The 72089-nt window shown below is 36.6% G+C and overlaps 6 protein-coding genes and 1 long non-coding RNA gene across 9 annotated transcripts; 4 read left to right on the forward strand and 3 right to left on the reverse strand.

Moving 5' to 3' along the window:
* Nucleotides 1-430: 430 nt before the first annotated feature.
* LOC103406441 (E3 ubiquitin-protein ligase PUB23-like) lies at nucleotides 431-1351 on the forward strand. Its single transcript, XM_029105477.2, has one exon. It carries the CDS (start codon nucleotides 431-433, stop codon nucleotides 1349-1351), a length of 921 nt encoding a protein of 306 aa, XP_028961310.2.
* A 10724-nt stretch (nucleotides 1352-12075) lies between these two features.
* Nucleotides 12076-24773, reverse strand: LOC103412694 (3-hydroxyisobutyryl-CoA hydrolase 1). 2 transcript variants are annotated; one of them, XM_029098206.2, is made up of 14 exons: nucleotides 24558-24773; nucleotides 24195-24275; nucleotides 23492-23560; nucleotides 22212-22275; nucleotides 21903-21982; nucleotides 21681-21764; nucleotides 20648-20732; nucleotides 20387-20472; nucleotides 20088-20209; nucleotides 19536-19596; nucleotides 19260-19361; nucleotides 18635-18736; nucleotides 18519-18560; nucleotides 12076-12470 (listed from the first exon to the last, which is right to left on the reverse strand). In XM_029098206.2, exons 1-14 carry the CDS (start codon nucleotides 24597-24599, stop codon nucleotides 12333-12335), a joined length of 1158 nt encoding a protein of 385 aa, XP_028954039.2. In that variant the 5' UTR covers nucleotides 24600-24773; the 3' UTR covers nucleotides 12076-12332. The 2 variants fall into 2 exon arrangements, with proteins under 2 accessions (XP_028954039.2, XP_070680682.1); XM_070824581.1 differs by lacking the exon at nucleotides 12076-12470 and adding an exon at nucleotides 17898-18289 and having other exon boundaries at nucleotides 24558-24752.
* A 1189-nt stretch (nucleotides 24774-25962) lies between these two features.
* Nucleotides 25963-29573, forward strand: LOC103412679 (uric acid degradation bifunctional protein TTL). 2 transcript variants are annotated; one of them, XM_008351223.4, is made up of 5 exons: nucleotides 25963-26316; nucleotides 27023-27080; nucleotides 27302-27403; nucleotides 28450-28606; nucleotides 28804-29573. In XM_008351223.4, exons 1-5 carry the CDS (start codon nucleotides 26090-26092, stop codon nucleotides 29262-29264), a joined length of 1005 nt encoding a protein of 334 aa, XP_008349445.3. In that variant the 5' UTR covers nucleotides 25963-26089; the 3' UTR covers nucleotides 29265-29573. The 2 variants fall into 2 exon arrangements, with proteins under 2 accessions (XP_008349445.3, XP_008349449.3); XM_008351227.4 differs by having other exon boundaries at nucleotides 28807-29573.
* A 24623-nt stretch (nucleotides 29574-54196) lies between these two features.
* LOC108172937 (uncharacterized) lies at nucleotides 54197-55756 on the reverse strand. The gene is made up of 2 exons (XR_001789516.3): nucleotides 55308-55756; nucleotides 54197-54629 (listed from the first exon to the last, which is right to left on the reverse strand). It is a non-coding gene; the product is annotated as an uncharacterized lncRNA (long non-coding RNA).
* An 834-nt stretch (nucleotides 55757-56590) lies between these two features.
* LOC103431204 (late embryogenesis abundant protein 6-like) lies at nucleotides 56591-57623 on the forward strand. Its single transcript, XM_008369340.3, has 2 exons — nucleotides 56591-56729; nucleotides 57096-57623. The coding sequence occupies exons 1-2, from the start codon at nucleotides 56652-56654 to the stop codon at nucleotides 57348-57350; spliced, it is 333 nt and encodes a 110-aa protein (XP_008367562.3). The 5' UTR covers nucleotides 56591-56651; the 3' UTR covers nucleotides 57351-57623.
* Nucleotides 57624-58070: 447 nt separating this feature from the next.
* On the reverse strand, nucleotides 58071-58909 carry LOC139197659 (uncharacterized). The gene is made up of 3 exons (XM_070825603.1): nucleotides 58814-58909; nucleotides 58622-58702; nucleotides 58071-58514 (listed from the first exon to the last, which is right to left on the reverse strand). The coding sequence occupies exons 1-3, from the start codon at nucleotides 58907-58909 to the stop codon at nucleotides 58071-58073; spliced, it is 621 nt and encodes a 206-aa protein (XP_070681704.1).
* A 7543-nt stretch (nucleotides 58910-66452) lies between these two features.
* Nucleotides 66453-66923, forward strand: LOC103406056 (agamous-like MADS-box protein AGL80). The gene has a single exon (XM_008345076.4). It carries the CDS (start codon nucleotides 66453-66455, stop codon nucleotides 66921-66923), a length of 471 nt encoding a protein of 156 aa, XP_008343298.3.
* The last annotated feature ends 5166 nt before the right edge of the window (nucleotides 66924-72089 follow it).

Genomic DNA, 72089 nt, shown 5'->3' on the forward strand with positions numbered 1-72089 from the left:
TGCGGTCAAGCTACTTACCATGTATTACCAAGCAGAAGCGTTTATTCCAGCGGTGGATATATCTCATAAAATTATTAGATTTTTGGATAAGAAAGCAAAATAACAAAAAGAAATGGGTCAGATAGGAATATCACCACAACTATGGTAGACTTATGGTACTTAATTAGACTTAAATTTAAATTAAAAATTTTTAAAATAAATTCGAAACAAAGAAACTTTCCTGTGCTTACTTGTAGATTTAATGTTACAGCTAGGGATAGCTACCAAATGCATATCCGTATATTGACTTTGAATTTTTCCCTTTTTTTGGACTTCCACACCTTCCTCCCCTCACTTTATATATGTGTGTGTGTGTGAGAGAGAGAGGAGATCTCAGTATTGTTAATAACCTCACCAGTCATAACCTCCTCAACTTCTCTTTGATTTTGCAATGGAGGATCTTGAGATATCAGAGAGAAAAACACCTGCAGATCATTCAGCCATGGACGACTTTCCTCCGTACCATTTCAGATGTCCCATTTCTATGGAGCTCATGAAAGATCCCGTCACCATCTCCACTGGTGTCACCTACGAGCGTAACAACATTGAGAAATGGTTCTTCTCCTACAAGAAGAAAACTTGTCCTGCCACAATGCAAAGCGTTGAGAATTTCGACATGATTCCAAACCACACCCTCAAGAGGCTCATTGTTGCATGGCAAACCAAAGAGGATGCGAAAAAAGCTATTTGCTCAACATCATCTACACCAAGGCCTTCAAATAAACATGACGAAATTCAAGCGCTTCTCAACACAATCGTGTCATCCCCATTCAAGGTAAATCCGATTAAGAAACTTCGTTCCATCATCGAGATAGATGACGAGACGCAAAATGATTTTATTCGATCAAACGGGGTCGAAGTTCTTGTCCAAATTCTTGAACAAATTCTCTTGGAGAGCTCGGATTTCACTACTTTTAGAGCTTGTGAGGAGGCTCTTTGTACTCTTCACCAACTTCCCATATTGGAAGAAGGGAAAACATTTAAATTGTTATCGAAGCAAGAATCAACCAGATCAATGGCCATCATGCTTCAGCGAGGAAGCACTGAGGCACGGCTCCATACCATTACCATATTCAAGAAGATGGCGAAAACCCAGTATGATTGGAGCTTCGTGATACAAGATCAAGGTACAGATTTTTTTAAATCCTTGTTGGAGCTTGTTTCGGATGAAATATGTAGCAAAGCAAGTTCATGTGCCTTGGAAGTCTTGATAGAAATATTGACAGCATCAAAGAAAAACAGGCTGAGGGCAATTGAAGCGGGTGCAGTTTGTGTCCTCATAGTGTTGTGCGGAAGCGGCATTCAACTGTAAGTGAATAGTAAGACAGAACAGAATAAAAACAACACCAACAAGAACACCAAGATTTATACTGGTTCGGCAATGCCTACATCCAGTTTGGAGACGACGGAGTATTCCACTATAATCAATGAGAACATACAATAGTGTTTATCACTCAATTTCCCAAAGACCCAAATAACCCCAAGCTCTCACACTTACAATAGGAAGAGAAAACCAAAAATACAAAACAAGACAATTTGAGAAAATTCTTCTCTATGCCAAATGGCTTCTTGCTATTTTTCTCTCTTCCTTGTTCTTCTCTACTTCTCCATGCTTATGAGCTACACCTTGCTCTCCTTTTATAGCCAAAGAAAAGCTTCTCAAAGACATCAATGGCCAAAGGCCTAACATCAAGTCAAAAAGAATTAGGCATAAGTGCATCCAATTTTGGTTTCCCACATGTAGCATGCCATCCAACAATTTTGACCACAAAAGTAGCCCAAAGATTTGGACTTTGACTACATGTTTGAGTCAATAATCAACAATCTCCACCTTGACTCAAACCCTCTAAGTAGAACTCCAAATAGTCGTCTCCCAATCCCCCATGGGGCAATCAACAAATTTTACAAATGCCAATCAAGTCTAAGCAGTGCTTAAACTTGTGCAACGAAACTGGCTTTGTTAACATATCTGCAGGATTGTTAGCGGTCCCAATCTTCTGAAGAAGAATATCTCCCTCATCAATAATCTCACGAACAAAATGGAACCTCACGTCAATGTGTTTCGTACGTGCATGATGAACTTGATTCTTTGCTAAATGAATAGCACTCTGACTGTCACAATGAACATCCACATGGTCTTGTTGAACCCCTAAGTCATCAAGCAACCCTTGAAGCCAGATGGCTTCCTTTATAGCTTCTGTCACAGCCATGTATTCTGCCTCAGTAGTCGACAAAGCAACTGTAGATTGCAGAATCGACCTCCAACTTACTGGACCTCCAGCAATAGAGAATACAAAACCAGTAGTGGACCTACGCTTGTCCAAATCACCTGCGTAATCAGAATCCACATATCCAACAACACATTTACCAGTAACTTTATCCTGCTGGAACAATAAACCAACATCCACAGTACCCAGAATATACCGTAGAATCCATTTCACAGCTTGCCAATGCCCTTTTCCTGGATTATGCATATATCTACTGACAATGCTAACAGCTTGTGAAATATCAGGCCTAGTACACACCATAGCATACATCAAACTACCAACAACATTTGCATAAGGAATTTGAGCCATGTACTGACTCTCTTCAACAGTTTTAGGAGACATAGAAGCGCTAAGTTTGAAATGAGAGGCAAGAGGTGTACTAACCGGTTTTGAATTTTCATTCATCCTGAAACGTTGTAGTACCTTCTTCAAATACTGCTTCTGACACAGACTAATCTTGCCCTTCGCTCTATCTCTTTCAATTTCCATACCTAGTATCTTCCGAGCTTCTCCCAAGTCCTTCATCTCAAATTCATTACTTAGTTGAGTCTTCAACCTTGTAATCTCCACTTTGCTCTTACATGCTATAAGCATATCATCAACATATAAAAGCAGATAAATGAAGGTTCCATCTTGTAGTTTGCGAAAGTATATACAATGGTCATAGTGACTTCTTGTGTACTTCTGCCCGATCATAAATCTATCAAATCGCTTGTACCATTGTCTTGGAGACTGCTTCAAGCCATACAATGATTTTTCCAATTTGCAAACCCAATTTTCCTTTCCAGCAACCTTAAAACCTTCTGGCTGAGACATATAAATCTCTTCCTCCAAATCACCATGTAAGAACGCAGTCTTGACATCAAGTTGGGCCAACTCAAGGTCAAACTGCACAACCAAAGCCAACAGAATACGAATAGAAGAATGTTTTACTACAGGAGAAAATACCTCATTGTAGTCAATGCCTTCCTTCTGAGCATAGCCTTTAGCTACCAATCTGGCTTTGAATCTTACATTGTCTTTTCCCAAAGATTCCATCTTTTTGGCATACACCCATTTACAACCAATTGCTTTCTTCCCTTTTGGTAACTGAACCAGATTCCAAGTCTCATTTTTATGAAGAGATTTCATCTCCTCATCCATAGATTTCTTCCACAACTCGCACTCTGAACTCATGACAGCTTCTTTGTAGGCGGATGGAATATCATCTTCAATAACGGGAAGTGCATATGCCACAATATCAGTAAATCGAGCAGGCTTTCGGATTTCCCTTCTCGATCTTCTGGTTGCAATATAGTCTTGTTGCTGTGGAGGCTCTTGGGTAGGTGCCTCCTCTTCATCATCCTCATCCTCATCATCAGAATTAACTGTAGGACTAGTGTTTGAAACATCAGACCTTACTGGAACAACTGGAGTCTTCAGTAACTCCACCTGCTTTGAGCTCCTCATGGTTTTGGTCGCTTCAGTTTCACCTTCATGCTTGTTCTGATTAACCATAGCAGCCTCATCAAAAGTCACATCTCTGCTTACAACAAATTTCTTCTCATCTGGACACCAGAGTCGGTATCCCTTCACGCCAATGCTAAAGCCCATAAATAGAGCTTTCTTTGCTCTTGGATCCAACTTGCTTTCTCTGACATGATAGTAAGCAGAACAACCAAATATGTGTAAAAACTTGTAATCAGTACAAGGTTTACTAGACCATACCTCCATGGGCGTTTTGCCCTCATTCGCAGCAGCTGGCAATCGATTAATGAGATGGCTTGCATAAGTGAGTGCCTCAGCCCAAAACGCCTTGCCTAATCCAGCATTAGACAACATACACCGAACTTTCTCAAGCAAAGTACGGTTCATGCGCTCCGCCACCCCATTCTGTTGCGGTGTCTCCCTAACCGTGAAGTGCCTCACAATACCCTCATCTTGACAAACTTTCAAGAAAGGATCAGACTTATATTCACCCCCATTGTCTGATCTGAGAGTCTTGATCTTTCGACCGCTTTGCGTTTCAATCATCTTTTTCCACTTCAGGAATATCTTCAAGACTTCATCTTTACGCTTCATGGTGTACACCCATATTCTTCTAGAGAAGTCATCAACAAAGGAGACAAAATAATGGCTACCTCCCCAAGATGCATTCTTGGAAGGTCCCCAAACATCAGTGTGAACATAATCAAGAATGCCCTTAGTGTGGTGAATAGCAGTGCCAAATTTTACTCTAGTTTGCTTACCCAACACACAATGCTCACAGAATTCCAATTTGCATGCCTTTGCACCTTTCAATAAGCCTTGCTTCACCAATCCTTGCAACGCTTTTTCACCAGCATGCCCAAGACGCATATGCCATAACCTCGTGGTGTCTGTGCTATCTGCGTCAGCAGCTTCGGTGACAGCTGCTCCACCAATAACTGTACTCCCCTGCAAGAAATACAAGTTATTTCGTCTTGTACCTTTCATCACCACCAGTGCCCCGTACACAGCTTTAAGAACTCCACCCTCCATGGTGATCTTGAGACCCTTGGATTCCAATGCACCCAGTGAGATAAGATTTTTCTTCATATCCGGTACATACCGAACATCACTTAATTCTCTGACTGTTCCATCATGCATCTTCAAACAGATTTTGCCTATCCCTTGTGTTTTGCAGGCATTATTATTACCCATCAAAACAACTCCACCATCCAGCTCCTTGAAATTAGAAAACCATTCCCGAATGGGACACATATGATAGGTGCAACCTGAATCCAAAATCCACTCATTTGAGTGACCATCAGCATATGAACTAGCCAAAGCAAACTCGAAATCATCATCATCTCCAGATTTTGCAATATTTGCTTCAGAACCCGCTTTCTCCTTCTCTTTGTTCTTCAATTTGGGGCAGTCTTTCTTCCAATGACCCTTTTGGCGACAAAAAGCACATTCATCTTTAGCAGGAAACTTCCCTCGTGACTTTGAACGAGATTTTCCCCACTTCCCAGATTTTCTTTCCTCTATTCGACCCCTTGCAACAAATGCCTCGGTTTGTGAATTGTGAGTCTTCAGTTCCTTCTTACGACACTCATGATTCACCAATGCCGCAGACACCTCATCAAGTTTCACCTCGGATTTTCCATACAACAGAGTAGTTGTCAAATGATCATAATCATCAGGCAATGAATTTAACAAACATAGTGCCTTGTCCTCGTCAGGAATTTTCACATCAAGGTTTGCTAAATCAGCAAGTATTTTATTATAATCATTGAGGTGTTCGTGCATAGAGATACCTGGACGATACTGAAATCGGAAGAGTCGCTTCTTCAAGAAGAGACGATTTTCTGCGCTCTTGGTCATATACTTATCCTCCAATTTCGTCCATAACTCCTTAGCTGAAGTTTCCTTCATATACGGGTATTTCAACTCCTTATCAAGGAACGATCGAATAGCAGCACAAGCATGAAGATTAATTCGCGTCCACTGCTTGTCATCAATATCTTCTGGTTTATCTTCCAGAACCATATCCAACTCTTGTTGATACAACACATCCATAACTTCACATTGCCACATACCAAAATTATTAGAGCCATTGAATTTATCAACCTCTAACCTTGTAGTAGTGGTTGGATGTCTATTGGATGTAGACGAAGACGATGTTGACCCCTTCTTTACAGATTCGTCTTTATCTCCAGCCATCTACTCGGCACTGTTCACAAATACGGCACTGTTCACAGGTACTGTAGCAGTTCACTGTTCACAGACTGTAGCACCAACACTATTCACAGAACTGGGCTCTGATACCACTTGTTGTGCGGAAGCGGCATTCAACTGTAAGTGAATAGTAAGACAGAACAGAATAAAAACAACACCAACAAGAACACCAAGATTTATACTGGTTCGGCAATGCCTACATCCAGTTTGGAGACGACGGAGTATTCCACTATAATCAATGAGAACATACAATAGTGTTTATCACTCAATTTCCCAAAGACCCAAATAACCCCAAGCTCTCACACTTACAATAGGAAGAGAAAACCAAAAATACAAAACAAGACAATTTGAGAAAATTCTTCTCTATGCCAAATGGCTTCTTGCTATTTTTCTCTCTTCCTTGTTCTTCTCTACTTCTCCATGCTTATGAGCTACACCTTGCTCTCCTTTTATAGCCAAAGAAAAGCTTCTCAAAGACATCAATGGCCAAAGGCCTAACATCAAGTCAAAAAGAATTAGGCATAAGTGCATCCAATTTTGGTTTCCCACATGTAGCATGCCATCCAACAATTTTGACCACAAAAGTAGCCCAAAGATTTGGACTTTGACTACATGTTTGAGTCAATAATCAACACATAGAGCTACTGCCAGACTCCAACAGATCCAAATGTGAGAAAATGTTACAAGTGATAAAGTTGTTATGTGAATGTGCTGAGGGAAGGCAGGCCTTGGTGGAACATGGTATGGGCATTGTTTCCATTTCTAAACAAATGTTGCATGTTTCCAATGCTGCCACCAAGATTGGAGTGAAGATCATATGGTTGATATGTAATTTTCATCCGACCGAGAGGGTATTGGAGGAAATGTTGATTTGTGGACCAGTGAAGAAGCTTCTGACATTGTTGCACATGGATGGCCGATCTTCTACAAAGGATAAGGTGGTGAAGATCTTCAAGATGCATGGAAATTCATGGAAACGATATCCATGTTTCCCTTGTAATTTGAAGGACTATTTGGGATTTGTTAATGATCCTCGCTAATTAGGGTTTTATCTTCTTTCAAGTTTTGTATTAATTTTTCAAAACACACAGCAAAATACAGTTAATTTTCTCATGAAAAAAATTTGAACTGATATTTAGTATTGTGAGGGTCTAATTAATGATTTAGAATTTTATATATATGATTCGGATATTGGTTCAATGGTGGTATAGTACTATTTTATTTTGTGTTGCTCAGGATATATATCCTTTTCATCGGTGGAACTGCATCTACCCCTAGATATGCTTTCTAAATTTCCTTTCACCTTTCTTTTGGCTGCAATCTCTCTCCTGCTAATTGTTTCTACTTAACTGGAGTAAGTTTTAGTTTTTTTTTTTTTTTTTTTTTTCATCAGAGTAAGTTTTAGTTCAACTCATATAGAATATGAGTCTTATGTTTATACGTATTGAGCTTGAAAACAATTTGTAGTTGAGTAAATCATGGAGGCATGTGAGTGTACAACAAGGGATCTCTAACCTATACTCTATGATATAATTAAGCGTCTCTAGCCAGAGCACATGAATGAGATTTGAGAAGTACATTGACAAGAGGATCAGATCAAATAGTAGACATGAATAACTATCAACCAAACAATAATTAGGAGTATTGATATAGAGAAGATCGTATTGAAGAATACAACGGAGTTGAGTAAGGACAATAAATGGTTTAACTGTTTATGGCTAGAATTAATTAATATGTTAATTAATAAAACTAATAAGTTTGTTTTAGATCTCGAGTTAGTATTAGACCTCAAGGCCTAATGGGGTTCGAATAGTCAAACTCATTAACTTAAGTTGTATGACAACTTAGTAACTAAAACTCAAAAGGTCCAAAAGCCCATAGGCTTTAGGCATAACCATGAGAAGGGAGATGGTTTTCACTTATGTTGAAAGCCCTGTATATAAGGAGAATTATATCTCCACCTTTCATTAGGGGTTTTTTGAGGCAAAGAGAGAAAATATCTCTCTCTTTTTTTTTCTTTTAAGGAGGTCGGCCACATGGAAGAGGATTGCTTGCATTTTTTTCCTCCCATGTCACTCATCTTCTTCCTCAATCATCTTTAGTGTCGAAACGTAGAGGCTTCCTTCTTTAGTGGCTTTTGAGAATCCAAGGAGCCAAAATGATGAAGATGAAGGCTATAGAGTCCAACGCAAATAGAGGAATGAAGGCCCTCACTTTAGATAATTATCCTTTGCTTATGCAAAGATGAACTACAAAGGTATAAGAACTCTCAACTCTCTTTGTGAATTTCAACTGAGTCTTTAGTTCACCACATTAGTTGGCTTTAAATTTTATGGGTAAAGTTTTGTTTTGAGTGGATATAAGTTTGCTTCTTCCATTTAATTGTTAAATGCATGTATGATGTTGCTAAAATAAACATAGCATAATCAATTTTTTTTCTTCAGTGTCTTGTGGCGATTCGCACGATTGCAAGGTGGTGATGTCAGCATGTCAAATGACGCTTACATCGTCATTTAAGGATGCAACATATTCCCAAGTTTGGTCGTCTACTTGACAGACGCACCTTGATAAAAATCATGTCTGAACCATCGAACGAGTTGGGATGGAGTGAGGTGATCGTTTGAGTTATGGGATAGGATCCCAATTGAGCTTCAAAGTTAATGGTGTCATGCTACTTCGGCGTAAATAAAAATAGTTTAGCCCCACAGCTGACCTTATTTTTTTTATGGCCCAAACAGACGCATTATGGTTGTGCAACTTCATTGTTGTGAGATTATCGTGATGTAAATGATTCCAATGTTTAAATTCCAACTTTGTAAATATTATATCGTTTATTAGACATAATTAAAGAAATGATTTTTGAACTTTAAGTGGAATTTATAATAAAACATGTAATTATCAAATTGCGATTTGAGATGCACTGTTGGTTGTTCCAATCAATTGCGTCAATCTTTGTTGGTTAAACGTAGAGCCAAATGAGCATTTGGCCTCAAAATATAAAAAGAGGTAGAGACAAAAGAAACTTACACTATGTTTAGATAAAGAAATTTAAGATTACTAAGAAATTTTAAAATGATGGAATTTTATTCCATAGAATTTGTGAATTTTATTGTTTGGGTAACCTAAAAGAACAATGGAATTGAATACGAAATTTGTTGTTTTTAAACTCTCAATCATAGAAATTGGAAAATGACACCTATTTACATGGAATTTAAACTTGGGAAATAGAGGTCCCAAATTCCAAGTTTTTTTCCATGCGGAAATTCAAAATTTTTATGTTTATAAATCCAAACAAGGGAATTGATGCATGTCAATTTATAAATTTTGTCTTTAATTCAAATTTCAAGTTTATTTCCCTTATCCAAACATAGTATTATAGTTAGATAACAATTCTCCATATAAATATAAAATAAAATAAAACAAAAATATCATTGTTTGGTGAAACCAATTCAAAATCGCAATAAACCGAAACCAATTCAAAATCGCAATAACTGAACCACATTGGTCTGTGTATTGTTTCTTTGTCTATTTGCATTATTGTACTCTTGTATTTAGATTTTTAAAACGTTCAATACGAATTTTTCTAGTTCTAAAACATATTTAGTTTTGTTGTCAAACTCAATAATTTAACCTAGTACTTACATGCATTTAATACAACTACCTGTCTACATGTGGACGGAAATTTGACATGCATGGTTGTGGCATTTACCTGTGAACCGGAACCGTAGTCCATCGACGATAAGCATAATTATCTGCTCTAAATGAAGCTAAAGAGTCAGCAACCTAATTTTCTTCTCAATAAATATGTGTACATAAAAACTGCATTCTACAAAGTCGAGATAAACAAGTCTTCCAATCCACGATAAGGAACCAAGGGACCGCATTAGGAGCCTTGAAAAAAATAAAGAATAGCCAACATAGAATCAGTTTCAATCCATATATGTTTCCAGTCTCTGACCCAAGTTATACGCACAGCCTCAATAAAGGCAAGAGTTTCTGCTACAATTGAACTTACAAAATTCGTATTTGAAGCAAAACCACTAAGTACCCCACCCTCCGAAGAGCAAAAGGACCCCCAAATCCAGCACGTCTGTTGGCACAAGAACCATCAATATTAACCTTAAGCCACCCATCGATCAACAACTCCAAAACACTGGAATAAAGGATGGAGCCCAATAAAAAGTGGCAAGATACCCAATAAAGAGAAAATAGGCAACACTAAAGACGATGAGCTACAACTCAAGAAACACACTGAGGCCGAGTCACGAAACCGAGCCCGCTAGCCAGCACTTGGTATAATCCAATGAAGCAAACTTGCCTCAAACCAGAGACTTAAAACTCATACATAAGTAAGGTTCTAAACAACGCTAAGCAGTAGTCGGTCGATAAGATGTGGCCTAGCGCATAAGCTGCCAGGCGGGGCCTAGGTGGACTAAGAGGATTTAAGTAAATTTGTTATATATCATATAAAATAAGTGCATATTTATTCTTAAAAAATACATAATTGTAGGGGGATACATAAATTGCGAAATAAAATGACATATAGATTATATAGTATTAGAACATTGTGAAAACATGGGAAACAAACATATAATGTGTGTTCATCCAAGTATTCAACAAGTCTCTTACATTTTATTGAAAAAAAAAATGCAAAATGAAAGTTATTGATTGTATGTCTAAGTCTAGGCAGTCTAGGCGATCTTTCTTAATTTTCAAATGCTAAGGGATTAATCGACGCGGTGGCCAGCAACTTAATTCCTAAGTGGCACTAAGTGAGAATTTTTAAAACAGTAATATAAGTCTCTGGTGAAGTTAAGACCCAAATTTGAGTTTCAAATTTCGGTTTTTAGACTTTGGGATTTCCAATGAATTTGAGTGTTCAGTTGAAAACAAATTTAGAAAAAAAAATAATAATAATACTTTATACCTTTTTGAGAAGTTTGTAGCTTACTTGGTAAGAGCATTCATGTTTGTACCTTTGTACCTCATGTTCCTTCCTCAATTGGTATAAAAATGATATATCCTCACTTGGTATAAATTTATATATATTGTAGGTTTGAATTTTGTGGGTGATAAGTTCGATACAAATTTATCTTCCACTTCTTGGTGTAAATATATGTAGTATAAATAATAAAAGAGAGAAGGAGGCAACAACCGGGCTTTATGGAAAACACAAGTCTAAACCAATGCATTGACACTCAAAAATTATAAAGTTCCTACGAAGTGAACTGCTGTTTTATATTCTCTCTTTGTGTAGTTGAACGGTGAAACCAGACTATGATACCAACAAGTTGTTCATTTGTGTTCAACTACTGAAAGGCATTCCAGTACAATATGCATATCAGCATTACCGGTTGCAATACTCAGCAAGTTCAATCTCAGTTGCCAAATTCAAACGTGCAGAAAGATGATAAAAGAAGAACATTAATATCGACAAATGAATGCCTCGCTTGATACATTGTAGGGAAATTTTATTTAAACCCATTAATCCTCTTTCCACACCCAACTTAGAAATTTTGTCCCACAAACTTACCATTTTACCCTCAAATACAAAATTTACAAACTTGAAAAAATTACACAAACACATAAACCCACCAACCACCTACCCTGGCAACAACCGGACTTGATTATGGTCGTCATCAAGCAACCAATCCACAACCTTGCTAGGCTGGTTAAGACCAAGCCTTTCTTGAAGATCATACAATTGGATTGCAGTGGGTACCGATAGCCTCACCCGCCGATCTCGAAACCCTCTTATGGTGCAAACCTTGCTATGCCTGTCCTTTCCTCCAAAAGCTCGGGACGCACGCACAATCCTTGGATCCTTCAACCTTGGCCATGGAGGTTATGAACGAGCTAAATTAGGGTATGATGAGATTTTATTAGCTTTTCTAGCGACACATTCTCTTGATGTCGTCGAAGACCACAACCGCCCTCCACTATATTTTTGCTGTTCTTCTCCACCCTCCGGCAATCCATTTTCCAATTTCCGGTAGCCAATTGTGGCTGGATTTTTCGCCAGTTGATAATATCTTTCTACACCCATATTTTCTTTAGGGCATAATTGAAATATAAAATTTAACAAAAATTTAATGGGTGTAGAAATAAGTTTATTGGGTCCAAATAAAATTTCCCTACATTGTGCAGTTTTGTGTTCATAGGCTTTAACCATGAGTATACAGATTTATATCATTTGGCTGAAACAAGAAATGCCTACTACCGAGCCATTCGGTTTTATTACCATGAACTTGGGCGGTGTTTTTATATGTACCTGCTGAAGTGCGAACTTAAACTAAATGGCCTTGACAAGTTACAAGGTCTGAGTAGGTAGAAACGGTGGAGTACTCAAAGCTTGGCAACGGCAGTTGCAGGCAAATTTGATCTTGCAGGGAGCTTTAATTCTTCCCATCCTTCATCATCCAACTTAGAGAAGTATTGCTCGACCATATGGTTTGTGACGAGCTCCAATTTGGAAGGCTCCCACTGCATGAAGAACCAAGAGAAGAATCCAAAGAAAATTAAAGCGCAAAATACACACATATTTGTATGATAAAGACATATATACACAGCCAGATATGTGTGTGTGTGTGTGCGCGCGCGCGCGTGTGATGAGTAAGCACATAACAGGGATTCTACACCCAAAATTAATTGTCCTGTTGGCATTAGAGCAAAAATTTATTAGGCGTTTCAATGCCTTCGCGTCCAAACATGAAAAAGTCAGGATGAGCAAAAGCAAGAATACCCTCATTCTAAGACAAGGGCCACTTTGTCGTAGCACAACCATCAATGTCGTACATAGATTTAAATGTTTCATGTTTTAGGTTCCCAGTAAAGGTTAACAGAAAATAAGTCAATTTAGAATGTTTAAATACTTTTGTTGATTATAATTAGATGATTATACACCTTCAGTATATGTTGATTACTTGGGCAGATGATCTATCAAGAGAATGTTGTGCTAGGATAGCACCAAACCTTATGGAACCAACTCAATCTAACCCACAGGAAATTTATCAAATGAAAATGCAAGAACAATATAGAAAATAACACCAAGATTTTAACGAGGTTCCTCCACAGTCAGTGTAACTGGAGTACGTCCTCGGAGCAGTAGGAGCTCACCCAATAATCCACTATCAACCAAATGGGAGTTTACAAAGTGTTGGCAATCTCACAACCCAAATAACCCAATACACCCAATAGTTCTCACACACCAAAGAAACAAATAGAGAAGAAAATATAATGAATAATTTCTTCTCTATACATATAGCTCAAAGCTATTACAACAACAATTACTTTGGTTGATGATTACTAATCAAATGAAGCAACAACTTCTTCTTCTGTTTTAGGCTCTCTGCAACTCTCCCTTGCTCTCTGCAAAATGAGCTCTTTCTTCTCTCTGTTTTCTTCTCCAAACCGAAAATGAGCTCTCTGCTTCTTTCCCTTCACTCTTTTCGGATGCACCCCACACACAAAAGCAACCAAAACACTTATTAAGAACCATAAGTCACGGGTGGTAAAAAGAAAGAAAACTTTTCCCATTTTTCTTCCCTAAAACAAGGAAAGGTTGTCCACCTTTTTCTTTATAATATTTTTTTAGCCGAAAGTTCATTTGGACATTTGTCCATTTGGCACTTGGCCAATTATTCAACAATCTCCACCTTGGCCAAGTTCCGAAAGACGCCATGATAAGCCAAAATGCTTCAAAACTCCTACTGCTCAACGCCTTCTTTATATAGGCAAAATGTGAGCCAAGTTCAAACAGTGAACAAACTTGGCTACACCAACAACCTTAGTCAACATATCAGCGGGGTTGTCTTTCGTTGGAATCTTCTGGATAATGATTTCCCCTTCACCAACAATTTCACGAACAAAGTGATAACGCACATCTATGTGCTTGGTCCTCGCATGATGAACCTGATACTTAGCCAAATAAATGGCACTCTGACTATCACAATGTACCTCCACCTGCTTCTGATCAACCCCCAAATCTCTAATAAGCCCATGTATCCAAATGGCCTCCTTTATAGCTTCAGCAACTGCCATATATTCAGCCTCTGTAGTAGACAAGGCAACAGACGACTGCAAAATGGACCTCCAACAAACTGGCCCTTTAGCCATAGTAAACACATAGCCTGTAGTAGACTTCCTTCCATCCAGATCACCTGCATAATCTGAATCAACATAACCAACTGCAAAATGACCAATACCAGAGTCATCTCTCTCAAAGCATAAACCAACATCTCGAGTACCATGGAGATACCTCAATATCCACTTAGCTGCTTGCCAATGCTCTTTACCTGGATTATGCATATATCGACTCACCATGCCAACTGCATGAGCAATATCCGGTCTAGAGCATACCATTGCATACATCAAACTACCAACCAAATTTTCATATGGTATACTTTTCATTTGCAACTTCTCTTTATCATTTTTAGGACATTGTAGAGAACTCAATTTAAAATGAGGAGCCAAAGGGGTACTAACCGGTTTGGTTGAATCATGAACTCCAAACTTCCGAATCAACTTCTCAAGGTATTGTTTTTTATTCAAACTGACCAAACCTTTCTCTCTATCTCTAGTGATCTCCATGCCAAGGATCTTCTTCGCTTCACCAAGATCCTTCATCTCGAACTCGTTCTTCATTTGTTTCTTCAATTTCTCAATCTCTTCAACATTCTTTGAGGCAATCAACATATCATCAACATATATCAATAAATAAATGAAAGACCCATCTTGCAACTTCTTGAAGTACACACAATGATCATATTGACTTCTAGAATAATTTTGGCCTCTCATAAATTTATCAAACCTCAAATACCATTGCCTTGGAGATTGCTTCAAGCCATAAAGCGATTTCTTCAATTTGCAAAACAAATTTTCCTTCCCTTTCACTATATACCCATCCGGTTGACACATATAGATCTCTTCATACAAATCACCATGTAGGAAAGCCGTCTTCACATCAAGTTGCACAAGCTCAAGATCATACTGTGCAACAAGAGCTAACATAATGCGAATTGAGGAGTGTTTCACAACCGGAGAAAAGATTTCATTGTAGTCAATGCCCTCCTTTTGTGCATACCCTTTAGCAACTAATCTTGCTTTAAATCTCACATTGCTTTTCTCATCAGCATCTTCCTTCTTGGCATACACCCATTTGCAACCGATCGCTTTCTTGCCCTTAGGCAATTTAGCTAATTCCCAAGTCTTGTTCTTCAAGAGAGAATTCATCTCATCACCCATGGCATTGCACCACCTTTTCTTCTCATCACTCTCAATAGCTTCCTCAAAATTGGATGGAATCTCATCAGTGATAATAGGAAGAGCAAAAGCAACATAATCACTATACCGAGCTGGCTTGGTAATTTGTCTCTTTCCTCTGTTCTTGGCAATAGACTCTTGAGGTGAAACTTGCTCTTCAACTTGAATAGAATCTTCAAGTTCAACTTCTTCAACATCCTCATGGTCTCCAACTTCTTCACTTGTAGTGGCTTCGACATCAGCGGAAATAGGATTTGAAGTACCAGAGGCAACTTTCTCAAGCTCCACCTGTTGGACATCTTTCACATTTTTCTCAGAGTCTTTGAACATACTTTCTTCATCAAATGTCACATCTCTGCTGATTACAAGTTTTTTCATCTCTGGGCACCACAACCTGTAACCTTTGACACCACTACTAAAACCAAGAAAGATAGCCTTTTTGGCTCTAGGATCAAGTTTATTTTCAGTCACATGAAAATAAGCAGGTGAACCAAAAATACGGATATAGTCATAATCAGAAGAAGATTTTCCAGTCCATACCTCCATTGGTGTCTTACCCTGAATAGCAGCTGAGGGTAACCGGTTGATGATGTGACATGCATAATTAACTGCTTCTGCCCAAAATGACTTGCTTAAACCCGACTGAGACAACATACATCTAACCTTCTCAAGCAAGGTTCGATTCAATCTTTCTGCAACTCCATTTTGTTGTGGAGTTCCCCGAACACTGAAATGTCTCACAATTCCTTCCTCTTTGCAAACTTTAAAGAAAGGATCAGATGTGTATTCACCACCATTATCAGATCTCAAAATCTTAATCTTTCTCCCAGTCTGGTTCTCAACCATTTTCTTCCAACCCAAGAAAATGCTTAACACCTCACTCTTGTGCTTCATAGTGTAGACCCAAGACCTTCTTGAATAATCATCAACAAAGGTCACGAACCAATGTCTACCACTCAAAGATGGAGTCTTTGTAGGACCCCAAACATCCGAATGCACATAATCAAGAATGCCCTTCGTCTGATGTACAGCAGTACCAAACTTCACTCTAGTTTGCTTCCCCAAGACACAATGCTCACAGAAATCAAGCTTACAAGTCATGGCACCTTTTAGAAGACCTTGTTTCACAAGCCCTTGTAGAGCTTTCTCACCGGCATGGCCTAATCTCATATGCCACAATCTAGTAGTATCTGAATCAGATGTGCCCATATTTTCAGAGACTACAGATGCTTCACCTGTCACAGTGCTTCCCTGCAATAAATACAAATGGCCACATCTAGGAGCTTTCATCACAACAAGTGCACCATAAGTAACTTTCAATGTCTGTCCATCTGAATGAAACCTGAAACCCTTGGATTCCAAAGTACCCAAAGAAATAAGATTTTTCTTCAAATTCGGTACATACCGAACACCTGTCAACTCTTTAACCATGCCATCATGCAACTTCAAACGAACTGTACCAATCCCTTTTGTTGTGCAAGGATTGTCATCTCCCATGAACACAACACCACCATCAAACTCTTTCAAGCTTGAAAACCAATCCTTGTGAGGAGTCATATGATGAGTACAACCCGTATCCAACACCCACTTAGTAGCACAATCAAATGATGAGGAAGTGGTTAAAGCAAAATCAGAAAAATCTGTTTCAACCTCAGCAACATTAGCTTCAGAACTTTCTTTGCCTTTGGTCTTCAATTTTGGACAATCTTTCTTCCAATGGCCCTTATTACGACAAAAGGCACATTCATCCCTTTCCAAAGGTTTTCTACCTTTAGAGTTTCCTCTAGGTCGAGACTGTGATTTTTTCCTGCTAGAAGATGACCTCCTCTCCGATGATCTACCTCTAACAAATAAAGCTTCAGAGGTACTATCATGATTTTTATCTCTATGCCTCATTTCATAATTCATCAAGGCATTTGACACATCTTCAAATTTCACAGTTTCTTTACCATGCATAATAGTGGTAACAAAATGCTCATAAGAGTCCGGCAAGGAATTCAACAATATTAAGGCCTTATCTTCATCCTTAATATCCTCATCTAAATTTAACAAGTCGGCAATCAACTTATTAAAAGCATCAAGGTGTCTAATCATTTTTGTACCTTCTTTGTATTGGAAGCGGCAGAGCTTTTTCTTCAAGTGTAGCCGGTTCTCTGCATTCTTCGTCATATACTTGTCTTCCAATTTTTGCCACAACACACTTGCTACCGTCTCCCGCATCACAAAATACTTCTGAGTTTTTGCAAGGCACAACCGAATTGAAGAGTAAGCCCACAAATTTAATTTCTCCCATTCCGACTTCGACATAGCTTCCGGCTTCTCTCCCAAAGCGGCAAGTAGATCTTGTTGAGCCAACACATCTTTGACCTCACATTGCCACATCCCGAAGTTGTTTGTGCCATCAAACTTTTCCACTTCGAACTTTGCATTTTGCACCGTAGTTCTTGCAAACCCGGAGGTGCTTCCAAAAGGATTCTCATCTTGCCCGTCTGACATCTTTGGCAACTAGACAGTACCCAAGAGCAACTAGTGCTCTGATACCAATTGTTGTGCTAGGATAGCACCAAACCTTATGGAACCAACTCAATCTAACCCACAGGAAATTTATCAAATGAAAATGCAAGAACAATATAGAAAATAACACCAAGATTTTAACGAGGTTCCTCCACAGTCAGTGTAACTGGAGTACGTCCTCGGAGCAGTAGGAGCTCACCCAATAATCCACTATCAACCAAATGGGAGTTTACAAAGTGTTGGCAATCTCACAACCCAAATAACCCAATACACCCAATAGTTCTCACACACCAAAGAAACAAATAGAGAAGAAAATATAATGAATAATTTCTTCTCTATACATATAGCTCAAAGCTATTACAACAACAATTACTTTGGTTGATGATTACTAATCAAATGAAGCAACAACTTCTTCTTCTGTTTTAGGCTCTCTGCAACTCTCCCTTGCTCTCTGCAAAAGGAGCTCTTTCTTCTCTCTGTTTTCTTCTCCAAACCGAAAATGAGCTCTCTGCTTCTTTCCCTTCACTCTTTTCGGATGCACCCCACACACAAAAGCAACCAAAACACTTATTAAGAACCATAAGTCACGGGTGGTAAAAAGAAAGAAAACTTTTCCCATTTTTCTTCCCTAAAACAAGGAAAGGTTGTCCACCTTTTTCTTTATAATATTTTTTTAGCCGAAAGTTCATTTGGACATTTGTCCATTTGGCACTTGGCCAATTATTCAACAGAGAAAAGTAATAAAATGTCATTTACCTTTGGGTTCTTATCCTTGTCCAGCAATAAAGCTCTGCAACCCTGCAATTAGAAGCAAGGCTTGAGTCACCCGAGAAAACAAAAACAATGTGGATACACTATTTGAACAAGCTAACCTCTCTGAAGTCCTTGCTGACTTCTCCTTTCACAACATGTGAAACCATTCTATATTCACGAACAAGGCACTGACCAACTCCCTGAAGTCTTCCTTCTCTAATCTAAAGCCGAAAGGAACACATTAATACCAAGCCCAAAAAATTTCCAATTCAATCTCATACAACGCAAAGTGTCTTAATGTTTGTCCTCAGCGTATTATGAAACTTCAATTCCAAGCTTTAGGTGATATTTGTGTGGTATACAATGCCTCATTTTGTGCTAAGAGAAAATAAAAAGAAATATTTGCCTTTCAGAACCATCATACGTGAGCGATAACTTTTTATTTCACCTTACTATAGTGAATTCCACTTTACTACCTTCAACTTTGTCCAATGTAAGGTGCTTAACAAATTTTAGTTTTGTTATACAAACAATTTATGGACGAAGAGGGAATTCATATTTTTAGAATATACTTATGGAACCCTATACCATCTGCCCTGTGCATAACAAGCAATCTTTTTCTTGCCCTGTATAAGGAGTAAAAAAACAATCTAGTATCATACCAGTTCTACACAAACTAATGATAAGTAATTTTGATATGCTACAATTAACCAACTGCAATTTTAAGGCCTGCAGTAGAATTACCGATCTCAAAGAAATCTTCAAACTCATTGGTGATGCCTTCTTTAAAGCATGAATTGTTGAAGTTAGCCAAGCATCCGCTCCGTTTGGAGCCTCCTCATCCTCCTTTAATACAAATCATAGGTCGTCAAGTAAAGTATACATGCTTAATCTACAAGTTGAACACTAAACATAAACTAATTAACTACCAAGCCAAAAGAGTAATAAACTTTCCAAAGATCCAGAACGCAGAGAACATCAAACCAAGCCTTCCAATATTTTAAATTCAAATCAACTTACAAGGGCAGATACAATTTCTTCTACAGTTCTTCTAGAAAAGCACTTGTCTATAACATCCATCCTGTATTCAAAACAGCTGAAAATTACAAAAAACATATTCCCAGGTTTTCATTTTTGAGAATATATAACCGGTTCTACAAATGATGGGTCTAGCTGAACTAATGGACACATCAATTTCTGGACCACGCAACGGATTTGTTAAACTTGACCAATTTTACATATAGAAACTTCTAAGTGTGTAGCAACTTAGACATTGTAACTGTTAGATGTGCTTCAACCATTAAAATAACGAATATACTGAGGAATGTAGTTGGTGTCCAAAGTTTTATGGTGTTCATGCTTCCACTGTGGTGATCCAAATGGTTATAAAATCTTGTGAGTTCCACTTGATAATCCATTGGAAGAAAAATAAGATCACGCAGAACAGTGAATTCCATTAATGGAAAGTTCAAAGTGACTTGTGCATGAGAATTGCAGTCGGTTAAAAGAAAAAAAAGAAAAGAAAAACATCCTAGAAAAAATAGTTAAAGAAAAAGGAACAGAAATACTAACCGGTAGTACGCACTTTTCTTCTTCAGAGCTGGACTGTGAGAGTATTTATCTACGACTGCTTGAATAATGGCAAAATCACTTGAATCAACTTTGTATAAAGCTTCTTCTAACAAAGACAATCTCTGTCAATAAACCAATCACAAGCACTCAAGTTTCAAACGGAAGGAATAACATGCTGCTACTTGTTATGATTCTTAACCAGCATAACTCCTTAACCAATCAGGTCATCTTCTTCTAGTTAAGTTTCAATTAGGACCATTGGAATAGATAAAATATGACGATAATTAGAGATAACACACCGTTGATGGAACAAAGTGTGTTGCAAGGCTGCAAGCAAGCATTTCAGCACCATCCAATCTGGTACCTGTAAGACCAACATATTCTCCTGCAATGCACATAGGGGAGAAGGGGCAATCAATAATTGAGAACAAAGATAGTAAATAAGATTGAGCACATGCAATACTTCCCACTTTACCCTTCATACAAAAGACAGTACAGGAAAAAAAAAATTATTTATTGAAGTCAAACAAACATGTAAACCAGAGACATTACAGAATTACCGAAGAATCCAGGAAGCCTGGACAAGTAATAAGAGGCACCTACATCCGGAAAAAGTCCCAAAGCAGTTTCTGGCATTGCAAAAACCTGCAAAGGATTCATAAGAAATACAAGGGATTAAGTTGCTACTAAAAAGACAGATATCTTTGCAATTGCCTCCCCAAATGCAGTAAAAGATCTGGACTGTTCGGTGGGATACCAACAGCGATGCAACAAATAACACAGTCTGCAGATTTCTTGCTTTTACTTGTAGAAAACAACAGATCCTTCCTCTTCTTTCCCAATACAAAGGTCAAACCATAATCTCAAATCATACACATAGCTTGGGAATTCATGCATCCCCTTAGCACTTTTATAATGGGAACTTATGTACCTTCCTTGCATGCTTGTTCTTTACAAGTTCCCCATTTAGCTCAGAAAATCTTAGCCATCCATAAATATAAAGAAATGCTACATTTTAATCTCTGATATGTGCAATATATGTCATCAATATTTTTTGACACAATTTCAGCATACGCCTTACAGACTATATTATCTCAAAGCCCATGGACTTTGGCCATGAAACAGAAACGTGTTTTATATTCTTTAAGTCCTAGAAAGGTTATGTCTTCATTCCTTGATCGGGTTAACTCATACTTACAGATTTTCAATGTATTCACAGAAACATTGGATCCATATAAAGCAACAAAATTATTATTGATGTGCAACAAAAAGTAATGAGATTATTTTCAAGATATTGAAGTGACAAAATAACTAGCATCTCACAATGGACAATTAACTGCAATGCTTACAGATAGAGCATTGAAATTTTCCATATAGTGCACTCAGAATTTTCACGTGTAATTCAGTCTTATCCTACTGTGATAACATAAGAGAAGTTAACTTCCCATAGTTTAAAACAAAGAGGGAAAATAGAGAAAACAAAAAGATTAAAAAAAGGTCGTACCCAGTGCACAAGGCTCCCGCTTTACGCAGGGTCTGGGAGACATACCGAAATTACTCCTAACTTCAGACCTTAGATAAAGTGAGACATACCGAATTCTCAGTTGCAACACGGAATCTTCCATGTATTGAAGCACCAGCCCCACCTCCCATGACAATCCCGTCCAGAATTGAAACCTTCAATGATGTCATGCTAACAGTAAGAAAAACATATTTTTTTAAATAAAGCTAAATTGATTAAGAAATAATACCTCTGATACCAGAACTGAATAAATATTAATATGAAAACAGCACTTAACAAAGGAACTGAGTCACCTGGGGTTTACTGTATGTTGCCAGCAAATAATTCAAGGTATACTCCTTTTGAAAAAAATAAGCAGCTAATCTCCAATTTCCTAAGTTATAATGCAACAGGGTGATATCAGGTTGAAACTAATTTACTGCATCTTACAAATAGATACTCAACATTTTCACACAGCTAAGCAGAACGGGAAATGGAAAATTTAATAACAGTTAGGTGTCCACCTAAACTGAAGCTATTGCTCATTACGTGATGTTAATGATCAGTAAATATGCTCAATAAAAATAGAAAAAGAAAAGACAGATGAAAAAAAGCAGTTGTGCCTTCATTAATCTGACGAACCACAGCCGCTACATCTCCACCAGCACAAAAGGCTCTTCCTTTCCCCTAGAAAAAGATAAACAGATCGTACACATGTCATAATGTTTTACTTTCACTGTCTTGCTGAATACAGGAGTATGATCATTCAATTATTAATTCAATCAAAGCTTTAGTGGATAAAAGCACAGCCTCTATCCATCACGATACATTATACACCAAAATAAATTATGTTTTCAGGTCAAATCCCCATCCTTTTGGATTGCCACTACGCAAGCAAACTGAAACCGGCCGAAAATGAAAAAGAATACCAAGTTGGTATTGGTTTAAAGCCAAGAGACTGTAAAACTTCTATGCTCTCAACCATTTATAAGCAAAATGATCAGGATGAATTTTTAAGTGGGGCTGCAAGTGGTATGAAACATGCACTCCCAATAAACTTAAATCCTCTTTCTTGGAGAAAATCGAACAGAATCTAAAGACAAGCTTACATCTTAACAGGATTGTAGGTTCACAACATCAAGCCAAAGACTTTGGTGCTAATATTTATATACAAAACTCAAAAGAAAATGTAAGCACACAACATAGGTCTGTGAAAAAGAGTGATAACTTAAATGCTTAGACATTAACAAACATCAAATATCCCAAATTAAAGATCAACTGCATATGGCTAGTAATTCATTCTAAGACAATATTCTTTGTTTGTACCATACTTGACCAATCCTGAAACTACTGAGCACCAGTCAACGTTATACCGTCAATGACCCAGAAGAGTTTTCTTCCAACCAGGAGGCCAATCAAAGTGCGACACGTGTCGACATCAGAAACCAATCATAGCGCGACACGTGTTAACATCAGAAGCCAATCACAACACAACACATGTCAATGTCAAAACAAAGCTAGAAACTTTCTTCTATAAAAGGAGATTATTCTCCTGCAATATTTCCTAATGTCATTTGTACTAAATCATTCATTAGTACTCACTAAAGGAGAGCTTGAACTTATATACTTGTGTAAACCCTTTACAATTAATGAGAACTCCTTTACTCCGTGGACGTAGCCAATCTGGGTGAACCACGTACATCTTGTGTTTGCTTCCCTGTCCCTATCCATTTACATACATATCCACACTAGTGATCGGAGTCATCTAGCCAAGGTCACAAACTTAACACTTTCTGTTGTACCAAAATCCTCACTGATTTTGTGCATCAACATTCTTCTTTCTTGTTTCTCATTGAGAAAGTTTAAATATAATACATAAAACTAGAGTATGGAAGAAGAGTACCTTGACAATTACCAACTTGACATTAGCATCATCCTCAAAGGCAAGAAAATGCTCCCACAGACGAGAAATCTACCAAAAAACAATAAAAAAAAAAACTAGAAATGAGAACCATTATTTTCTTGTTTCACCAAGACCTATATTAACCACACCTTGTAGCCATGGAGATAATATCACTGCATGAAAAAGCATGACATAGCTTTACGCAGATTAATTTAATCATCTAACGGTCGATTAAAAGATGAAGCAGGCAACAAAAGATTCAGAATAAAGAATGTCTGAAGACCAAAAAATTTCTTGAATTACTGCTTGATTTCTGCGTACTTTTGTACTTTGGAAAGACCACATTCCTCTTATACTTTTGTACCATAACCATTTCCACCTTTGATTTCAACATGATGCCTCTCGGGACCTTCAAGGGCTGATATGATTCTTAAAACAGTATATACCTTCTTGTTTGTTAAAAAAATAAAAATAAAAATTAGAAAAAATAGTTTGAGGAGGTATACATTCTTTTAAATTTTATCCTTGAAATTGTATAATCTATTTCAGAACTTGAATTATAGAAGTGGAGTTACAAATAAAAAATAATACAGACACGAAATATAAATCGTAAAACATAGACACAAGATGAAAACGGGAAAAAGAGTAAGCTCTCAAACTATCAACAAAAGCAATAAAGTACATGTACATGATAGGGCGATACCATATCAAAGTTAAGGGCATTCAACTGCCGAGGCCGGTTCAATGTCAATGTCCTCGCAATCAAATTCTTCTGTACCAGAACCTATCAGATAACATGAACAAAACATAAGACTTCAGACAAATATTAGGCAAGAATTGAAATTCCAATTTCTCACATAATCCCCAATTCAGGAAAACAATCAAAAATTGGAATTTAACCATTAGAAATACAAATTTTAAGATGTCCGATGCTCCATTCCTAATTTTCCCAGTAGCCAAACAGAAAATAATATGGATTGAATTAAAACAGAAGAAATATATACAGATACACATATATGTATATATGTATAGTAAAGGGTATGAATGGAATAGAAAATTGGTTCACCGAATCTCCTTCGCGCGGGATAGAGGTAATAGAAGAAGCCATGGTAGTACTGGAAACGCACTGAAAGTCTGAAACGACCGAGACAGGCGCACGCCTGAAGCTTTTGGATACTGGTTTCAGCTGAATATGGCGGGACAGATTGCTGGGTCTTTTTACCGGTCCAAAAATTGGTTGGGTCCACTAGTTAGAGTGCTGACGCAAACCATTTGGATTTGGCATAGCAGCCTCGGACTCCAGTCCACTTTAAACATCCTCTAGTATTCAACTTACGTAGCGGAAATGATTAGGATTGTGTGAGCAATTTAAATGTTATCACCTCGCCATTTAGTATTACGGTTTAATAGTTTTTTTTTTATTTGTAAATGAAATGTTTTCGATTTGATTTTCTGCAAAAACGAATTTGAATCACATTATTACTAGCACTTTGTAAGATTCCTTAACGTAGTGAATATCGTTTGTTAAGAAAAAAAACGAATTTCAATTAGCCACCTTCTATTTGCTTGCGATTATGAGAATTTTGAGGTCGTATGAGAGGGCTTAAGAAGAAACGTCAAGAGGCCAAAACAGGATGATGTGACTCGGTGCTGACAGTCACAAAAGATATCCGGGGCTCCTTATGCTGGTGGGTTGCAACAACAACACTTGTTTCGGGCACACCAAAGAATGTCAATGGAAATGCCTTAAACGCTCAAAAGGGCGGCTGCTTAATGTATACTGTAGGGGTGTTTTCTTGTGCCCAAGACCTTTTGTGACAACCTTAATTGAATGATAACGGCGTTGTGGTGGAATGGAGCTAATGACGGATGTCGTACTCATTGGTTCAAGTGGGATACTTTGTGTGCCCCAAAAGAGGGGGAGGCACAAATGTATTTTTTTTTAATTATAGAAAGTATAGAATGCAAAATGAGATTTTTCGATTGCCGATAACAATCCTCTTTAGTTATTGCCCCATTTAATTTTTCCGAAGCCTCGTTTATTCTCCAACGCCTCCTTTCATTTACAACTCGAGGTAAAATTCATTAATCTACTCTCACCATGACTAATCATTGAAAAAGTTCAATTTTATGGTTGCTAATTGCATGTCATTCAATTTACGCTTATCTATTTTTCTTCTTAAAATGGGACAATTGATGGCAAGCCACGGTTATCCACCCTTTTTTAGGCTCGAGAAGACTCACATTTAGCCTCTCCCTGACCAGCAACGGGTTTCGAACCCAAGACCTTCAGTTTTTAGTTTGAAGGAAGTCTCGCAATCCATCATTTACTACTGAGCCACCAGCTCATGGTTGGTTAAGAAGAAAAAAAATTTACGCTTATCTCAACCAAATTGAAAAGATGAAGTAACGTACATGACATAAGTGGAAACAAAATAAAGTCCAGGGTTTAAAGTGAAATTTACTCCATTACTTTGGCATATAGCTAAAAGTAAGCCATTTTCTATTCAAACGCAACTGTTTGTTGTGCTGCCCAGAACCCAGTCTCGTAGTATCAGAGAGAGTTTTCAATTTCTCATCTTTTGAAGAAAAGGAGAAATGGGATTGAAATTTGAGGAGGAGGAGTTCTTAGCTTGCTGCGCAAGCACCAAATTCGCCAAAGAAATGGCGGAGGCGTCACCTTTCTCATCTCTCGACGAAGCTGTGACTGCCGCCAGAGACATCTGGTTCAACAAGGTCGATGTCAATGGCTGGCTCCAATCGTTCTCCGCTCATCCTCAGATCGGAAACTCGCCTTCGCCTTCTTCTCACTCCACCTCTGCTCAGTTCGGTTCTTAATCTCACTTTTCTTATTTAATTGCCGTTTTGGTTGATAATTCACAAATTTTTACTCAAATCTTGACAACCCATTAAGGAAATCGGCATAATTGAATTAAATTACTTGAATTTGCACACCATCGATGATCAGATGGATTGTTGTTAGCGTAAATTTTAGTGTTTAATTAAACCTAATTACAATAAAAATTGGAAATTTTGAATCTTCCAAAAGATGCCCAATTGGATTTTGGCTCATCAAAAAGCATCCTGGGTATTGGCGTATGGAGTTGATTCATGTCATCAATGGGTTTGCTTTTTTTTTTCCTTCCCGTCTCGATTTAGATTCTAATTCTTGATTAATTTTTCGTATTCAGTTAATTGTAATGCTATTCTATCTTTAGTTTACGTTTGAATGTGCTAAACAAATATGTTGCCTTCAATATTTGAGTGCTGAGTAATAAGCCTTGTGGTTTTTGAGCTTAGTGTTATTTACCATCAAGATAAGGCCTTTAAAGTTTAAATCTTTTGCTGGACCGCTTGACGTTTTACTAGCTCCTTACCGAGTCCAAAAAACATTAGCGACAAATACGAGTGGAGTGCCCTTGTTCTTTGTGGACTAGTTGATGCTAATTAATCGCCTTCCTTTCTCCATTAGTCTTTTTAGATATGCAAATGCAATGATATTGAAGTAAGAGATGAAGCAATCATTTGTAGGTGGAGTAAGGGAGAGCAGGCAACTGCTGTAGCTACTGCCACTAGTTCTAGCTTGCAGGTTAGTATGCTTCAGATACTTTATGCATATCTTTGAAGTCGTAATTCCCCCTTCAAATGAAACCAAACATATTCAAGGTTTCCCTCTAATTCATCCTGTTTTAGTTTGCAGAAGCGAAACGATTAAAAATAGTTTGATATTTCAATTTCTGTTTGTTTATGTGAAAGTTATGATCAGGGTTTTTTTCTTTTACTTAAATATTATCCACCTGGCTTTTGTAGGAACTGGCTGAATGGAATGCTAAATACAGGCAGAAGTTTGGTTTTGTATTTCTTATTTGTGCATCTGGAAAGAGTTCTGATGGGATACTTGCTGAGTTGAAGGTAGATTTTCACTTTCAGTCCCTGTTTTTGTTAAAATTTCCAAATGTTAAAAGATTATATATGTGACCCTGATGAGCATTATAGAATAGCTTGCAGAGATATACTAGTGTTTAAGTCAATGGATTCAACGTACTGAAACTATTTCATTTTGAGAATTTCAGTTTAAGCGTTTTCATTAATAGAAGTTTCTTTAAACTCAATGTAGAACGAATTTGTTTACTCGATAACTTTTGGTTTGCATATTCTGGCTTAATTAACATTTTTCATGGGAAACAAAGACTAATAAATCAAACAATCAAAGTCAATAATTTACAAAAATCACTCTCTTATAGATGAACTATCAAGGACAATAGTAGTTTGTTGGAATATAATAAGTGTCTCTACCAGTTATTGAGGCCCAGAAAGATGGCTAAAACCTCACTCTGACCTCTATATTGGCACTTGCGCCCCATTTTTATCTTGGGAGATTCGATTATTCCTTTCCCACCAATTCGCTCCAAAAAACCAAAGCGATTAAAAATACTTTTAAAGACTTTAGCCTCGCTATTTTTCCCAGAAAACAATGTTTGGCAACCAATAATTTAGCACAGGATGGTGGGGTAAACCAGCTCAGTTTTGCCTCTATGAAGAGCTTAAGCCAAAATTTTAATGTTTTCCGGCAATGAAGAAATAAATAAAGAATGTGTTCCACTCCATAGAAAGTGTGTACAAAAGACAGGAGATAGCCTGCAGTTTAGAAGTCGCCCTAAAGCATACGTTGACTAACATAGTTCTTATATTAGCATTTGCGATTGAGTAAACAATGACCAAGCTTGAAGAGAAGTAGTTATTGTCCTTAATCTTTATTATGTGTAAGCAAATATTTTTCTTGCAGCTTATAAAGGAAATGTATGGACCACATGAGATGTTCACCAGAACTTCCGCTGATGTTTATGTTGTGATGCCTGTTGAGTGAGGAGAAGGATACCACTTCTGCAAGGACCATGCTCTACAGATTCTGCATAAATTGTTACTCAAATTAATAAATGTACTTTTCCTCTTTGCAGAAACGATATCCAAACAGGCCAATAGTTGAGTTCGAGATTGCAGCTCAGGAGCAGATGAAAATAACTGAGCTACGCCTTGCGAAGCTCTTTGCAGCAAAAGAAAATGTTACTTCCACAGGCAACAAGAATCCTACAATTGTTGCAAAGAAAGCGGAAGGTATTGTAAATTTCTATTCCAGATCCTTCTCAAAATTGTGAGTTTTAGTCCGCTTAATGCTTATGCAGCTCTGGGCTTTGCTTGTCTGACAATGTTTATAACTCATGGATGACTCTTCTCTCCAGAGGAAGTCACTTCTCTTTCCTTTGCATTTCCTACTATTTCTAATTTTTTTTTATTAATTTTACGAACCCTAGAAGATCGTGTGAGCATTATTGGAGGGCATCTAACTGCTACTGCTTCTGAAGCTTCATCAGTAAAAACTTCTCAAGCTCCAACTCGAACCCGTCCACCCATCACAACCCATGTCTTGGATGTTTCTCGAGGATCTCCAGGTGCTGGAATTGAAGTGTGTTTAGAAATGTGGAAGGGTGTTCAACCTCGTCCAGTGTTTGGTGAGTCAAATGCAGGTGGTTGGGTATTTCAAGGGTCTTCGACTACAGATAATGATGGGCGAAGTGGTCAATTGATGAGCATCGTTGATGTAGTGAACCCAGGCATATACAGGATAAACTTTAACACAGGTAAGTTCTGCCCAGGCGGGTTCTTCCCTTATGTTTCTATCGTGTTTGAGATCAGAGAGTCACAGAAATTGGAACATTTTCATGTTCCTCTGCTGCTGTCGCCTTTCTCATTCACAACATACCGTGGAAGCTAGACGTGTGTGTAGTTCAGTCGATAAATAAATTGTCTGTAATTTTACTTGAGATTGAACTATGTATTAAATATATCGGAAAGCAATATCGATCTCCATGTGTTAGTGGTGAAAATATGAACAAAGATAATGTGAATGGCAGTTTCCTTGTAGGATGGGAACAAATCTTTCTCATTTGCCACCTTGTTATAAAAAGAGTGAGCTTTCCCAGTGGGAAAGTCACATCCCTGGGCTCAGCCCTGGGTCAAGGCTTTGCCTAGGCCTGTACAATCTTTCATATTTTATTTTTGATCTAAGTTCAGTTATTTCGAACCTCTTGCTCAAAATTTCGATTACTTTCTTAGATTAGCTACGGTTGACTTTTACACAACATGTTTTGGGGTGGTTTTCAAAATAGGCAACGCGGGTAATATTGTTGCTGTCTCTGTCATGAACCCTTAAGGCCTGAACATTGCATATAGGCATCAAATTTAACTGTTAATTTACCCTCCAAAGTTCTTCTATACTATTTTTTCCCCTGAAAATTAGGTCTTTAAACTCATTGAAAATTACCAATCTATTCTTTAAAGTGTCTCGTATAAGTTACGTGACTTAATTTGATGAGAAATTAGATAAAATAGCTTTGAATTTACAATAAGAAGGAATTTGGCTGTTTTTAATGAACTAGGACTTGTTTTTCTGAAAGAATTGTCTAGCTACTTGGTTTCACTTGAGTAATAATTAAGGGACCAAATCGGCAAGTTACTCGGTATCTAATATTGCTTAAAAGATGAGGAAGCTAGTCACCTTTCCATTTGTACATTCTCTTTTGACATTCTCCCTTATTTTAAAATCCTACAATATTACTTCCTGATTCGATCGAATCATCAAATTTCGAAATCACCCTTTAATTGTTTGTACCATACTTAGGGCCTTCGTATTTAAATCTCGTATAAATACTCGGAGGACTCAAATGTAATTATGTAATAAATGAAGGGGCAAATATGTAATAAGTGAGGAGCCCTTATTCTATAAAAGGACTCCTCACTCTCCTCATTGAGGAGGTCAAGATCCAGACCATGGGAAGAGAGAAAATACGCTAGAAGATAGCACACTGCCTCTAGCCTTCTTGTATATTCACCATTCAAAGTGAAACAATATCAACATCAGTGTGGACGTACCCCAAACATTGGGGTGAACCACGATACATCTTGTGTTCTTTACTTTCTTGCAGATTCATGGTCGGATTTACGTTGTTCCAAGACCCTTACGGTTTTGTGCATCAACATTTGGTGCCGTCTGTGGGAAACGACACGAAAAGCTATGTCGGATCCCTTTCATTTTTCTTTCATCTCACCATCGTGAATCTGCACAACCCAAGAACCCTTCTCCTCTTCCTCATTCTGCAACATCCTCACAAGAAGCAAACAGTTTTCGAAGCTGATTGATATGATTATACACCTCGTGGCCTTGGAGATTGTACCGCATGGCATTCTCAAAAGTCTATCGTACATCAGCTACGAAATCATAAGGCGTTGAATAGAGACCCTTGGCAAGATTGGTTTTGACAGTGCCGAGATCCATCGGCTTCTTGATGATGTCGTAGTAATCAACGTTACTAAATCAACCGACTTGTTGAAGATCCAAGCGTACTTCTACTTTATCAGCTTGGATAAAACCTGCCCACAATTCTTCATCGAATCCCCGTTTGCCAAATGCTCACTCACTCCACTTTAGTCTTCGTCGCCGTAAAATCAAACACTCTCTTCGATTCCCAAGAAAACTCCCCGCAAAACGATGTCGTATGTGCCTCCGCACCTGAGGTCAAGCTCAACTACGACAAGTCGTCGTCCGATGGTGCTTCCTTCTCCAGCTTCTCTCACTCCAATGCCTCCTCTCGTTGGAGCTCCGGCGCTCTCTCCCAGACTAGCAGAGCTCGCCCAGATTCCGTCGTCCCTCAGTGAAAGCCCTCTGACCGCGTCCTCCGCATGAATCCTGAAATGATTGAAGAGGTTTGTTTGCAGCTTAATTTGGATGTTTCTGTTAGTTCCGACTTTGCTTCTGCTCCGGCACCAATCGAGGAGAACAAGTTACTGATTGGTTGAAAACTGTCGTTTCTGGATGAGGATATGCAGCACCATACAAGAACAGCTTAATTTTCTAGTCTCCTCTATGACTCGGAGGATGAGATGCAGCCTCTGCTGCCTTTCGTCCAGCTCGGCAAGATCACCGAAGAAGAATTAAAGCAGTAAGAAGCCTCTGCTCATGGCTATCAAGGGTGAGATCTATGACATGTCCCAGAGTAGTGGAGTGGTATACCAGTATACAGAAGTGGCAAGCACAGAACAAGATAAGATTCCACTTCTAAAAAATGATGTCTGGAGATGAGAAAAGCTGAGGAGGAAGTGGATTTACAGTCACTACTCACCCATGCTGTAAACCTGCAAAGCAGAAAGCAAAAGTAGAGAAGAGAATAAAATCTGAGAGATTGGGATTTGACTAAGTAGGATCACAAGTGGTAAGGGACAAACTGTAAAAAAGAGATTAATGATTAATTGGGTGCACATGCATGACAGCAGCGCAGAGACAGAGACAGAGAGAGAGGTGTGGTGGAAAGAGGAAAGGAAAAGTAGAAAAAACTCTCTAGTACACAATAGGCGCAGTACGCACCAACATGTAACTGTCAACCACTCTCACAAAGGAAATCTTGTTGTTGTTTTTTTTTCTTATCTTTTGGAGACATCTGTATAATCCCACCAGAGGGTAATCATAAATAAAGAAAGAAGGCAGCATGCGACAAAAAAAAAGGGCAAAATAGTGGGTTGAACTGTTATGTGGAGGGCGAATGCCCTTATGCCAAAAAAAGTCAGGCCTTATGGCTCCAAACTCCAACCTCCATCCCTCCACTTAAGGTTCACCTGCTATTATCACCAACCAGGTGATCAAAAGTATGTTCAATACTCCAAAATTATTCGGCAGCCTACCGCCAACCAGGTGATCAAAAGTACATCCAGTACTCCAAAATTATTCGGCACCCTGCCGCTATTATCACCAACTAGGTGATCAAAAGTACGTCCAGTACTCCAAAAAAAAAAAAAAATCATACATGAGCATCACTCACGAAAATCACCATCATACATGAGCATCACTCATGTCAATCATACATAAATATTCATGAGCATCACTCATGTCAATCCGGCTTCGAAAGCTTCATTTACAGAGCTCCAGCTTCAAAGCTTCACTTACAAAAGCTCCAGCTTCGAAAGTTTCATTTACAAAGCTCCGACTTCAAAGCTTCATTTACAAAAGCTCCAGCTTCAAAGCTTCACTTTCAAAGCTTCACCTACAAAGCTTCAGTGCATGATATATAAAGACCGCCTCCGAACTGTTGAAATGTCCCACATCGACCGTATCAAAAGAAAAGTAATAGTTTAAATATTATAACCCCACTCTAACTAATACCGAGGCCTTTTGTGATAAAACCCCACACCTAACGGATTGTGCAGGTGATAATTACCAAGTTGGGGATAATATCGGTGTTGTTGGAAGTGGGCCGTATGACCTGTCTCTCTGATTGTTCTACATGGTATCAGAACCAGGGAGCGGGCTCGTACTGTACTGCCACGTGATGGGTGGGTCCCCTTGGCCCCGCGCGATGATGGTGGGTCCATTGGCCCCGCGTGGAGGGTAAGTCCCGTTGGCTCCACGTGGTTGTGGTTGTCGATGTGTGGATCTCCCACGTGTGACCCACTAATTAGGTCCCACGTGAGGGGGCGTGTTGAAATGTCCCACATCGACCGTATCAAAAGAAAAGTAATAGTTTAAATACTATAACCTCACTCTAACTAATACCGAGGCCTTTTGTGATAAAACCCCACACCTGACGGATTGTGCAGGTGGTAATTACCAAGTTGGGGACAATATCAGTGTTGTTGGAAGTGGGCCGTATGGCCCGTCTCTCTGATATTTCTGTGGATCTTTCACGTATGACCTACTAATTGGGTCCCACGTGATGGGGCGTGTTGAAATGTCCCAAATCAACCGTATCAATGACAAAAAGAATAGTTTAAATACCATAATCCCACTCCAACTAAAACTGAGGCCTTTTGTGATAAAACCCCACACCTGACGGATTGTACAAGTGGTTAAGTGAGGACAATATCGGTGTTGTTAGAAGTGGGCTATATGGCCCGTCGCTCTGATACCATGTAGAATTATCAGAGAGACAGGCCATACGGCCCACTTCCAACAACACCGATATTGTCCCCAACTTGGTAATTACCACCTGCATAATCCGTCAGGTGTGGGGTTTTATCACAAAAGGCCTCGGTATTAGTTGGAGTGGAATTAGGGTATTTAAACTCTTCTTTTGTCATTGATACGGTCGATGTGGGACATTTCAACACGCCCCCTCACGTGGGACCCAATTAGCAGGTTACACGTGGGAGATCCACACATCGACAACCACGTGGAGCCAAGGGGACTCACCTTACAAGCGGGGCCAAGGAACCCACCATCATCGCGTGGGGCCAAGGGGACCCCCCATCACATGGCAGTACGGTATGGGCCCACTCCCTGGCTCTAATACCATGTAGAAATATCAGAGAGACGGGCCATACGGCCCACTTCCAACAACATTGATATTGTCCCCAACTTGGTAATTACCACCTGCACAATCTGTCAGGTGTGGGGTTTTATCATAATAGGTCTCGGTATTAGTTAAAGTGGGGTTATAATATTTAAACTATTACTTTTCTTTTGATACGGTCGATGTGGGACATTTCAACACGAACAACCGCCACTTCGGCCTATACATGGATTGAATTTGAAGTTTCCAGCCAATACCCTATTGATTGAAGACTTGGGGGACTACACTATGTACCATATATTATGCTTCCGCAACTGGGCCTCATGAAAAATACTTGGGGGACTTAGCCCATTATTTATGTACTGAGGAGCGAACCCTTATTTTATAAAAGGGATTCTCTCATCATCATTAGAGAGCATCTCCGCCAGCTGAGCAACCGTCTTGCTGCGAGCATCACTCCTAACCCATCACTTATGTATTGAGGAGCGAACCCTTATTCTATAAAAGGGACTCCCTCACCATCATTAGAGAGCATCGCCGCCAGCTGAGCAACTGTCTCGCTGCGAGCATCACTCTTAACCCATCACTTATGTATTGAGGAGAACCCTTATTCTATAAAAGGGACCCTCTCACCATCATTAGAGAGCATCGCCGCCTGCTGAGCAACATCCTCGCCGCGAGCATCACTCTTAACCCATCACTTATGTATTGAGGAGCGAGCCCTTATTCTATAAAAGTGACCCCCTCACTATCATTAGAGAGTATCGCCGCCTGCTGAGCAACCGCCTCGCCGCGAGCATCAACTCTAACCCATTATTTATGTATTGAGGAGTGAGCCCTTATTCTATAAAAGGGACTCCCTCACCTTCAACGCCACAAGCCGAGCCAACCAAGGCAACATAAGCCACAAGCCGAGCAGCCTCGCAACATGTGCTACTTCTAGTTGAGCATCATTTCACATTGAGCACTGCCTCATATCGAGTATCATTTCTAGACGACATCTGGTTACTTCGGCCTACACATGGACTGAATTTCAAGTCTCCAGCCAAAAAACTCTCTTAACTGAAGACTTGGGGGATTACTGATTGTACCATACTTAGGGCCTCCATATTTAGACCTCGTATAAATACTTGGGGGACTCAAATGTAATTATGTAATAAATGAATGGGCAAATATGTAATAAGTGATGAGCCCTTATTCTATAAAATGACTCATCACTCTCCTCATTGAGGAGGTCAAGATCCAGACCATGGGAAGAGAGAAAATAGGCTAGAAAGCACACTGCCTCTAGCCTTCTTGTATATTCACCTTTCATAGTGAAACAATATCAACATTAGTGTGGACGTAGCCCAAACATTGGGGTGAACCACGATACATCTTGTGTTCTTTACTTTCTTGCAGATTCACGGTATGATTTATGTTGTTCTAAGACCCATCTAGTTTTATGCATCACTCATGACAATCACCATCATACATGAGCATCACTCATGACAATCACCATCATACATGAGCATCACACATGTCAATCATACATAAACATTCATGAGCATCACTCACGTCAACATTCATGAGCATCACTCATGTCAACATTCATGAGCATCACACATGTCAATCCGGCTTCGAAAGCTTCATTTACAGAGCTCTAGCTTCAAAGCTTCATTTACAAAAGCTCCAGCTTCGAAAGTTTCATTTACAAGAGCTCTGGCTTTGAAAGCTTCATTTACAGAACTCCAGCTTCAAAGCTTCATTTACAAAAGCTCCAACTTCGAAAGTTTCATTTACAAAGCTCCGACTTCAAAGTTTCATTTACAAAAGCTTAAGCTTTAAAGCTTCACTTTCAAAGCTTCACCTACAATGCTTCAGTGCATGGTATGCAAAGATCGCCTCCGAACAACCCCCACTTCGGCCCATACATGGATTGAATTTGAAGTCTCTAGCCAACATACCCTATTGACTGAAGACTTGGGGGACTACACTATGTACTATATATTGGGCTTCCACAACTGGGCCTCATGAAAAATACTTGGGGGACTTAGCCCATTATTTATGTACTGAGAAGCGAACCCTTATTCTATAAAAGGGACTCATTCACCATCATTAGAGAGCATTACCACCAGCTGAGCAACCGCCTCGCCGCAAGCATCACTCCTAACCCATCACTTATGTATTGAGGAGCGAACTCTTATTCTATAAAAGGGACTCCCTCACCATCATTAGAGAGCTTCGCCTCCAGCTGAGCAACTGCCTCACCGTGAGCATCACTCCTAACCCATCACTTATGTATTGAGGAGCGAGCCCTTATTCTATAAAAAGGACTTCCTCACCATTATTAAAAAGTATCGCCGCCTGCTGAGAAACCGTCTCGCCGCAAGCATCACTCCTAACCCATCACTTATGTATTGAGGAGCGAGCCCTTATTGAGCGAGCCCTTATTCTATAAAAGAGACTTCCTTACCATCATTAGAGAGCATCACCGCCTGCTGAGCAACCGTCTCGCCACGAGCATCAACTCTAGCCCATCATTTATGTATTGAAGAGCGAGCCCTTATTCTATAAAAGGGACTCCCTCACCTTCAACGCCACAAGCCGAGCCAACCAAGGCAACATAAGCCACAAGCCTAGCAGCCTCGCAACATGTGCTACTTCTAGTTAAGCATCATTTCACATTAAGCACCGCCTCATATCGAGTATCAGTTTTAGACGACATCTAGTTACTTCAGCCCACACGTGGACTGAATTTCAAGTCTCCAGCCAAAAGACTCTCTTAACTGAAGACTTGGGGGACTACTGTTTGTACCATACTTAGGGCCTCCGTATTTAGACCTCGTATAAATACTTGGAGGACTCAAATGTAATTATGTAATAAATGAAGGGGTAAATATGTAATACGTGAGGAGCCCTTATTCTATAAAATGACTCCTCACTCTCCTCATTAAGGAGGTCAAGATCCAGATCATGGGAAGAGAGAAAATAGGCTAGAGAGCACACTGCCTCTAGCCTTCTTGTATATTCACCATTTAGAGTGAAACAATATCAACATCAGTGTGGACGTAGCCCAAACATTGGGGTGAGCCACGATACATCTTGTGTTCTTTACTTTCTTGCAGATTTACAGTCGGATTTACGTTGTTCCAAGATCCTCCGGTTTTGTGCATCAACAAAAGATCATCTTTACTGAAAGTTAGCTAAATCTGAATCCATTTAATTAGTCATCTTACTTGTTATTCAACAATATAGAAGAGCTATGTTATTCAGTTAAACAATAAAATCATGACTACATTAATCAAACGATTAAATGATTTTCAATTTAGTATTTATTATTTTTATTTTGCAAAGTTCATCTTTATAGAGTCATACAAAATAGAAAAAATTGTAGTAGTGGTTCATCAACTTTAACCCAATTGGAGCAATGGTCCCTCAACTAAAAATTCATGACTATTGGTCCCTTAACTCATCAAAATGTGTAGCTATGGTCCTTTTTGTTAACTCTGTTAAAACTTCCATCAAAATGAGTCACATGGCACGCACATGAGGTTAGAATCAAGGAGAAAAAATGGGAACTAAATGAAAAATTGTAAAAATGTGGGAATTTATCATTTTAACAAAAAATTAACCCTTAATTTCAAGAATGTCAACTTTTATAAAAACTTTCCTATATATTCAAAATCTAACTTAAATAGACATAACTACCCTCAATTTATATGAATAACTAATTGTTAGACTTAAAACTTCTTGTGCTATAATCTCTACTAAAACTTTCTCCTTTTTTTTTTCTTTTTTTTTCCAGTCGAAGAGCAAAAGTTTCCTCTCAATTTTATTTTAATAAATAATCAAGGAAACCTTTCTTTCTCACATGGTTCACAGAAAACACTTTAGTATGTTATAAAAGTGAACTATCAAAGTAAAGAAATAAAAGTAATTATCTTTTAATTGTCGGAAATTTAAAGAATTGTACGTACAACCTAAATAAACAATAAAATGATCAAAAGAAAATATTTATTCGTTACACCCCAATTTCTTGGCCCAAACTATAAAATGATAGAAATAAAATTTTATTCATAAAACTCTAATTTAAAAGGGTTCTACAAATTAGGATGAAGTTGAACGGGATTCATACAAGTTTGTTTATAATGGCCATTTGAAACACATTTTGAACACTTTCGAGTTGATTTTTCTTCTCCATGTGATGGGATCCTCTTTTCTTTGCGCCTACCATATCTTCTTTGTGTAATTGGTGGTAGGACAATTCTTTCACGGACATCATCAGTTACTATCCAATTGGTTTGATCACCAACTGGCCATATAGCTTCTACATAGGTAATGACCAAGGAGTTTGTAGTATAATAATGAGAACACATAGGATAGGATAACATGAAAGTTGTCGGTGTCTACATGCAGCACAAGCATGTGAGCAAGGGAGTTGGTCAAGATTAAATTGTCGGCATGTGCAACTCTTTTCCTCTAAATTCACAACTTCAATACGAGATCCATCGTGTACATGAAATGAGTAAGTTGCAATAGGCGATACCTGCATGTTCACATACATATATATTATTCAAACAAAAGAAGAACTAAACAAACAAACAAAATATTCCGCATAAGAACTTCAAAAGCAATTCGCAATTAGTGGTCTGTAAGAGAAGTGGATGAATACCCTGAACTGCTGCATAAAACTATAAAGGCAATTTATATAAAACCATAGCAGCAATTATGTTGAAGTTACACAAGATTTGGTTTTAAACCTTTTTTTTTTTTTTTGGGTCAAAGCCTAGTTTTTTCAATGGATAAAGCTACAGATTATGGGATATAAGAATCGGTAAAATGGTTTAAAAACTTGAGAACAAATGAAAGTGTACCAAAATTAAATAGACAAATTGAACTAAATTCTATTTAAGTGAATGCAAAAATACCTGTAATGATAATCCTTACTTGTTATTTTCTTGCATCAATTTGTCTACCCAATTTGTCAAATGTGTATTCATTTTGGCTGCCTCAGTTCGATGCTCATAAAACCATTTATGGAGAATATTCATTCTTAAATACTCAAGAAATCGGGTGATAGGTAGTTTTCGAGCATCTATGGTGATTGCATTGAGACATTCAGCAATATTTGTTGTCATGATGTTGTACCACTTGCATCCATTGCCGACACAACCAACTTCAAACCTTTCCTTGCTTGATCTCTTCACTCTGAACTCATAATTGTTCTTCATAGCATCAATACCCAACTTTTTTTCTAAATCCTCCTTAGTCTCGTACAATTGGCCTACAACTATATCTCCATCTGAATTGCACAAATTTGCCTTGTTTGATTCATGTACGATATTTGTACCCTTGTCACTACTACAAAACCCTTTATTAGTGTCACTATGATAACCGACAATAAACGTATATTACTGTCGGATATTAAACAAAATCCGACAGAAAATGGATGTAGTGGCAGATATAATAAGCGACAAAATTGCCAATGTCAGGAAATGAATTTTCTGACAGAAAATACCCTAAAACCGGTAGAAATTGTGTTGGATATAACCGACAGAGAATATATTAATAATGAATAAATAAGAGTATTCTCTGTCGGATAAAACCGACATAATTTGTGTCGGATATAACTGACAAAGAATTTATTAATAATGAATAAAGAGCATTCTATGTCGGATAAAACCGACAGAAAATATATTAATAATAAAAAAAATATAAACCACTAGGAAACAAAACCTCTCATACAATGGACAAAAACAAAGGAAAACAGAAACAAAAATCAACCATAAAACCGGCAAAACCAAGAGATAAGATTACTTCCTCATCTTGCAGGTTTTTCTCTCCAGATGGTTCGGTCCCAGATTCCTATATATAGAGACTTGTCATCGGGACTCATTGATATCTCCCCAAAGAAATCAATCTCTTGCCACACTTTGTAATATGCCTTTGTGCTATATATATGCACAAAATCTGCAGGTTCCGTGACCACCATGAACTGACCATCTGATGAAAAGCTAATTGACCTAGCAGCACCCAAGTTATTCTTCAAAACGGCAACTGGCAATGAAAGATTTGTATATAGTTAGTAATAGTCTAGAATGACAAAAAAAAAAAAGTTGTATATAGTTAGTAAACGGTTCCCATCTTTGAAAATAAAACCTGGAACCAGTGGCGAAACCAGAAATTCATGCTAGGAGAGGCCTCTAAACTAATAAAAGAAATTAGAAAAAAAAAATAGTAATAAAATGGAAAATTTGAATCAAACAAGAGTGATGGAGCTTAAAAATTTGTATGAAAAAATTAGTATTGAGAGATGTCATAGTAAATAAAACCTGTGTTGACATCTAATGCAACATTAATAATAACGTTATAACTAGCTCAAACTATTATTACGATATTTTTTTTAATATTAATAAATCTTCCTCTTGAATATACATACCTTGTTTTATATGAACTAACAAAAAAATAATTGGTTTAAAAGAAATCAGAATGTTGGCAGATGGGTAGTTATATATGGTAATTGGTAAAAAAATTCCAAAAAATAGATTTTCATCAGCAGGCGTCAACCCCAGGACCCAACGAAACCTGTAAAACCTGATATACTAACACACCACATGCACGTTATTGCACTACACAATCGATATAAATTTAAGGGTAAAAGACTGTTTACTATCCTCATGTTTCGTGGTTTTCAACATTTAGTACATCAAGTGTTTTTTTGTCTCAGAGTCATACCTAAAGTGTAAATTTTGGGACAGTCTCATACATTCGTTAGTCAAACTGTTATGTCTCCCGTTAACTGTGATGTGGCGCCCATGTGGACACTGACTGGGCACCACGTGTCATCCACATGGAAATTAAAAATAAATTATTTAGAAAAGAAATAAATAAAATGGGTAAAAGACTGTTTACTACCCTCATGTTTCATGGTTTTCAACATTTAGTACATCAAGTTTTTTTCGTCTCAGATTTATACCCAAAATGTAAATTTTGGGACAGTCTCATACATCCGTAAATCAAACTGTTAAATCTGTTGTTAATTGTGACGTGGTGCCCATGTGGACAATGACTGGACGCCACGTGTCATCCACGTTTTTTTTTTTTTTTTCTTATTTCTTCTTCCTTCTTCTTCTTCTTCTTCTTCCTCCAACTGCAACTTTTTTTTTTCTTCCTCCTTCTCCTTCTTCCTTCTTCTTCCTTCTCATTCTTCTTCTTCTTCTTCCTCTGAATCTGGGGAAGTTTTTTTTTTTTTTCTTCTTCTTCCTCCTTCTTCCTTCTCCTTCCTCTTCTTCTTCTTGTTCCTCCGAATCTGCCTAGATTCAGTTTTTTATTTTTTATTTTTTTCTTCTTTCTTCTTCCTCCTTCTTCCTTCCTCTTCTTCTTCTTCTTCTTCTTTTTCTTCTTCTTCTTCTTCCTCCTCCGAATATGCCCAAATTCTGTTTTTTTTTTCTTTTTTCTTTTTCTTCTTCTTCTCCGACTGCAACTTTTTTTTTTGTTTTTTTTTTCTTCCTCCTTCCCCTTCTTCCTTCCCCTTCTTCTTCTTCTCCTTCTTCCTTCTTCCTTCTTCCTTCTTCTTCATCTTCCTCAAAAAAAAAAAAAACCTTCATCTTCCCCAGATTCGGAGGAAGAAGAAGAAGGGGAAGGAAGAAGGAGGAAGGAAGAAGGAGAAGAAGGAGGAAGAAAAAAAATAGTTGCAGTCGGAGGAAGAAGAAGAAGAAGAAGAAGAAGAAAAAAAAAAAAAGCTTCCCTAGATTCAAAGGAAGAAGGAGAAGAAGGAGAAGAGTGAGAAGGAGAAGGAAGAAGAGGGAAGAAGGGGAAGGAAGAAGGAGGAAGGAAGCATGAGAAGGAGGAAGAAAAAAAAAAGTTGCAGTCGGAGGAAGAAGAAGAAGAAGGAAGAAGAAAGAAAAAAAAAAGCGTAGATGACACGTGGCGCCCAGTTATTGTCCACATGGGCGTCACGTCACAATTATCGGCATATTTAATAGTTTGACTAACGGATGTATGAGACTGTCCCAAAATTTACACTAGGTATGAATCTGAGACGAAAAAAACTTGATGTACTAAATGTTGAAAACCACGAAACATGAGGGTAGTAAACAGTCTTTTACCCAAATAAAATTATATATATATATATATATATATATTAAAAAAAATTTAAAAAAAAAAAAAAAAAACCTTCATCTTACCCAGATTCGGAGGAAGAAGAAGAAGAAGGAGGAGGAGAAGGAAGAAGAATGAAGAAGGAGAAGAAGGGAAAGCAAGAAGGAGGAAGAAAGAAGGAGAAGAAGAAGGAAGGAAAAAAAAAGTTGTAGTTGGAGGAAAAAGAAGAAGAAGGAGGAGGAAGGAGAAGGAAGGAGGAAGAAGAAGAAAAAAAAAATTCTTCCCTAGATTCAGAGGAAGAAGAAGAAGAAGAAGGAGAAGAAGGGGAAGGAAGAAGAAGGAAGGAAGAAGGAGAAGAAGGAGGAAGAAAAACAAAAGTTTCAATCGGAAGAAGAAGAAGAAGAAGAAGAAGAAGAAGAAGAAGAAGAAAAACGTGGATGACACGTGGCCCCCAGTCAGTATCCACATGGGCGCCACGTCACAGTTAACGGAAGACTTAACAGTTTGACTAACGGATGTATGAGACTGTTCCAAAATTTACACTTTAGGTATGACTCTGAGACGAAAAAAACTTGATGTACTAAATGTTGAAAACCACGAAACATGAGGGTAGTAAACAGTCTTTTACCCAAATAAAATTATATATATATATTAAAAAATATTTAAAAAAATAAATAAATAAACCTTCATCTTCCCTAGATTCAGAGGAAGAAGAAGAAGAAGAAGGAGGAGAAGGAAGAAGAAGGAAGAAGGAGAAGAAGGGGAAGGAAGAAGGAGGAAGGAAGAAGAAGAAGGAGGAAGAAGAAAAAAAAATCTTCCCTAGATTCGGAGGACGAAGAAGAAGAAGAAGAAGAAGGAGAAGAATGGGAAGGAAGAAAGAGGAGGGAAGAAGGAAAAGAAGGAGGAAGAAAAAAAAAATTGCAGAAGAAGAAGAAGAAGAAGAAGAAGAAGAAGAAGGAGGAAGAAAAAAAAAATTGCAGAAGAAGAAGAAGAAGAAGAAGAAGAAGAAGAAGAAGAAGAAGAAGAAGAAGAAGAAGAAGAAGAAGAAGAAGAAGAAGAAGAAGAAGAAGAAGAAGAAGAAGAAGAAGAAGAAGAAGAAGAAGAAGAAGGGGAAGGAAGAAGGAGAATGAGGGAAAAAAAAAAGTTGCAGTCGGAGGAAGAAGAAGAAAAAATAAATAAAAAATCTTAAGAAGGAGAATGAGGGAAAAAAAAAATTGAGGGAAAAAAAAAGTTGCAGTCGGAGGAAGAAGAAGAAAAAATAAATAAAAAATCTTAAGAAGGAGAATGAGGGAAAAAAAAAGTTGCAGTCGGAGGAAGAAGAAGAAAAAATAAATAAAAAATCTTCCCCAGATTCGGAGGAAGAAGAAGAAAAAGAAGAAGGAGAAGAAAGAAGGAAGAAGGAGAAGAAGGAGAAAGGAGGAAGGAGAAGGAGGAAGAAATAAAAAAGTTGCAGTCGGAAGAAGAAGAAGAAGAAGAAAGAAGAAAAAAAAAACGTGGATGACATGTGGCGCCCAGTCAGTGTCCACATGGGCATCACGTCACAGTTAACGGGAGACTTAACAGTTTAACTAACGGATGTATGAGACTGTTCCAAAATTTACATTTTAGGTATGACTCTAAGACGAAAAAAACTTGATGTACTAAATGTTGAAAACCACGAAACATGAGGGTAGTAAACAGTCTTTTACCCTAAATTTAATTCTAGGATTGGCCCTGAACTACCCTACTCTCCATGTGGCTCCACCACTGCCTGGAACTGCTCTGCTAACACGAAGTGAAGGTATACTAAAAAAATAAACAAAAAGTAGATATCTCTATGCTGAACAATTATAAAAATCTGTTATCGTATTAAAGATAACACTTGTATTGGTATTTTTCCTCCATTAACCATTTCCTCAAAGTCTACATGTCTTGCATTCAATTTTCAAACAGTTTACCTCATCTTATTAACAAGAATATTTCAATGGAAAGAAATGCAACAAAATAAGTTGCAGACAAGAGTATCATGATCAGGAAAAAGATCTTGGTACCTTCCCATTCTGCGAATCCATGAGCAATGCATCTACATGATCACCAACAACAGCAACAAGCCTACGATCTGGGCTTATTGATGTATGCTGCAAATAAGGTCAGCTCCACGTTAACAAAGAGAGTTATTGGAGGAATAACCACAGAAATCAACACATTAAGCAAATTGCTCTACTTCTGGTTCTTGAAGTGGTCCTCTGTCTCAACCGAGAAAAGGGGGAAGGCACCAACGCAAGGAAGAGATTGAGAGGTTTTATTTTGAAATTTTTTTATTACTGTTGGTTATAACCGACAGAGAAAAAATGGCGGCAAAAATCCCTCCAAATTTCTCTCCCAAAATTTTGTTAGGATTTAAAAAATAAAATAATAATTGTTTGGTTTAATAAATAAATAAATAAAATGTATTTAAATAGAATACGTTTTTAAAAATTAAATAAATAATTATTTGGTTTAATAAATAATAACCCATGTAAAATATGCGATAAAGAAACAAAAAGATAATTGTACAATGAAAATGTCATCACACAAACTAAATATTTTCTAATCAATACTTGAAAAACATAAATAAAAATTTAGCACAAATTACTTTTCCCACTTCAAAATTTAGGCAATTTAATAGAGATATGCATTCTACAAAACTAATTTTCATGATCTAACCGTCAAACTTGTTTGTAGATACTACAAGATCGCAAAAAAAAAAAACATTCAGAGATTAGGTAATGGAACAAAAGTTTTCGATGGTTATAAACGAAAAATCACAATTTAACAATTATTTTAGCTCCGGTTTTGATGAGTTTTTTACTGCTACACTCCTCGACCCTATAAGAATGCAATAACGAATTCGATCTTCAATTTAAAATATTTACACTAGTGGATACCACAAAATCTTATTTTATACTTAATGGAAGTAAAATATTAACTCTAAGCATTATCTACTGTTTTGACACGATATGCATTCTACAAAATGTTTTTCAACGATCCAACCGTCAAACTTATTTGTACACACTCCGAGATTGCATACGTAAAAAATTGTAAAAAACAAACATTCAGAGATTACGTAACAGAACAAAAGTTTTCAACGGTTATAAACGAAAAATCACAATTTAACGGTTATTTTAGCTCCGATTTTAATGATTTTTTACAGTTACACTCCTCGACCCTATAAAAATGTAATGAATAAATTTGATCTTCAATTTAAAATATTTACACTAGTGGATACCACAAAATCTTATTTTATATTTAATGGAAGTATAACATTAACTCTTTAAGTGTTTATTTAATCTACCATTTTGAAATGAGACACATTCTATGAAACTTTTTTCAATGATCTAACGGCCAAACTTGTTTGTACGCACTCCGAGATCGCATACGTAAAAAATCACAAAAAACAAACATTCAGAGATTAGGTAACAGAACCAAAATTTTCGACGGTTATAAAACGAAAACTCACAATTTAACGGTTATTTTAGCTCCGATTTTGATGATTTTTTACAGTTACACTCATTTACCCTATAAGAATGCATTGAATGAATTTGATCTTCAATTTAAAATATTTACACTAATGGATACCACAAAATCTTATTTTATACTTAATGGGGAAGTATAACATTAACTCTAAGTGTTTGTTTAATCTACCGTTTTGATGCGATAGGCATTCTACGAAACGTTTTTCAACGATCCAACTGTCAAACTTGTTTGTACACACTTCGAGATCGCATACGTAAAAAATCGCAAAACACAAACATTCATAGATTAGGTAACAGAACAAAAGTTTTCGATGGTTATAAACGAAAAATCACAATTTAACGTTTATTTTAGCTCCGATTTTGATGGTTTTTTACAGCTACACTCCTTGACCCTATAAGAATGCAATGATTGAATTCGATATTCAATTTAAAATATCTACACTAGTGGATAAATCTTATTTTATACTTAATGAAAGTATAACATTAACTCTTAAGTGTTTGTTAAATCTATCAATTTGATAGGATATGCATTCTACGAAATTAGTTTCAACGATCCAACCGTCAAATATGTATTTAGACTCTTATGGTGAAGACCGTTAGTGAATTTAACCCAAAAATGGTATTTCCGTTAACTACAAGGATAAATATGGATTTTTGTCTAACCCACACTTTCTCCTGTTCACTTCACACTCTCTTCATCTATCTCTGTTGAGGGCCATATTTGTGTGCTATATAGCACACACTCTACACTCTATCCATCGACAGAGTGTGAAATCTAGGAACACATACATCCATCTAATTCTGAGAATATGAACTATACTTCTCAAGTTCTTTAGCCATGGTTTCTCTTCGTAGAACCACAAACCCTTGTACCCTCCACCACCAACCTAAGACCACCACCAGTTCCATGAACAACCCCTAAGCCTCCATACTACCAGAAGTCGCCCATATCTATCCATTTCTAGTCAAATGTCACCCAGTACCTATGTGCAGATCTCATACTCGCAAGTGTGATTAATTTAATGAATGCATATTGAATTTAATAAATTGGATTGACTTGGGTACTGAAATCAATCAGATGGAGTAGGAGAAGGTGTGAGCATGTTTGAAAGAATGGAATTTGAAATTTTTGGATTTTGAATTGTCAATCAGTGATAAATTTGAATAGTGAATTTCAATTTCTGAAAAAAGATGAATGGGTTGTGAAATTGGGGGATGATGAAGCTGAAGGATGGAGAAGAAAGGAAGGGAAGGAACTTAAATCACGTGTTCCTGTCGGTTATAGCCAACAGGGTCATGAGTGAAAAAACAATATTTAAACCATGTGTTTATTTATTTATTTTTAATCAATATAACATTTTAAAATAATAAAATAGTCAATTTCTATCTATTGTAACCGTCAGAATACTAAAATAATAACTGCCAGAAACTTAAATAATAAAATAGTCAATTTCTGTTGGTTATAACCGTCACCATTAACTTAAAAACCGCCGGAATATGTTAAAAATATTTTTAAAAAAAAAGAATTCAAAAATACTGGCAGTTATAATACTTTTATGGCGGTTGCATCCGACACTAAATATCTGCTAGGAATTTATGTCGGATATAACCGACATGATTTCTTTGTTATCCGACACTAACTGAATTATGTGTCGAATATCTTTTATCTGACATAATGACTTATTAAACCGCTACCATCATCCGACACCTAAAGCTAATATTGTAGTAGTGTGTGAACATTTGATTGGTTAGAGTTGGCTTCATTAAATTGCACATTAACAGGCACATCATCACATACCATCCCTTTATGAGGCAACTCATTGAATTCAACATTATCTTAGAACACATTATCAGACTTCATATGTGGCATATTCTCAAATTCTTTATGATACGATCCATTCTCAACTTCTTGATTTACCAAGTCGTTATCTGAATCATGTAGTACAATATCTTCCAAATCACCTTGAGTAACAAAGTTAAGACCTGTTTATAATGGGTCATTATTATCTTCCGAAGAAAATACTTTCTGCTTTAATGTAACACACAAGGGAATCTTCCAAGACCTCGAAAGGTTTTAAAAAATAAATGCCCTCACATCATCATCATCAACTATATTTGCAGGCCATGTAGTTTCTATTGCGTTATATATGACATTCATACTTATCTCATACTCATTTGGATCCACATTCACAAACTATGTATTTTCTTCTGAAGCTCCGCAAATGTGATTTTGTCTAAAACAAGTAATCCTTTCGTTTTGAAATTTTTGTACGTTGAGTCAGCCCATCTCCCGCCATAGTTCACTAAAATTGTCAAACTAGACATTGTTCTGAAATATAAGCAAAACAATAAGAAAATATAAACTAACATATAGACACAGCTAAGATATATATATATATATATATATGTATGTATGTATGTGTGTGTGTGTGTGTGTGTGTGAAAATAAAAAGGGTGTTGTGAAAACTGGACTGAATCATGAGAAAGACTGGGTGTTAATATATACACAAAACATCATGCATACGAGCAATGGAAGAAGGACCTTGTTGATTAAGGTGCTATTCTGGAAGTTAACTTCCAATTACTTTTAGGGAGTTTTAACGAAAAGTCCACAGTACTGTTCACTTTAACGAAAAACCACATTTTTACACTAAAAAGTCAAACCTGGTACTATTCATTTTACTCTTTATTTTGTCCTTATCATTGAAACTCAAAGTTTTCAAGCCATTTTCATTAGTTTTCCTTTACTTTTATGCATTGAAAATAAATAAATTAGTTTTGCTTACCAAACCAACATAAGATGAATAAAAACACAGAAAGAAAAACTTTATTCCGTAAACCCTACTTTTTCAAATATGTATTGAAGAACTATTAGCTTCGTCTCTAACTGATTGGCAAATGCTATTAGAGTTGTCAATCTTCCATTGACATAAGAAACCTAATTGTTCTAATATGCGCTAAAGAATTTCTATTTAGTAGTCTTTACAAAAATTGACAGTTTGTTCTTCAATAAAATTCAACCGAAGGAAGAAATTACAAAAGCAAAGAGAAAACGTAGACTAGGAAGAATGAAAAAAATTAACCATCTACACTCAACTTCATATATTTAGGGTTGCACAAAGTCTCCACTGTAGCCGATGCCTTCACTATCTCTTCACCATTTTTTAGGTTTTGCCGTCCAAAATATCAATGTAATAAGGTATTGGTTTTTTTTTAATTTATTTGGTTTTAAAGTTTAAGGGCATTTGTGTATATTTAAGTTATATTTTGAATATATTTGAAAGTTTTTATAAAAACTGACATTTTTGAAATTAAGAGCTAATATTTGGCTATATTTGATAAATACTCTAAAAATGGTCTCTCAACTTTAACCCAATTGGAGAAATGGTCTCACAACTTTCACCCAATCGGAACAACGGTCTCTCAACATTAACCCAATTGGAGCAATGATTTTTCCAACACAACTTGTTTTAACAGAAGTTCTGACGGAGTTGACGAAAATGACTATAGTTGCACGTTTTGAGGAGTTAAAGGACTATTGGTCATGAATTAATTTTAGTTAAGGAATCATTGGTCCAATTGGCTTAAAGTTGAGGGACCATTGCTATAATTTTCTCTACAAAATAAATAACTTCGATAATCAAGCAGTATTGTAGGATGTTAAAAATAATGAAAAAAATGAAAATTGAAAAAAAAAAAAAGAAAGAGAGAGAGAGAGAGAGTACAAAGGGAAAATTAACAAGCATTGACCAGTAGTAATAGGAGTAAAAGATACGAGGACAAAAGGGCAGTGACCGAAGGAGGCGGTGCATGGTATAAAAAAGGAGTATTAATTCTAGTTGTATAAGAAGCTATTTACTTATAATAAAAAGGGCCCTTTAATAATAGGAGATTGGACTAAGATTATTTTAATAAAAAACCAGTCTATAATTTTAGTTAATCAAAAGCACCGTAAAATTAACTATAAGGACATATCCTCAAATTCTACACGGGCTGAATTACAAAGCCCAAAATGTTCAAAAATAAGGTTCCAAAATTACCCCTGACAAACAGAAAATGCAGCCCGTTAAAAACTTCAACATAATTACAATCCTGCCCCCACGTTGGCACGATTTCACCGACTGAGATTATTTAACTTTTGTCGTGAATCAATGATACGGATCAATGAATTTTGATAAATGATTGTTGCCCCACCGTATATTTGACCCACCGTTAGACTCGGCAGTTTCTAACACGACACGAAAACGAAACGAAAATAATTGGGTTCGAGTCAACACGATAACTTATCGGTTAATTATCGGGTGACCCGTTAAGAACCCGTAACACGTGGGTAACCCTTTTCGACCTGTTAAAAAAAAATTATTTTGATAATTTTAAAGTTTAATTACTAAAAGATTTATTATAAAATAAAATAGCCATATTAATATATACAATATATTCTATATTAAATATATAGTTTTGTATTATTATTCTATATAAGTTTAAAAAAAAAGTTTTAGTCATTATTTATTTTTATTATAAGAGTTCCTTATTATATTATTTGTATACGCAAGAACTAAGAAGACATACATACAAGTATAAAAAATGTGAAAGAATATATAAACACTCGTGATTCATCATTATTCCTCCATGAGTAGATAATGGTTACACTTACATTATCGTTTAGATTTTTAAAATCTTCCAAACCTTCATGAATAATGTTTTTTATTTGAGGGAAAATTTAATAAAATTAATAAAAATTATTGTAGAAGTGTACAAAATGTTAAAAAAATATACAATCACTCATAGTGACAAACTTTACAACTTTTATGAAGGGGTCAGCTTCAAAATCCAACACTATAATTCATAAACCTTAAATTTATATTTAACCGTCGATTGCCATTTACGCTTTATTTTTCTTACTGAATTTCATTTTTTAAATTTTCTTTTTTGAAAACATGATCATCTGGCAGATGTAAGAAGATGAACGGTTCAGATCTTTGATATCACATTTCGATATTTACGGTTAACTGAAATATAAGTCGATGTCATATAGTTTGTAGAAACTTTATAAACATCAAGCAATATTTTCACTAACCTTAAAACTCTGAATATAATATCAACGATTCAAACCGTTCATCTTCCTGCATCCTCTAATAGATCAAGTTTTCAAAAAAGAAAATCTGAAAAAAAAAAATTTGATGAGAACAATGAAGCGTAAATGTAAACAACAATCAATGGTTAAATTTTGATCTATGATTTATATAATTATAGTGGCGAATTTCGAAGTTAAGCTCTTCATGAAAGTTGTAAAGTTTGTCATTACGAGCATTTATATATTTTTTCTATATTGTTTTACGCTTCTACATTAATTAAAAAACTATTAAAGACTTTAGGTAAGTGAAAATATACTTAAAAGAAAAATGCGTTTTTATATTTTGGATGTGACAATATGGTATGTATATACTTATTTAGTATTATGTTTTTCATTTGATTATTTATTGGTTTAAAATATATTTTTCTTAACGGGTAACAGGTCGGGTTGTATTAACTGTTAATATTATCGGGTCGATTTGGGGTCGAGTCATTTTACCCGTTTATTTTAACGGATGTTACACGACACGACCCGTTAAGATATCGGGTATGACACGAAAACGACACGAACATAGAAAATACGACACGAATGCCAGATCTACCCACCGTTTCTATCTTTTGCATAAATTGGTTTAGTAATATATATAGTACTGCTGCTAGCTGTCTGGTGCATGCACATTTACATAAGTTGTTTAAGCAAAAAAAAAGAGAAAGTTACTTTTCTTTTCTTTTTTTTTTAGAAAAAAAAAAAAGACTAGCTGGTAACTTTGCCACTATAATATAGCATTTCGGGGTGAGAAAAACTAATAGAGGCATTTCAGTCTCCCCTACTCAGGACTGTCTCTGATATTTTAAGGGCTCTGTGCGAATTAAATAAACAGACCCTCCTTATTTAAAAAAAATAAAAAATTGGACAATATATTCATAAAGCTCAACAATCAATAGAATCCGTATCAAGGTAAAAAGCCGTAAATTATGCATATCGTGTATGGCATGATGCATGTGAGCTGATGGGTGATTTATTATTTACAACTAGCCCCTCATTTTTGTTTTTTCAACCCTAATATATCAATTATGGTTTTGACAACTGCAATTTGCAATTGGGAACTGGGGAGGCATCTATATATAAGTTACAAGTAAAGGTACGGTCATCTTTATAGCATCAACCTCGTACTCGTACAGTTAATTTTGAATTTATTACATATTGTTGTTTCTTTTGGATCTTGCTTCATAAGATTCAAAGACCTACAGGGACCGAGCTGAGATTTTATATCAAATTATATTTTTTTGTGCAATTATTTCATAAATAGTGTGTAATTTTATAGTAGTTCTAAAAATATAATGCGTTATTTTAGTTCAATTTAAAAAATAGTGTGATTTATTTTGCTATATTTTTAGAAATAGTATTTATTTTGTTCCATTCCAAAGATATTGTGGTTATTTTGGTTCGGTTTTAGAAATAGTGTTAATTATTTTGCTCTAATTCTTAAAATAGTGTGGGTTATTTTCGTTTAGTTTTAGAAATAGTGTTGGTCATCGTTTTTGGCGCAATAAGTGCTTTTACAGGACCAAACAAGGTATAAGTTTCAAACCTTATGAAAGTGAACCAAGAATTAAACACTATTTATAAAACTTGGCCAATAAGTAGATACTGTTTATGAAACTGAATCAATAAGTAAACACTATTTATGAAACGAAACCAAGAATTAGGCATTATTTCTAAAACTAAACCAATAGGTGGAAAATGCTTATGAAACACTTACGAAATTGGACTAAAATTGGACCAATAACTAGTTACTATTTATGAAACCGGACCTAAAAAAGACACTATTTATGAAACGTACCAATTACTATACACTATTTATGAAACTAGACCTAATAACTAGACACTATTTATAATACATGATCAAGAACTAAGCAATATATATGAAACTGAACTAAGAACTAGGCACTATTTATAAAACTGGATCAACAAATAGTATAATACCGTTCAGTTTCGTAAATAGCATTCAATTTCATAAACAATGTTTGTGATGTACGTACAGGTTCTGTGCATCAGGTCTTTTTATATATATATTGTGTCCTTTTCATTAACACTACTATCATTCTCAATGAAAACTGTGAATCCTACTCTTACCCTACACATTGTACATTCTCCAACGTCATATAATTTTACTTTTACATTTTTATCTTTTAACCAATTGAGTTACAAGTCTTTATTATTTTAGTCATATTTAAAAGGATAAATTCGGGATATATGTATACTAATAGGATGTCTAGATGGTTATGTTGTCAAATTGTCAAACAGTACCATTATTGATCATATATTATTTTTATCAGAGTACGTCATTCTAATCCTCCTTAAAATAAAGAGACACTATTTAAACTAGACCTATAATTAGACAATATTTATGAAGCCAAATCAAGAATGAGACACTATTTCTAAAACTAAACCAATATGTGGAAACTATTTAGGAAACTAGACCAAGAAAGAAACATTATTTATGAAACTAGACCAAGAAAGAGACATTGTTTATGAAATTGTATCAATTGTTATACACTATTTATGAAATTGGACAAAAAATTAGGCACTATTTATGAAAACTGGACCAAGAACAACACCACTATTTATGAAAATGGACCAACAACTAGACACTATTTAAGAAACTGAATCAAGAACTAGGCCACTATTTATGGAAGTGGAACAAGATTTAGACACTATTTATGAAACTGGACCAATAAGGAGACACTATTTATAAAACAAGACCAATAAGTAAACATTATTTATGAAATCCAATCAAGAATGAGACACTATTTTTAAAAGTAAACCAATAGATGGAAACTATTTATGAAATTAGACCAAGAAAGAAACACTATTTATGAAACTGAACCAAGAACAAAACATTATTCATGAAACTGGACCAAGAACTAGCTACTATTTATGAAACTGAACAATAAGTAAACACCATTTATGAAATTGGACCAATAAATAGACATTATTTGTGAAACCAAACAAAAAAAAATTAGGCAATACTTCTAAAACTAAGCACGGGTACTAAACTATTCTGAAAACAAATTACTTTTTTTTTTTTTTTTTTTTTTTTTTTTTTTCTTTTTACTTTTTTCTTGTTTCTTAAGTATATATATCAACCCCAAAAGATGACTATGCCACGCCCCACAATTCCCTCATATTGTGCTTTCAATACTATCAATACCATTCTTCATACTTAAAAATTGGAAAACTATGAAGATACGTTCTCTTAGTCCATCCTCATTTCTTAGGCCTTTTACTAGAAAGCAACTCATGCTTATCAGAACTTACCTTTCTACTTTCACAAAGTTTGCAGATGATAAATATGGAATCTCTAATATCAAATACTTTACCATTTTCCCATGGAAGGAATAGTACTAATTGCAAATATAATAAAGCAAATACATGTATTTGAAGGCCTTACCCTTAAGAATATGCCTTCACTGATCTCAATTCTCAAACTAGATTACAACCTTAGCATCGTTGCACATGACAGTTATGCAGTAGTTATAGAAACCAATCCACTGAGATCAAGGGATTTCTCCAACTTCCAATAAGAAACAATTTTTCAAAAGCCATAATGGCTAAGAAACCATGGTTCTACATATATATTTGAGACCATAATTCCTTATCGTCCAAGTTAGTTGAAAAGTACAGCATGCATATTCATTGTCATAGACATTCAGACTATTGTAATCAACATTCATACCAATTCATCTGGGATTTGATAGTCCAATGACAAATTACATCAATCTGGGCCGATACTAACCTTGTATAATCTATTAAATTAAGGGCCAGTATCAGTGTGACATGAGTGGATATCTAATTCCGTTTTGTCCTTTTAAACAATAGAAAGCTAATGCAGATTTTCAAATACCCATCATGCACTATAGATTCTGTATATATGTTATATGCATCTGTTAAGAAAGATGTGTCGGTACGGTCACATACATCTCAAGAAGCCACAATCACGAGGTACCGTTTCAGAAACAGGTCTCTTTGAAGAGAAAATTTCTTGTTCCGAAGCTGTTCTTGATATGTTGTGCACAGCCGTTTCTCGTTCCAAAGCTCTGCAGTAAATTCTTGAATTTTCTTATCCTTCTCATCTTACAAACAAAACACTAGACGCGAGAGACATGACTTAGATCATACTTGATGCATGAAAAGCAAAATGTTAATTAAATTGTATCGTACAGTATGTCAAATTGTCAATTAAATATCCTACGATTTCATATCATCCCTTAACATAGAAGCACACATGATTACAACCATGGATACTTTTATATGCAATGAAAGATGCATACATCTCCCAAATATACACATCTGCGCATGCACACATTGCTTTTGTAAAACCCAGCAACACAAATTTTAATTTGCAAAATTAAATTGTAAAAAAATAAAGATTAAACCCAAAAACAAAAATTAAACAACAACTAGAAACTAATTGCTGTCATAATTTCTCTCGAAAGTTATCTAGCCATGTTTTGAATTGGAATACCGTATATTGCCCATTACAGGCACGTAATCAACAACAAAATTTGAACAGAATTAAAATTAAAAATATTTTAGACAAAATTTTGAAATTGATAAAATTGGAAGAGTGATCAGAGATGGTTAAGGGTTGTTGGTCACGGTTAAATCAGAAACACAGACTAAGAACTTCCTCATCATATCACACTTGAAACCCTAATTTTGCAAATTAATTTAAAAACCAAAAACTTCAAATACCCAGAAACAAAATATTTCACAACCAGAAAATTAGGAACAAAAAAAAAGAATCAGAATTTGATAGGGTAAACCTTCTCCAACACTAATGTCCTCTGAGAATCGACTTCCGTCGGCCCGACAGTCGATACTGGCTCCGTCACGGTGCTATATAAATGATATTTAGATGGCATGGGACCGTGAAGTACACCGGTGATGATCCAAGAGGACGGACAAATACAGATGGTGAAGGATGTACTTTGCGATGTTTGCACTGCTTGCACCTCAGGTACGGTGGCGATGATCCAACTCGCTAGATTTCTTCGACGGAAGGTAGATTCGGCAAGCGTGTCGTCTGGGTCGTATGACATCGTAGCTTCTTTCGGAACCGAGATCTGCACTTGCGTATGACATCCATTAGGATTTCCATTGCCAATTTCAGAGTTTGACGGAGAAGAGGATCTGATGATGGCTGATGAAATGAGAAAATTACAGAAATTACTCTGAGGTTTGTAGACCTTTTCACTCTCTCCATGTGAATTAAACGGACCAAATAAACGGGCCACGATTTGACGTTAGGGGTAAAATTGGAAGCTCAATAAAAAACAAATTTGGGCAATTTTATTGGGTTGATTTAAATTTATGTTTTGTCCTAACTATTAAATAAAAGTTAATTGATGATTTTTTATTAAAATATAAAGATTTGAAGTTATTTTCATTAGTATTTTTATAAAAAAAATGAAGATACACGTGCAAATTGTGAATGAGATTATCACCACCTGCATTGTTATTGTAAAATTTTTTTTTTTTTACATGTCAATACATTATTATGCTACAGTCGTTGTTCCCGTAGGAAATGAATAATCTTCGGATCCCTTCTACCAAATCCACTTAATCAATCAATTCAAGCCCTTGAAATTTGATCCAACGGTTACAAACAGGGAGCTCTTTAAAAGTTATAATAACTTTAGCCGTTGAATCAAATTTTAAGAGCCCATATTAGATGATAGTGTAGATTTGGTGGAAGGGATCCGGAGAGGATTCCTTTCCGTTCCCGTACACACGGAATTGACACTCATCAAATAGTAGTAGTACAATACATAGAAATTTACACTCGTCAAGAGGAAAAATTAGCTTAATTAAGATCAAACCCAACCTTATTCTCAAATTATGCCTTCAACTTAAAACTCGGATCTTGAATTGGCATTGTGGGATGGGAATTTAGAGTGATTGACTCCTCATCAACATCGCCCACAAGTTTGTCCTAAACGTCTGCATGTTTGACACGTGTCACCTATACGTCCGCAGACCGTACGTGCTCTTTCTGGGTCGTACGAACCCTATATATATGTTACATTTTTCATTGTCGATTATTGGGAGCATTATAGTGCAGTTCATTTGGTTAATTTTGTAAGGTGTTGATAAAAGGAGAAGGAAAAATGCAGGCAGTGAAGGACAAGATAAATGAAATAGGCGCCATGAAAAAGGTCAAGGAGGAGGCCAGGGCCGAAGAGAGGGTACTTATATTACAACACTTTATACAAATAGTAATGCATTGATATGTTTGCAGATTATTGTCGATCAATTCCATAAGAAATATAGAGCGACTTAATCATATAAGTCTCGACTCCACAAAGAATATATGCAGGTGTTAGATTTTCTATTTGGTCATTTTCATTGTACAATATTATCATTATAAAAATACACACAAGTACGAAGTGACATGTACATTCATTCATCGGTACATCAATGTACCTATGAACGTGCGTAAATGTGCCTAGAGTGTTTTACTGTACGTTTTGTGTACGTAATCAAACGACTATAATCAGATTTCAACCTAACACTCATTTTTATATTGCTGGATTCAAATTCTATATTACTAGGCTGAGAAGGAAATAGCAAGGGCGAGAGCAGACGTAGCTCATGAGGTGCGATTGGCTAAAGAAGCTGAAGCAGCAATGTCACTGCATGTGGCCAAGGCTGGGGAGATTGCCAGAGCTGGAGACAAGGCAGCACATGAACATGAAATTAAGGCTAAGCGTGCGGCTGATGGTACGAACACTACACATGGACATGGAGCTTCTCCTTCTGAACTGGCCGGTGCGGGAGGTCATCCAGCTTATAAACGCATGCCCTAATTTTTTATTTATCTTTCTCTGAACATGCACCTATGAATTTGTACTCTTTATTCATATATAGACATACATACATACATACATACATACATATATATACATATATATATATATATGTATGCATGTGCTTTGTATTGTTCATGCATTTCCATGTAATTTTCTATGTTAAACAATTTCTTATAGGTTTGATTCGATACAGTTTTCCTTCGGTTTTAGGCAAAATTGCTATGTTGTGTAATATAAAATTAGTAATATTAAATTTGATGTTATTTATAATCTTTGTTCTTATACTAGTAAAAAAAACACTTTGCGCGACGTAGGTCCTTCGTCGTGCAAAGTCAAAAAACGTCGCGCAAAACTTTGCCCAACTCACCTTGGTTGCCCAACTCACCTTGGTTGCGCGACGCATGTAACCCTTCGTCGCGCAAAACTACTTTGCGCAACGCAACCTACGTCGCGCAAAGTCGTTTTGCGCGACGCAGCATACGTCGCGCAAAGTGGATTTTCGTCATTTTTTTTTTTGAAGAAATGGTCAAAAATATTATTTTCTTAACTTTTTTAATAATATTGTAATTAAAATTCTAAACATAATTAATGCACCAAAGAAAAATATTCCATTATAATATATATATATATATATATATATATATATATATGGAAATGTATTGTATATGTCCGAATGAAAAAGAAAAAAAACTACAAGTAATCTTCTTGGTGAAATGGCTATTGGGTATCAGTAGGGTGAAGTGGCTCGAAAGTCGAAGGTGTAGCAAGATCAGGTACTATTGGTAGCGAGATTTGGAGGCCAGTCGTCTGTATGGCTCGTACAAGGTCTCTAAATTGGCCAGCATAAGCTTGCTGCTGCTCGCCCTGGGCCCTTATCTGCTCCCTCATCTGCTCGCCCTGGACCTGAAGCTGACCCTGTAGGGTTGTCACTTGCTCCTTCAATGAATCGACCTCTGCAGTGTTAGATCTGGAAGAAGAGGCACCAATCTCACGAACTCGTGCTTTCCCCATACCCCGAACAACCTTGCCGTGACGACGACCAAGGTTCTGATCCAAGACATCAGTCAGGATCTGAAAACCTGCCTCCTCGGGTACCGGGACGTCCTCAATCGGGGTCTCAGGGGGAAGCTGCGATGTTGCTTCTTGGATAACAGCAGTGCGCTTTTCCACCATAAGAGCCTATAATAATAAAGAAAAAACATATATATAAATAATATTTGAACGATTCATGCATACATATAAGAATAATAACAATTACATTTACTTACATGAAGATGCTCAGTGTTCGCATCTCCAGGTCGAACGTAAACGTCCTCGAACATGTCGATCTCTGGGAATTTAGAACCCTCCTGAAGAAAAAAAAACATTAAGAAAATTTTATTAATCAATAATAATAAATAAATTGTATAAAATTTCTAAATTAATATACTTTTACCTAACGTCGTGCCTCAAGCCTATACGAAAAGGGCTTCGAACCGGAATGGTGAAGAACTGTCTTTGACTCCCGAGCTATCTTGCCAGCAACAGATTTCTTCTGTTAAACACACAATATACATGTTAGTGCGACTATTTGAAATAAATTAATAAAAAAAGCTTAAAAAATAACTAAAACAATAAGAAATTATTATTAAAATATTATGTACATACCACAAATTTTGGGTTCGTAAAATGTTTGCAGAGCCACTCCCAATCCTCTGGCCGATACTTCAACTCGCTTGGGCAACCACTTAGGCGAGCAATCTCCGGAGTATCCCATAGCTTAAAATGCGTGTGAAGATAGTTCTTCCAATGTTTGTACCGGGTTGCTAAGGTCTCATCTAAGTAGGCCTTGACCTCGGGGGATATATCATCAAGATCAAAAATGACCTACAAATATGAAAAACAATAAAATAATAGTAAGAAATTTAATAATATTAAGATAATATATTTTGGTTTTTAATATTTGTAAACAAAACTAAAAAAATGATATTGAATCCGAATTTGTTTATTTAGATGAAGAAAAGAATGCAAGAATTGGAAATATAATTTATGAACCCAATGACATTCATGAACAAGCAACTCAGACATGGCATAAAGTACAAGATTATAATAAACAAGAATCGATAAGATTAGCTTATGAATTTGAAAAAGAAACAGAAGAGTTAATTTCAAAAATTGATGAAATAGATCAAAATGAATTAAATAACCAGATAAAAGAGTTAGATGATTGAATTTCATTACCAGATTCGAAACATACCTAAGTAACCCAGTAAGTCAAAATGAATATACAGAACATCAAGAAGAACAATATTTTTATGAAGAACCAAGTAGTTAAAGGCTAAAAATTAATATACTAATAGACAACTTCATTATAAAGGTTAAAAATTAATATACTAACCGACAACTTGTCTCGCACCAAATCCTTCGTCCTATCGGGAATTTCTACCCACTTCTCCCACTGCATAGGACAATTTTGTTTAATAACAACACCACAGCTACTAACGACGATGCTATGCTGCTGTGCTGTAGCAGCTCCACGATGTACCGGGTCATACTCAATCTTGATCTTGGAGCCAGTCAGACGTACACTCTGTGCTGGCTTCAACATTCGACTAGGCCCCCTAGTTTTTTTTTAGCTGGCCAAAAATACTTAAATAGTGAAAACCCTAAGCTTAAATTTGCACAAAAATTTCGACATAACTTCCCCTAATAGTATAGCATTTCCCAAAACCTTAAAACATTAAAATAATAGTAATTCACAACCCACAACACATTTTCACAATCCAACAAATTTTCAGCATCATAAAAATAATAATTTTAAAAAGGAAAAAAAAAATACAACGTAGTGATCGAGAATTAGAAAAAAACTACCTGGCTGGGAGGCCTCATCCTCAACTCTGGATGCTGAGGAAGTGTGATCAGAAGGGTCCGGCTTGCGACGGCGCCGGTGAGGCCGCCGTGCACTGAGCGGGTGAACGGACACTGATGACGTCGATGAGACAGGCACCTGGGACGCCGTAGGAGTATCCTCAATAAAGGGAGTAGGCTCCCCATTCAATGGAGCACTCACGCATGGAGCAGTAGATGCTGATAATGTGGGAGGCGCATTGGTCACACTCCGACGACGAGTGATCAAACGCGACATCTATACACTTTTTGAACCATAAAATTATAACATTACAAACTAATCAATTAGCAACCAAAGTAATAAGTAGGTTACCAACATTCTTAATTTCAAAACAAGTACGGACAATGTATATTTAAATTGAACAAGTAACAAATTATATGCAACAACCTTATGAACAACCTTGTGTATATGTGTGTGGATCAACAATTAGATACACAAAATAAATGTGACTGTTGTATGGCTGATATTATTCATTTGCAATTTGCTACTATCTGGTGATTCACTTATTGTCAGCTACTGTCCAGAGATATCACTAGCATGCACCAACTTTTACTTGTCCTAGAGTTGATACTTCATTTTATTTCAAGGAATAAGGTGATACAAAAAGAGGATGACGACAAAGAAGAAACAATATCTTCGCCAATATGAAGAATCAGAACGAAAAGCTAAAGCATCTAAGTTATGACATTAATCAACAGAAAAAGGTGAAATTTAAGTCATTTTTCGGTACGATGGACGAAGATTCAAATTCAAGTCTTATTTTCGGTAATCTAGTTATGTAGTTAAGAAGTTTGATACCAAGCAAAGTAGGAAACCCATTAATCCATTTAAAAAGCAAAACTTAAATTACTAACTGTTTGTTCTCCTTATAAAACAATATACAATTATTTACACATGCGTGAATTTTTTCATACCCCAATCCGAGACCCTTCAACACTTTTTGGGCACTTTTATGATCTTCAGGTAAACAATTCTCCTTTGGAAGCATCCTCTTGATAACTCCCAAAAAGTAATCAAAACACTTGTTTGACAAACGAAACTTGATTTTGCCATGCATCAACTCTACAATTGCTGAGAGCACCAAAAAGTTCTCGCAACCCGGATATAATTCTTGCTTGGCATTTTTCAATAGTTTTTCATAGTTTTTAAATTCCTCACTGTCCATGGTTGGATGAACATCATCTCCCCCTTCCTGATTGGTGTTGCTCGAGGCGTATGGATAAACGTCATTTACAATATTCATAACTTGTTCATTAGGATCCACATTAGATACAATAGTCTCCACTTGTGTCACGTATGAAGACGAAGCTTGATCTAATCGTTCTCCATGATGATACCAAGTAGTATAGGTCTCCATCATCCCATTTCTTACTAAATGAAATCGAACATTTTCGAATGTCTCCCACATTGAGTTGTTACACCTTCTACATGGACATCGGATATGAGTTGAATCTGGGTTGTGTCTAATTGCAAATTCAGTGAACTTATCTATTCCATCCAAGTACTCAACATCACATCTATTATGATTATGTATCCACTGTTTGTCCATTTTGTCTGCAATCCCAATAAAAGTACAAGAGTTACAACAACTTCAACTACTGTATTGTCACCTTATTCCTCCGGTAAGGGCCCTATCCCATTCAGGAATGCACAGTTATGTGTCGTAATTTACGATTCCAATGGATTAAATTTCAACGTGGGCTAATTTCGGCAGCATCTCCTTACAGTTCTTCAAGTGCACGCTGTAGATACATAATATCCACCGTGTACTCGAAGAACAACAGGAAATGTTACCAAAATTTCCACTATCGAAACCTAATCCGTGAACCGCAAACTACAACACATAACTATGCATTCCCAAACTGTCCATAAAATGGGACAATTCAAGAATTAATTGGACCGCAGTCATGCTTTCGCATCCATACACGAAATCCAACTAGTTCTCAAACGGGAAACTAAGCTTTTCTTCAAAAAAGTGTACAAAGTTAAGTAGTATTAATTTCGTACAACACAAAACAATTTTGTACGTGATGTACAAAAATTTGTGCATACAAATAAATTAAATCACAATAATTACTAAAGCTAAATAACATAGATAAAATTAATAAAGATCAATTACAAATTCAATCCCAAAAAACTCCAACATGACCAAAAAAGGGCATAGCACGCAGGTAAAGGTACACAATAACAGCTTTGCGCGACGCATGATATACATCATGCAAGAATTGATGTCATAGACATGTTTTTGTTCTGTAGGGTTTAGGGTGTAAAGGTATGACCACATTGCACTAAATGCAAGAATTGATTATGTTCCTATTGGTCAATTGTGTCATAGACATGTTTTTGTTCTGTTTCTCATTGATTTGTTGCTGTTTCTCACTCCTTTTTTACTTTATGTTGTTCTCAGTTGGGTGTACATAACCCGCAATTTATTTGTTATGGTTATAATTTTATACCAATGTTCTATTCTTTGCGACCATTCTGATTTTTGGGTTGTTTCCATTTTTTTCCCCTCTGTTGCGTAGGACTTGGATGGTATGATTATATGCATCATTGCAAGTTCGAGCACCATCGAGAACAGTGATGTACATGCAATTTTGAATACGTTTCGTCAAACTACAGAATATGAAGGGAAACTCTTAGTTTGTACAGTTCATGAACCTAATCTAGAACCCAACTTGGCAGTCACAACGGTTCTTATTGTAGGGTAACGTTTTTCCTTTATGCCTCATGTTAATTATTTAACAGTAGTATTTGTTACTTTCTGACTGTTTATCAAATTTTGATTTGTTGATGCATGATGCATCTCGTGTCTAGTGTTGTTCTAATGTACATTTTATGTGATCACCAGTTTTGCCAGAAAACAAGCTTCTCAGAAAAGCGGCATATTTTCGGGACTGGCCCAGCATTTTCCTTTCATTTTCAATCTTTTCAATAGGCACCAGTGACTACTAAATGACACTCGGGAAAACCTACCTCTTGATAGTGCAGATTCACCAGATTCTAGTGAGATGGGAATTAGAAAGGCTGTTGTTATAGCCAAAGGTTTTGATAAGTACTCTGAAGGACCCGAGGAAGTAACAAACAGCAACTATGATGAGTTCCACCTTTCAAGGTTAAACTGGTTTCCCTATTTTAATTTAGTTCCCTATTTTAATGAACTCCAGTTTAGATGGTAATCTTAATTCTTGTAAGCTTTTTGGGTAAGTAATGATCGGGTTCCCCACCATTTACCTGCCATGAAAGCTTAGGTTATATTAACAATAGCCATACCTAGTTTGCTACTGCTAGGCAAATAGAGCTATTTTTAGGATCCCACCATTTATCTGTTCAGACACCATAAGATAATTTGGTGAAGGAAAGATCATGTGCCATCATCAATAGGAGATCAAAATTTTCAATATATTGGGTATTTACCAAACTAAGTATTTACCCTCAATCATATATGCATGATAAGAACAAAAAAGATCAAAATTTTCAATATATTGGGTAATATTAACCAAAAATTCAATACAATCATATATAAAAAAATGGATAAATAACATAGAGGTTTTTAAATCACCTGAGTGTGATCAGTGGCTATGGAGGTCTGCAGGGGAGGAAGATGGGAAAGCAGCTATGGAGCTTTTGTGTTTTAGAACACTGGAAAGAAAGACAAAAATGCACATTTTCATGTTGACTTTGCGCGACGAAGCTAGACGTCGCGCAAAGCTGTTTTGCGCGACGTAGTAAACTTGCGTCGCGCAAAGTTGGAAAAAAGCGGTAAAACAAGCTTGATTTGGCGCCAAACTCTTGCTCGACGCATGGAACGTCGCGTAAGTGGTCTTAGCGCGACGAAGTGATGCGTGGCGCAAAACTGTTTTGCGCGACGTAGTTGTACCTTCGTTGCGCAAAACAGTTTTGCGCGACGCATTACTACGTCGCGCAAGTTTCCGTCGCGCAAACATGTTTTTCTACTAGTGTATACATTTTATCACACTATTTTTTAGTCGCCCAGCCACGTCTTGCTCGGCACTTATGGATTGCCCCTTATGTGGACTTTCAATGACATTAGAACACTTTTGAAAAAAAAAACAAAAAAAAAAAAGCTCCTAAAATGAGAGCTTCTATTTTTTTATTATTGAATAAACGATATTATCTATACATCAATGGGTAGTGCTGTGAGGGAGTGGGTTAAGTCTTATAATGGGCTACGATAATGTGATTCAAATCTATTTTTGACGAGAATCAAACATAAGATTTTTCACTTATAAATGAAGATAAATACTACTAAACTGTAGTAAGTGACAAATGAGTGCTTCGAGACATTAAAATGAATAAAAAAAAAATCAACTCTAATCATGTTTTTTTAAGAAAATTTCTGGGAGTTCTTAAATAGCTGGTGTTTCGAGAATGTGTAAAATTTTCTACTCCGAGTAGCTCTTTAATGCTAAACGGTTTAAATATTATTTTATTAAAAATTAATTCGTGGTTGGTGTAGAATAATTTTGTAAAGCTTACGCGATAACGTGTAGAGACTTACATGATGCGTTATGGATCATCAAATACGAGATGTGACACGATAATAATTTAATGGTAAATTACATTTTATCCCTTTAGGTTTATGGTCGATTTTCATTCTTTACAACATTTTTAAAACATTTCAATTTCATACATTTACTTATCATTTTATTTTAATTTCATACATCCGTTAGAAAATTCATTAAGTGATGACGTGGCTGCTAAATTTGTGTCACGTGATAAAAATAATAATTTTTTATGCATTTAAAATATTATAATAATTTATCCTATTACAAATATTAAAATTAAAAAAAAATACATCTTCTTCTTCCCCGAGCACACCCTACCCCACCTGCAAACCCCCCCCCCACCCCCAACCCCTACCTCCCATGCAATCCCCCACCCCAACCCACCCAAGCACCTCCGCTGACCTCGGCCTCCTCTTCCGCGAAAAAGTCCTCTACTTAGAAACGTCGATTCCCAAAAGGCCCTCCACCAAAACCCATCCGCTCCTGCCCCCTCTCCTCCCTTAAGTCCGTCGAGGGATGCCTTTCCTCAATGGGCATCGAGCGCTCCGCCCAGGGTCGGATCCTCGACATGTAACCATAACTTTTCATCGTGGACCCGCACTTTGCCCTCTATCCAATCTTTGATTTTCTCCTCATCAAGGTCCGAATCCCCTTTCTGGATATCCGGAAGTCCATAATCTGGTGCCCGAGGGTGGGTTTTAGGTTGCAGGTGGGTTTTGGGTGGGGTGGGGGGGGGGTGGGATGGAGTGTGCTAGGGGAAGAAGAAGATGGTTTTTTTTTAATAAATATTTTTAATAGGATAAATTATTATAATATTTTAAATGCATAAAAATTATTATTTTTGCCACGTGACACAAATTTGGCAGCCACATCAACACCACATCATCACTTAATGGATTTTCTAACGGATGTTTGAAATTGAAATAAAATGATAAGTAAATGTATGAAATTGAAATGTTTTAAAGATGTTGTAAGGAATTGAAATCGACCCCAAACCTGAGAGGGTAAAATGTAATCTACCGATAATTTAAGCATTGATAATGAATTAATATGAAAAGTACTGAATTAACTTTTTCATACAAGCAATTCTGGGTAGGTGGATTTGAATTCAAAACTTTGCTGCATATGTAAATTCCTACAGTTAGTTTGGTAAGTGCTTTTAAACAACTAAAACTGATTTTAGATAAAGTACTTTTGGAACCATATTTTAGTAAAAATACAAGTTAATTCTGGAAAAACACTTGAAGTTCAATCATTTATGTGCTTCTTACTGGAAGCACTTCAAGTGCTTTTAGAACCCAAAAATATTTTCTGTATAATCAATCATTTTAAAGCACTTGCCAGAACGAACCCTTAATCAACAAGCCTTTGCAAGCCAAAAAAAAAAAAATCCAACTATATATAAAGTTGCAGAGGATTAGAGCTCACATATTCCAATTGAATTCATGTACCTTAATACTCACCAGATCCCTACATAAATGTGCATAATAAATTCACATGTCATCACTTAGTCATCCATATCCAACCAACCCAAATCTATCTGGCTTTACATTTAAAGAAACCCTATAACTACGTATTTCAACTCTATATATACCTTATTTCAGGGAATGAACTACAAGGGGCCGCCTCAACCTCAAAACCATCTAATCCATTGTCTCTTCCTTCAACAATCCCTAGCTCACCATGACAAGAAAAAAAATTAAGCTTGCATACATAAGAGATGATGTTTCAAGAAAAGTCACCTTCAAGAAAAGGAAGAATGGGCTGATGAAGAAGGTAAGGGAACTTAGCATTCTTTGTGGAATTGATGTATCTGCTATCGTTTATAGCCAGTATGATACCAAACCAGATGTTGGTTCGTGCCGAGATGTAGCCCGACGAATTGTCACAAGGTTTAAGCAGATGCCGGAGAGGGACAAAAGCAAAAATATGCTGAATCAAGAGAGTTTTCTTAGGCAGCAGATACTTAAAGCTGAGGAGCAGTTGAAAAAACAAATTAAGGAAAACCAAGAGAAGGAAATTATGGTACAATCTATGCGCGGGAGCCTCCCAGCTGACTGGTTGCAGGATTTGAGTGGTACGGATTTGAACGGCTTGTTGTTGTCGATTGAGAAAAATATAGAAGCAATTGAGGAAGAAATGCAAGAGGCTTGACCATTAGCAACAATAATTAATGAGGTTGGAGGGGTAACGAAAAAGGGAGGAGAAATGACGGGGTATTAGGTTATATTAAAATAAATTTACCGCTCTTCTATTTGGATTTTCATTATAATTTAATTCGAAAATTATGTAGTGCAATGTCATATCAAAATTGTCTTGAAGATCTTTACCCACAAAAAAAAAAAAAAAAGTCTTGAACACAAAGCATTTAAATCTTAACCGCTAAAGTGGTGGTGGTTTTTTTTTTCTTTTTTTTTTAAACAAAAAATATTATCTACATTAAGGAAGTGGAAGAGTATGTTAAGTCTCACAATGACCTAGCAATAATGTGGTTCAATTCGTCTTTGGTGGAATCGAACCTAAGACCTCTCAGGTACCAATGAAGAGGAATACTATTAAACCGTAGTACTAAGTGACAACCGCTAAGGTGTTCTATATAAATGATTTGTATGTCGACACTGTTGTTGGGTTTCTTAATTCCTCTGATTAAAAAAGGCTCATGGTTGCATTTAGTATCGCGGTTTCAGTTATAGGTTCAAATTTTGTGAACTGAAATTTATTTATTTCCTATCTCTTAGTATAAAATATATCGTTGTATAAAAAAAAGGGTGAAGGTCACTACTTATTACTCTTATGGTCTAGTGGAATTTTACTACATTTTATGAGAGGTCATAAGTTTGACTCCCGTTGATGGTTAGTTCAATACTGAATTATTATATATGCCTAGTCAATTGCCTGTTTAGCCAAATCCTTCACCCCTAAATGTAAAAGAGTAGTGCTGCACTTACCCTCTATTTGTATCATCTCTCTAATAGAGATAGGATCCATCAACACATGCAGATTCTATCTTATTATAGATGATACAAATAGATAGTATAATAACATTTTTGAAAGTAAAATACCGTTGCTATTTGGACTCCATGTGCATAATACTTGTGCACGCACAATGTCACATCTCGGCCAAACTGACACACCCCGACCTAAATCAAGGCATGATGGCCGTCACGTCAGGGTGACGTAGCCATGTGCGCATTGTGGAAGTGATAAGGATATAAAAATGTGAGTAAATAAAAACCAAGCTAACTAATTTACACTAGACGAATAAATAGGTGCGAGTGACGAGATTTAAGTGTAAACACACATAATCAAAGCATAGGTAGCCTAACTGCAGTCCAGCAGGACATATACTAATTATACAATACCAAAAGTATGGTCCTACATTAGTTTTAGTCTGTCAGAACCACCGTAGCCTCCTCGCAAGCCACCAACAAGCACGCCTACCTAAAAAACCTGGAGGGGCGTAAAACAGAAAGTGTGAGTGGGCAAAAATAAAGCTTTTTTGTTTTTTTTTTATAAAAAAAAAAACACTTCTCTTTCCAAAAATAATAACCCATCGCCGTAAAACCTGTATAATTTCTCAGAAAATAGAATACTTATCTATATCGAAACCATACTTGAAATAACCACATCCACATGTATGTCATGCCAAATATCTCAACATAATGAATTAAGTAAACCAGTGTTGGAAATATGCCCTAAAAGTCAATCTTTGGAAGAAACCTGTCAGGACAAATGAATGGATGTATAGATGATTCTTATACATCAAATGGCAAAGATACTAATTAGGACTATCTCAATAAACGATATATGTCCTAAATAGTGAATCCATGGACAATGGATTGATTGAAGAAGTAATCTAATGATGTTAGACTACAGAGACCTTCTTCACATAACCATAATGTCCAAAAAGGTTCCTGGTCATTGGATTGTCGGAGGGATACTGACAATGCTTAGACCGGTACATACTGTGTCTGCTTCAAATGGAAGGATGGAAAGTCTCATCCCATTCGTGTGGTGACACTAAGACATGTATGTAGGTGCTCATTAAGGGAATGAGTTCACTGAAAACAATCGAACGAGAGTACTTGCATGGAGGTCTACTCACATGTCAAGCAAGTAACTCTAATGGTTGGAATAATGTAAGTAGTCCTTTGACCTGAGGCATCGTCGTTGTCTTGTGGCTAAGTACTTAATCTTTGATTATGTCAAAGTCACCCCATTCGCGGGTGTCCACGGCATAATTGGGGTTAAGCCACTTAGTCATGAAGGCAAGTGAATGCGCAACAAGGAATCTCTAATCCTCGATAAGAGAGGAAGAATACTCTAAGATATGATTTGGGAATCTTCGGCCGAAGTATCGAGCGTAATAAAGGAAAGCGTTCCTATGCGACTCAATTGAATCATATAAGAAGGAATAATCACATTAGGGGTTTGACATAATATATCCATACCCTAGTAATGTGATTGAGAGTATTGTTTTAGAGAAGGATCGAATTACATTGTAATTCCAACTGAATAGGTTCTCCGAACAACTTCTACATTAGCTTGGGTAGCTATGATATATGGTTAGATGTCACTCATAGCTTGTGAGTTCTTCTAGATGATTAAATGTAGTCATCAAAGAAGAAGGTGAATTAAAAGGAAGTTTTAATTCACTAAGTGATTGAATTAAATATAATCAATTGGATTGATGTCAATCACCTCACTACCTTGCTAATTAGAACCTAAAATGATTGTACATCGATACACTCTTGTGGTGAGTAATTAATGGATGATGGAAATAATTAATTGGATTAATTAAGTGTTGTGATTAATTTAGAAAGTCTAAAGAAACCATAAAAGCGATAAAAGATCGTTTTGGGCTTAAAGAAACGTTCGGGTTTAATTGGGCCCATTGGGCTTTTATTCAAGCATTGGATGACTAGAAATAAATAAAAGCCCAAAACCCAAACCAACACAAAGGGGCCGGCCATTTAAAGTGGAGAGGGAGAGATATTAAGTCAAGTTGTTGACTAGGTTTCTTTTTGTCTATATAAGGAACTTTATAGAGATTTATTCCTTAGGGTTTTTGTGTGTTTAAAACAACAAAGAGGCAAAAGAAATAGCTCTCTAAAACTACACAAAGGCCGGCCACCTTAAGGGTGATTTAGCTAATCCTTTTTCACTCTTTTGGTTATTCCTCCATCCATCTCACTACACTAGTGGGTGTGGATCTTTAGAGGTCTTTTCCTTTGGAGACTAAAGGAGAACCTAGGAGCACTCTTACCAACAAAGTGGAGGAGGCAAAGAGGGAGGCTAGGCTCAAGGAGTTCAAGGAGCAAAGGGCTTGGAGGTGGTCCATCATTGGTCTAAAATCTAGATCAAGAGGTATAGATCTATTCCTTCACTTTGTTCTTAACTTAAATGTTTTAGATGCATTATATATAAACCTATGAACCTTGAAGGAGATTTGCATGACTATAGCTTTGATATTATTTGATAACATGCTTCCGTTGCTTATGTATATTAATTTTGAATTGTATATGCATGCTAGTCATTTCGAAATCCCATATTAATCTCATAGATTTCCCTTCAAGTGGTATCAGAGCCAAAGGTTTATGTATAATGTGTCATTTTGGATTTTATGCATATGGGTATTAATATTATGTATGACATAATTATTGCTTCATTCAAAATATGTTTATCTTTTGTTTTTCAATAGTTGAAAAATGTTAGTCAATAGTTGAGAAAGATATGTATGCAAAAGATGTTTTGTATGCATGAATGAAAATTGAGTTTTGAACTAGTTTGACATATTATTTCTTCATTTAAAGTATGTTTATCTTTTGTTTTTCAATGGTTGAAAAATACAAATCAAGAGTTGAAAAAGATATGCATGTAAAAGGTGTTTTGGATGCATGAATGAAGAGTAAGTTTTGAACAAAATTTGGGGTTTTGTTCCTTGTGGTAGGCACGGCATTAAGGGGGTTTTTTTGGGCATGCAGTGCAGGAGGTGAACATCACGTGAAGGACTGTGCCCTGGCCACGGGCGGGAGCACTAACACTGGGGTGCAGGATAATGAGCTCTATATGCATCTATGTATAACCATCATAATGCAACTCATAATCATTAATACCTATACTCACCTGGAACTTACCTGTGCATCCGCAGCGTCAACAATATTATACACAACTACTAGAAAGCATATTCTAAGATATACATTATTTGACATGACATTTAAATCATAAAATCATTTCAATCAACTTTTAGGGGAAAAACATAAAGCATATATATATATACTAAAAACCAAAAGCCCACTCATTGGTATGTGGCAGAGTCGTAACCCCCGAGCCTCGCCTGACTGTGCTCGTCCTTAAGAAACGTCTCACATATATGTGAAACAACTATTTTAACATTATTTTAAGCACATAACCAAACTATGTAATAACTTCTCATACGTTGCTTAATTGGGGTATTTGAATATACCAACATGGCCTACTCGACACCACGAACATTCCCATATTTTAAGAAATTTTTTCTAAGTTTCCATGCACCGACGGATTCCCTAATGGAGTTAGGGAATATTCTGTTAAATAACAGTATATTCCGTTTAATTTACCTGACGTCGTTAGCATATTTCGTCAAAGTAAATGCATATGTTATTGTTGACGCTGCGGTCACTCATGTAAGTTCTAGGTGAGTTTATAAACTGTGAATGTGAGTTGTATGGTTATGATTACCTTTGATGCATTTAGAGCTCATAAACCTGCACCTCGATGTTAGTGCTCCCGCCTGTGGCCAGGGCACAGTCCTTCACGTGATGTTCACTTCTCGCATCGCACGCTCACCTAGGATCCAAGTTTGGTGCATAGTCCTGTCGTACAGACCACTATAGGTGGTTCCGACTTGTAGGTGACTCGCAATTATTCGCACAGTCTTCACGTGATCATAGCACTTGAGTGTACTTATTTACACCAAGTCCCGTCGTACAGACCACTATAGGTGGTTCCGACTCGTGTGCAAGCATACTTAATGAGCTATAGGTTCAGCCATATAGGCCACAATATGTGGATCCGGCTGACATATTACTTTTATTGATTTACTTCACCCGGTTTACTCGTTATTGACGTTGAGATATTTGACATGGTATAGATGTGGATTTTGCTATTTCGAGTATGGTTTTGATTTATGTATATATTCTATTTTCTGGGAAATTATACAGGTTTTACGGCGAGTGGTTACTACCTTTGATAATTGAAATGGTTTTTGAAAAGCTTTGTTTTTGCCCACTCACATTTTCTGTTTTGCGCCCCTCCAGGTTTTAATTGTTGAAAGTTCGC

Source organism: Malus domestica, chromosome 07, assembly GCF_042453785.1.
Source record: "Malus domestica chromosome 07, GDT2T_hap1".
In the NCBI taxonomy this organism is placed as follows: domain Eukaryota; kingdom Viridiplantae; phylum Streptophyta; class Magnoliopsida; order Rosales; family Rosaceae; genus Malus; species Malus domestica.

Excerpts from the sequence above, each read along its gene's own strand:
- LOC103406441 (XM_029105477.2), top strand. The coding sequence starts at position 431 with ATGGAGGATCTTGAGATATCAGAGAGAAAAACACCTGCAGATCATTCA.
- LOC103412694 (XM_029098206.2), bottom strand. The coding sequence starts at position 24,599 with ATGGCTTCTTCTATTACCTCTATCCCGCGCGAAGGAGATTCG. Across the intron at positions 20,473-20,647 it reads CAGGCTTCCTGGATTCTTCG|GAGAATATGTTGGTCTTACA; the intron begins GTAATTCTGTAA and ends TGTGCATTGCAG. Across the intron at positions 20,210-20,386 it reads CACACTTTGTTCCATCAACG|AGATTGTCTTTGTTAGAAGA; the intron begins GTGTGTTATCTC and ends GTTTATTGACAG.
- LOC103412679 (XM_008351223.4), top strand. The coding sequence starts at position 26,090 with ATGGGATTGAAATTTGAGGAGGAGGAGTTCTTAGCTTGCTGCGCAAGC. Across the intron at positions 26,317-27,022 it reads TCTCACTCCACCTCTGCTCA|GTGGAGTAAGGGAGAGCAGG; the intron begins GTTCGGTTCTTA and ends AATCATTTGTAG. Across the intron at positions 27,404-28,449 it reads GGATACTTGCTGAGTTGAAG|AAACGATATCCAAACAGGCC; the intron begins GTAGATTTTCAC and ends TCCTCTTTGCAG.
- LOC103431204 (XM_008369340.3), top strand. The coding sequence starts at position 56,652 with ATGCAGGCAGTGAAGGACAAGATAAATGAAATAGGCGCCATGAAAAAG. Across the intron at positions 56,730-57,095 it reads AGGCCAGGGCCGAAGAGAGG|GCTGAGAAGGAAATAGCAAG; the intron begins GTACTTATATTA and ends CTATATTACTAG.
- LOC139197659 (XM_070825603.1), bottom strand. The coding sequence starts at position 58,909 with ATGTATATTGTGTGTTTAACAGAAGAAATCTGTTGCTGGCAAGATAGC. Across the intron at positions 58,703-58,813 it reads TCCGGTTCGAAGCCCTTTTC|GAGGGTTCTAAATTCCCAGA; the intron begins GTATAGGCTTGA and ends TTTTTTCTTCAG. Across the intron at positions 58,515-58,621 it reads CGAACACTGAGCATCTTCAT|CGCACTGCTGTTATCCAAGA; the intron begins GTAAGTAAATGT and ends ATGGTGGAAAAG.
- LOC103406056 (XM_008345076.4), top strand. The coding sequence starts at position 66,453 with ATGACAAGAAAAAAAATTAAGCTTGCATACATAAGAGATGATGTTTCA.